The sequence below is a fragment of the Gossypium hirsutum genome, chromosome A06, assembly GCF_007990345.1.
Source record: "Gossypium hirsutum isolate 1008001.06 chromosome A06, Gossypium_hirsutum_v2.1, whole genome shotgun sequence".
NCBI lineage: Eukaryota > Viridiplantae > Streptophyta > Magnoliopsida > Malvales > Malvaceae > Gossypium > Gossypium hirsutum.
The window spans coordinates 124860627-124932715 of NC_053429.1; the positions used below are offsets into that span (position 1 = coordinate 124860627).

The 72089-nt window shown below is 34.0% G+C and overlaps 4 protein-coding genes across 8 annotated transcripts; all 4 read right to left on the reverse strand.

The window, feature by feature from the left end:
• Positions 1-2465: 2465 nt before the first annotated feature.
• On the reverse strand, positions 2466-8626 carry LOC107942886 (UDP-arabinose 4-epimerase 1). 5 transcript variants are annotated; one of them, XM_016876621.2, is made up of 10 exons: positions 8506-8626; positions 7523-7694; positions 7025-7149; positions 6403-6516; positions 6194-6301; positions 5999-6090; positions 4890-5031; positions 4649-4743; positions 4057-4186; positions 2466-3078 (listed from the first exon to the last, which is right to left on the reverse strand). In XM_016876621.2, the coding sequence occupies exons 2-10, from the start codon at positions 7581-7583 to the stop codon at positions 2707-2709; spliced, it is 1239 nt and encodes a 412-aa protein (XP_016732110.1). In that variant the 5' UTR covers positions 7584-7694; positions 8506-8626; the 3' UTR covers positions 2466-2706. The 5 variants fall into 5 exon arrangements, with proteins under 5 accessions (XP_016732110.1, XP_040972170.1, XP_016732106.1 ...); XM_041116236.1 differs by having other exon boundaries at positions 7523-7703; positions 8506-8604; XM_016876617.2 differs by having other exon boundaries at positions 8502-8541.
• Positions 8627-20504: 11878 nt separating this feature from the next.
• On the reverse strand, positions 20505-24290 carry LOC107942884 (G-type lectin S-receptor-like serine/threonine-protein kinase At1g11410). Its single transcript, XM_041115479.1, has 6 exons — positions 24266-24290; positions 23658-23818; positions 22679-22889; positions 21836-22073; positions 21671-21753; positions 20505-20704 (listed from the first exon to the last, which is right to left on the reverse strand). Exons 1-6 carry the CDS (start codon positions 24288-24290, stop codon positions 20505-20507), a joined length of 918 nt encoding a protein of 305 aa, XP_040971413.1.
• Positions 24291-30461: 6171 nt separating this feature from the next.
• On the reverse strand, positions 30462-31650 carry LOC107942885 (G-type lectin S-receptor-like serine/threonine-protein kinase At4g27290). Its single transcript, XM_016876616.1, has 2 exons — positions 31308-31650; positions 30462-30496 (listed from the first exon to the last, which is right to left on the reverse strand). Exons 1-2 carry the CDS (start codon positions 31648-31650, stop codon positions 30462-30464), a joined length of 378 nt encoding a protein of 125 aa, XP_016732105.1.
• A 60-nt stretch (positions 31651-31710) lies between these two features.
• Positions 31711-32574, reverse strand: LOC107942882 (G-type lectin S-receptor-like serine/threonine-protein kinase At4g27290). The gene has a single exon (XM_016876614.2). It carries the CDS (start codon positions 32572-32574, stop codon positions 31711-31713), a length of 864 nt encoding a protein of 287 aa, XP_016732103.1.
• Positions 32575-72089: the final 39515 nt, after the last annotated feature.

The window sequence follows — 72089 nt, forward strand, 5'->3', positions numbered from 1 at the left end:
TTGCTTCTGAAATATATTGGGATATTCTATCTTATTGTCTTTTTCTAATTTTTGATTAATAAAGTTTGAGGAGTTTTGTTAAAAAGAAAAAATTGAGTTGCAGTTCAAGATATTGGAGACTCAATTCTTCAGATTTATTTAAGATGTATTTTTTAACAAGTTTACATATTATTACTTTTTTTTTATAAAATATCATCTAATATATATTATTATTTTGAAATTAAAAATATATAAAATTTTAAAATATAAAAAATTAATAAAAAAGTTTTTACATCGTAAATGAACTTAGATGGATGGTTATCCAGATTTAAATGCATCTGGACAACTAATTTATCTCAATTCATTCTAGACCTCTTTTTTAGTTATTTTATAAATTTATAAAAAAAAATTTAATATTATTTTTTTTTCAAAATGTTATGGTCTTTTTTTTATATAGTGAGATTAGCTTATAGATCCTCGTGCCAAAAATTATATTTACTTCCCTTAATTTTTTACGGCGAGTTATGATAGGTTCTGATCATATCTGTCTTTTTCCTCCCCAAACTATAAATAGGAAGATAATGCGCTTCAACATACTTGAACTTGGTGAGTATGACTCCTATTTCAATCAAATTTGAGAAATAATCTTTCAGTTAAACTATTTATTTGTTTCAATCAAATTCTGTTTATTTATTTCAATCAAACTCTGATTAGTTTAGATTATTTTATTATTATTTGACTTATGAATTTAGCCTATAAATAGACTCTTTTACAACCTTAGAAAAATCATTAGATATTAGAACTCATAATATATTTAGAAAATTTTGTGTTTACGTTTTGATAGTTCTTTGTTTTCAGGTTTTCGAGGTTTAGTTTTCATCTCCATCTTTTGTACTCTTCGTTCTTTTGCCATTATAGTAAAATTATCTTTACCCGTGATTTTTTATTCTCTTTGGAGGGTTTTTTCACGTTAAATTTGTGTGTTCAATTTCTCAATTTTTTCGCTATTTTTATTTATTTATTGCTTAATCGGGTCGATCCCCAACAGAACTCGTGTCCTCTTGCATTAACAATAATATCTATACTAACGGAGCTAACACTCAATTTACAATCTATATTATATTTTAATGTAAAAGCTTATGGTTATAAGCCTGGCTTTATATTTATGAATTGAGCCGTGAGACTTCAATTTATTTCTCAAAATCCTTTTATAGTTTATAGGTTTACATTCTCAATCTATTAATTTGATTAATTTTTTAAAAAATTAGATAAAAATTTTAAATTTTGAATTAAATAGTTCGAGTTGTTTGAGTTAATTGAGTTATTCGGATCAACTTAAATAAAAAATCAAGTTTTTTTTGTTTAACTCGAATATGAATTACACAATTCGAGTTATCCAAAAATCCAAATAAGAAGGCAAAACTACGTTGTTTTGATAAATATTTATCTTTTCTACAGTTAAAAGTCAAAATCATTAAATTAAAAGGCAAAATTATGTCGTTTTGATAAATGTACCTATCAAGTTAAAAAGGCAAAACCATTATATTATTTATGTAGTTAAATAATCTTGTAATTAGTTTACTAGTTAAATAATAGGTCGATGTTAAACGCAACATTGAGTATAAATAATAGAATCTTTTAACTCGACTTGACTTGACTCAAAATTTTTTGACTCGATTTGGTTCCAAAAAAATTCAAATTGAGTTCGGTTCCTAAAATAGGATTCGCCAACTCAACTAACTCGAAATTTTTTTACTCGACTCTATCAAGTACTCACCCCTAGTCTAGATTAGAGGTGTTCATGGGTCAGGTCAGGCTGAGTTAGGTCTAGGCATGATACTAACACTTTATGCTTACTCAGGCTCAACTTAATCTGAAATATGGACTTGAAATTTTATTCAAACCCACCTATTTTTGTAAATAGCTAACTGAAGCTCATTTTAAGCCTACCTATATTTTTTAAAAAAATTAAAATATATTTATATTATTTTTAATTTAATATTTAATTTTTTATTTATTAAAAATTTATAGCTAGTGATCTTAACTCTTTTTTTTTTAGTGTTTACATTATAATAGTATTAAAAATTTAATTTTTATGTGTTCTAAACTACATAATATAAAACATTACAAATTAAAGAAAAAAAAATCAAGCTAGACCGAGCTCAAGCCTAAAAAATGGGATAACACGTAAGAGATTTTGAATCTTTTAAGATCTAAAAGCCTGAAAAGGCAAATCAAACTTTTCCAAAGTACATATATCAAATAATTCTCAAACTCCATATACCAAAAATTATCATTATATGTACTAATAAAAAAAATTAGTACATCAAGCTCTCTTTCTTTTATTTATTTATTTTTCAATCCCCTTCATTAATATTCAAGTTTTTGTAAGACTCCATGGGCTTGCTAATTAGCTGTAGGCACAATGGCAGCCTTATTGAACCTACTGGTTAATGAATGAAGCAAGTATAACATGAGCAAATGAATGAATAATTAAAAGCTATACCTGAGCCTCGCCATCATGTTATTCAACTATCACTATTGGCTTCAAATACATATGATCAAATAATGTAATAGCAATGGAAAATCATTTTTATCTCAAAAAATTTTCCTCCCCTCTTCTATGCAACGGATAGAACAGAAGAAACACTGCTGAAGTCGGCGCCATCTGAGATCTGCACTAGTCGTTTGCTATAAAATGTTGTGAACATCATGAAAGTCCCTCATCTAAGAGGCTCCATATCCATCACGGTGCGCCTTTTGCCATCTCCATGCAGTCTTTAAACTCTCCTCGAGATCGGTATGTTGAGCTGTCCAGTTCAGTTCACGCCTGATCTTAGTTGGGTCACTAAATACTTCGGCGTAATCACCAGGTCGGCGGGGAAGATAATCAACTTTTATATCTACCCCTGTTGCTTTCTTACAGGCCTCTACAAACTCTTTTACCGATCTACCTTTTCCAGTGCCAACATTGTAGATTCCTACTTTACTGGGTTGTGCCTTTTGAAGAGCTTTAACATGAGCATCGACTAAGTCAGTAACATCGATATAATCTCGTATGCAAGTCCCATCATGTGTGTTATAGTCTGTTCCCTTGACCTACAAGAAACCCAAAAACTGGATTAGCAAAGATGCACCCCAAGTGGTTCATGGAAATTTTGGGTGATGAATCAATACCAAATTACAAAAACACATCAAGACTTTATCTTTCCCATTCTGCAGTGAAATCATTTTGAAGATAAAGAAAATATTGCAAACATGTGGACCGACAGTTGTGATGACATTATAATGAGTATAAAACAAACATCAAATAGGACATACTTGATTGAAAAGTACAGTTGTGACAAAAAAGTTCACAGTTCATTTTATCATATACATTAGATGACCTTTTTCACATAAAAAAAGAAGCATCATTGTTGAGCATGTGAAATGACAGATCATCATTCAGTCCAGGTCTTTGAAATCTTTCATGAGCTAAAAAACCAGCCTAAAGAATTTAAAAAAATGCTTGCAAAGCTGATGATCTCAGCAGGAATATATATATAAATACATATCATACACCCAAAACATCAGCTTCTGCAAAGTCATTATCTACAAACATGTTTCAAGGAAAAGATGAAATGAACACATTATAAATGTTCATCAAAATTTCCATGGCAGCTATTGAACCGTAGAATTATTTATACTTGTTTTGAACATCTCTATTTGTTATTCGCACAGAGCCCATTATCAATTTGATTGAGACCAAATTAGGCCATCCATTTGAAGAGGGTAAAACTCTCACAATTATCCAATTTTACATCTGCATAGATTGCTTGAGCCTTAAAAAAGTGCTGCTGCTGCTCTCGATATTTAAAATTAACAGCAGAACTTTCAGTAAGATCTCCACGATTATTTTATGTTCAATATCTTGCTAAGGTCCCTCAAACTGCAATAACTAGAAATATAGCTAGTCGTATTTCTAGTTATAAACTTGTATATAAGCTGCACTATATTGTTCACTTCTTGACCTCAAGTTTAGCTAGAAATACAAAGCAATCACTAAAGATGAGAAAAGTGGTAAAAGAAATAGAATACCTTTAGACCAGGCATAATACCACGAGCTGCATCAAAACAAGCACCTGAAATTCGTCCATGCTCACGCAACTCAGGTCTGGGAGCTTCACCTAATCTTCCTTCAGGATCTGACCCAATCACATTGAAGTATCTGAAAGATGTTCACCAAAAACATATGAATTTGTAACCAATGGAAATTTGTTGGACTACCAGGAATTTCTGGTTAGATCCCTACACGTTGTTAATCATAACCATCTGAATAAGCAACATTCTAAGCTTATTTGACCTATAATCTTGAACTACAGATTGCCGTTGTTACAATTACTTACATATGCAGCTTAAACGTTCAAAGTATGTGTCTTATATATGCTAGTCTTAGCAGGCAAAAATATCACAACATGATGAATAACTCCCTCCAAGTATACAAAAAAGCATAAGAATCTACAAGCAAATATAAATACTTAGTTTTGGTTGAAGACTTGGAAGACTTAAGTGATATCATTAAGCTCAAAAAGTTATGCATGTTTAGATAAAGAAAACAAAGGAGTAAGTATGAAAACCGTGTCAAGAAAAACTAAAATGCATTATCAAGATTCTAAACAAATAGACAAACCTTAGGATCATAACTGCCATGTCTGAATTCTTGGAGAAATCCAAGATGATATCTTCTGCCATCTTCTTAGCTTTTCCATATGGATTGATTGGAACCTGAGTTGGTTCAAAACAAATGTTAGTTGCCTTGCATTATAACCATACATACCTTGAAAACAAGTTGATAAAGGTCTGTCCTCTAGTTTATTGGCCTCAAACAAAAAATTCAAGAAATAACTAAGCATAAAACCAAGTTTACTTGCCTGTCGGGTTTCTTCCGTGATTGGCATCTTTTCAGGCTCCCCATATGTGGCACATGTACTAGAGTATATCAGAGTGTTAACACCGTGAGCAGCCATTGCCTCTAACACCACCAAGGTGTTTGAAGTAATGTTGTGATAATACCTGCACATCAAGGCCAAACACACCGTAGAGAACATATTAGTTTAAATAGTACAGATTGAGAAGTTTCAAATAATATTTAAGTAGTCAATCATGCAATAACATTTCACAACCACAGATTTAGGAGCCAATCTTAATCCACATTGATGTATTCAATTCTCCCTAAATACTCAAAAGAAAAGTTACAACAGATGCTGATGCATTTTCCTCAAAACAAGCGTGTGAAAACATCATGATTTGTCATGGAGGAGTTAATGAAAATAGAAAGGGACATGTAGATGATGCTATCAGTGGCAGTGCCGGTAGTTTACTGAAAAGTAGCAAAAAGGTTGTGGCTGACTAGCACAGTTGATTAGAAGAAAGCACATATAAAGGATACAACAAGCGGACCTCCATTCCAAGGTCAATTTCTTTTTCATTTTGAACAGTTAGGTAAGAGAAAGAAAGGGCAGTAGACAATTCTAAAGGCCTTCTACATAGATGTCAGGATGTTATCAAGCATATTTGGTAAAACAAGCTCATCTTCAGATACACCTAAACAAAATGAATCCAAATTAAATTTCCTTCGGAAATCTAGCGACCCAAAATAGCTCCTCTAAACTGCTAGTTCAGTGACGAGAAAGTTTTTAGCTTCCTTTCAAGTGCTTTCATAAATCATGGCAACTGCAGCTACAAAACTTAATTAGTTGAATTGAGTTGACCTTAGAAAACGGAATATCAGCCATGTAATTTGTAAACAAGGCTACAAGCTTAGGTGGGAAAAAAGGGCGCCCATCAACGACGCAAATGAAGTATATACTCCCTGCACTCATTCAGAGCACTAAAGGACACATTAAAGCTCTTCAACTAAATCAGCTCTTGTCAAATTACCAGTTTTTTTTTTGCATAAAACAGCAGATTGAACAACCTACTTCACAGCTCATCTGACCTATATTAACTATGCTGATCATAAATCAAAAAGGAGACTTACTTGAGAGGATCAAGTGTACTCTCCCCAACATATGCAACAGCCGCAAAGTGTATTACAGCGTCAAATGCATTTTCTGAAAATATTTTATTTACCTAAAACATAGGATCAAGGAAAAAATAAACCATATCCATGTTTTAATGCCTAAATTTGATCATTTAAAAAAAATAATCATAATAAATTTCACTAAAAGGATACAGCTTTTGCATCCCCCAGATCAGCATAAATGAATTGAAGCCTTCCTGGTTCTGGAAATAACTCTTGTAGAACCTTAACGGCACCTATGTTTCCACGTGAAAGATTGTCCTACAAAGGAGATAAGTTCTTCCTTTAAAATCCAGATAATTATGCACAGGCTGTGAAAGATTACAAAAGGAGATAGCTACATTCCTAAACCAAAAACATACCACAATAGTTACACGGTATGACTCCTTCAAAAGTCGTAAAGCAGCATGTGAACCAATATAGCCAGCACCACCAGTTACAAGAACATGAGTTACACCTTCTTCATGTCGGGAGAACTGGAAAGAAGTCAAAAATGAAAAAAGAAATTGTCAGAAGTTGAAAAGTTATATAACTAAAAACAGCCATTCCTACAGAAACAACAGGAGTACGGTACTGATTTCAAGTTTCCATATGAAGTAGCAGCAACTATAATTTTTCATCTTGTAGAAGTGAAGATGATATTAACCATATGCAAAGGGAAAACAACACATCCATAATCAAGTTGACAGCTTGATTAAACTAAGCCAACAGCAAGAATGAATGAATCCTTAAGAAGAATGGCATAGGGTCCTGATATGACTGCTCTTGTAACCCCAGAAAATATACATCCATTCATAACAACTACCTTAAAAAATGGTTAAAAAACAATAGCAATAATTCAATTATCAAAGTTAACAAAAAACCAGCATGACAAACATTCAGAATAATCTTTTGATAACTGATATTCTAGAGTGAACAAATAGCAGGCACCACGGCAGAATAAAGAGGGAAGTTGAAGAAATAGAGATTGAACCAAGAAGATACCTGACTTGGAGTACCGAATGTGGGAGATTGCTTGAGCATGATGATGCAAACGGCTGTAAGGGCAGCAGCCATAAGGATTTTTCCTACAAAATTGCTCTTCCTTTTGGGATCATGGTATTCCATGCCTACATGCAAAACACAAACAACAATTTTGAATTCAGAGAAATCATTGTAAAAGCATTAAGATACAAGCAAATCAACTTCCAAATTCTGAATAACTTAAGCATATTTTAAATTGTAAACTTAAAAAGAATTACAATTTTCTACATTCAGTGACAAACTGTTACTAGGATTCTGGAAGTAAAATGGTAAAATGAAATTTCAAGAGGTTTGTCATAAGAATTTTTTTTCTTTTCCAAATTTAAAGCTTTCTAAATGAAAATGGCAGGATTAAGTCCCAAGACAATGGCATGAACAAGAAGAAGATGAAAAACAGTATAAATCATAAAACTAAACAAAGAAAATTGGGTTAGAACTGAAGAAGAGAGAAAATGTTACCAGCAAAAGGCATAGATCTGGTTGACCTTGTCTGGCTTCTTCCTCTGGCAAAATTTAGCATTTGGAAATAGCTTTCCTAGGAATTGTGTTCAAACTGGCAAGAACCTGAATTTATGTCTAAATTTCAGTGATCCACCAAACACCCTTACTTGGAAATATTCTGCCAAATTTGCTGCAAATACTATAACAAAAAAGAATTAACAAATTTCTGAAACATTAAGAGACCCAAAAACCAAAATAAAGAAAAAAAAAACAAGGTAAAACAAAATTCCAAAAAAATGGGCCCTGCATCCATAGAATTTATAAAACAACAATAAAAAAACAGCACAAAATGTTGACTAACAAAATTATTATTACTATTATAAAAAAAATTAAAACCACAAAAAGAAAACCCAGGAATTTCTTCATACCCCAATTCTAAAGTCTCTAACTACAAAAAAAATAGAAATAAAAATCAAATAGATGACAAAAATAGAAATAAAAATTCGTTTTTTATTCTTTGTCAGAGCATGCCTATTCAAGGCACTAGAATTAAAATAAATAAATATTAACACAACAATAAAACATATAATTTGATAATCAATCGTTTTATTTTATTTTTTTCCTTAATAAAAAACAAACCCAGTTAAAAAAATCAAGTTAGAAACCCAAATCACCCATGAAAACAAACAACAAAATAAACCCATCGACGAAATTTGATCGTTCTCAAGAAAAGATAAAGCAGCCTTTAATGGCAGAAAACACAAAGAATTTTACCTGAAAATGGAAATAAAACGAACATTCAAATGGTTTGAAGGTAGCCAAAAGAAAAAAATTTAAAAGAAAAACAAGAATAGGAAGAGAGGATTATTACTATCATCAACAAAACGATCTAATATCATATATATATAATATAATACATGCAAATATACAAATGCAAAATATATTTCTTAACGAAAAGTAAACGCCAAAATAAATAAATTAAGAAAAAAAAAACCACCCACGATGATTGAAGACGTGAGAGCGAAACAGAGGAAAGGGAAAGAGTAGCAGCCGGTCATACACTCATCCGCGTACGTTTGAATTATAAAGAGATGAAGAGTTCTAAATATATATTTTTTATTTAAATTAAATAAATAAAAATTAGAAAAGAAATTGTGAAATACTAAAATTTAAGCGGAAATTTCTCCTTGTCCAATGGTGACATGTGTCACTCGATGAACCGATTAACCCAAACAAGAAGTTGAGACTTGGGGTTTAAATTTGACTATAAGTAAAATTCCAATTCGGGCTCTTGTACTAAGAATTTAATTACATTTTATTTTTTTTATTTAAAAAATGAGCAGAGTAGTCCTTGTATAATTAAAGAGTAAATAAGTCATTCTGTTAAAATTTTTATAAATTTTTACTATTAAAAATTGGTTCATGTACGTTAGCATTACGGTACATGTGGCACATCACGATCACTGTTTAGTTATTCTGTTAGTCATGCTAATTTTCAATAGTAGAAATGAATTAATTTTTTAACAGAAATGATTAATTTACTCTTTTATCTAATGTTTAAGGACTAATTTGCTCAATTTTTTAATAGAGAGAGAAAAATGCAATCTTATACCTAGTACAATGGCTTCCATGATAATTTTACCGCCAACATTTCAATTTATTTCATGATAGTTATTCTGTTAGTCATACCAATACTTCATATTACATAATGTGCCTAAAAATCAATTTTTAACAGTAGAAATAAATGAAAATTTTAACATAATGACCAATTTATTCTTTTATCTAACGTACATGGACTAATTTATTCAGTTTTTAAATAAAAAAGACAAAATCTAACCCGACTCCTAATACAAAAAACTTCTACTATATTTTTACCTATCGAAAACGACTCAAATAAATTAATAATTAATTAATTAATTAATAAGAACCAATAAGGGGGGGGGGCATTTGGTCATATAGGAATAGGGAATAAGGTGTACATAAAATAGAGGCATAAATGATGATGGTGGGACTATGTAGTCTAATTTATTTCTACAATACAACCACCGTGACCTTTTTCTTTTTCATTTTTTTTATTTTTATTTCCATATTCATGCTTTCACGTTGAATTAAGATACTTTAATTTCACATCAACTTATTTAATTAATTTTAATTAATAATAAATTATGCAAGTAATTACCCCAAAACATAATTTTTCAATTTGGGGTAGGGAGCCCTTGGATTAGGACACAATCACGATGTAGGTGGAAACATAATTATTATGTAATAAATAATTTATAAAAATTGAAATAAAAAATAAATGAGACTTTAATTGAAATGATAAAATATGGATGTAAAAAATGTTAATGCAATGAGTTCAAATCATATTATATATGTATATTTTCTTATTTTCTTATATAAATTGATATGAAAAGATAAAATCATCTCTGGATAATACAATTTATTTTATAAATCATGATATTTTAGTTATTATCCAATTAAATTAATGTTCGATTAATTCATAATATGAACTCAATCAAGTGTTTAATATATAGTATATATAATATACATACTAAAAAAAATCAATTTTAAATTATTAATATTAATATAAAATTATCTTAATTTTTTAATGATAAGGATATTTTCCTCACTGCTAATAATTGTTTTTATTTATTCTAAATTTGGAGAATGGGCAATGTCATAGGTTACAAAGGTTTATACTCATAATTTTAAAAAATTATAAAATAATTATTGAAGTATTTAAATATTTTCATTTAAGTCATTAGACTGTTAAATTTTTTTATAAAGTTCAGTGATAATCAGTACGGTGGAACAATACCCATCGATGAGTAGAAGAACATATCTCAGATCCAAGTGCATCTGATGGTCAATGTCAGAGTCGGAGAAGAAAACTAGTTGAATTTTTGTTTGCAGATTCATGATGTTCAAAGTTGTTTCATTAAAAAAAAACCCAAACTGTAGAAGAAGAGGGAAGTTTACCCATCTGGTTGGTGTTGGGGGTGAGAGTGAAGAAGGCCATGCATCGACAATTCTAACAACTCAAGTAATTTAATGATCATTTAGTAATTTTTTTAAAATTAAATAATTAAAATATAAACTTATTAATAATTCATTTACCTTTTTTTTCACCTTTATTTAATTAATTAGTAAGGAATCCAATAAAGTCCAAGATGATGGTAGACAATAGAGTACCAATTAATCATAGGAGTTGTTGCTAACAAGATTGACAACACACTGCCACCTCAATTCACCTTTTTTTTAATATATATTTTCATTTCTTTGGTACACTAACAAATATTTTAGTTATATACTTTTCCAACCTTATAATATATATGTATATAATAAACTCTTAATTTGCAAACCAAATCAAATATTTTACCAATATACCAACATAATATATTTATAAAAATAAAAATATATATATTTGTCCTCATTTGTCTTTTCATTAATTAATAGATTTTTGTTGATTGAGTCTTATCTCGATTGACATCACGCTGAAACACATTATCCTACTTTTTAAGCGTTGAGGATGAGCTATAAGTAATTATAGACATTGTATAAAAAAACAGATATAATAAGAAACTATAATAATTTTTTTTAAATTAATAGGTTTTTCCTACATATTTATTCTTTATTTTTTAGGTTAATGACTTTAACTACTTTAACTTCATTTATTCTTTATTCTCTATTTTTTAGATCTCACATGATATGTTTTTTTTTCCCTAAAAGCTTAATCCACCATTTAGTATACATCTGATCATTGTTCGAGACTCGTTCGAAAAGTAAGAGGATTTGGGTAAAAGTATAGATTTGAAAAATGAGTTTGGGCAAAAAAAAAAACTCCTACTATCTCGACTATTTTCCCTATAGTTTTGTCACTATTTTAGTGTTGTTTCATTGTTATATTGCTATTTTATTATTATTATTTGGATATTGTATAACTATTATTTTATTGTTAATTTTGTTATTATTTTAGAGGTATTTACTTGTTAAGTTGTACTAATCTTAGTGTTATTTAAGTATAAATAATTTTTAAAATTTATTTCAATTTATTGGGAAACATTTATTTTAATATTTTTAGTGTAATTGATGTATTATATTTTTTAATTTTGTTTTATATAAAAATAATAATATAAAAAATTAATATAGGCAAGCCGAGCCGGGCTTGAGCAAAATTTTAAGCTGTGCCCGAACCTAAAATTCTATTAAGGCCTAACCCGAATCCAACCCGACCATAATCACCACTAATTTAGTACTTAGTTTAATTTTTTTCAAAGTCATATTTATATATATTTTTATTCAATGTATTACTTGTATTTAAAAAATATTCTACATTTTCATACTTGAAAATAACCAGATTGATTTTTAAATATTTAATTTAATCTATAAAGAAAATTATAATTGACTAGGGCCAACGTCTGGAGGTAGGCAGCGCCTCCCCATAAATGAAAATATGTAAAATTTAAGTTAATATATAGTAAAATTGTAATTTGACTCTCAAAAATAATAAAATTATAATTTAGTCCTTATGAAAACAATAAAATTATAAGTTAATACAATGATAAAATTACATTTAAGCTCTCATAAAAATTGTAATTTAATTTTGCCTCTTAAACAAAAATTTCTGGCTTCGCCCTTGTAATTAACTAATAATATTACCAATTAACTTTTATTAAGTCAATTGCAGAACTTGGAAAAAGTTCACAACTATCAAACTATAATTGACAAATTAAATACAAAATTAAACAACCTCGCAATCAACATAAATTCTATTAACAAAATCACGAAAATTCAAACTTAATAATGTTAGCAATTAATTTTGTCAAATATAGATATCACATTGGATGAAAAACACAAATATTACATAAAAAAAAAGTGTCAAAATCGAATACCAAATGATATATCGAGTCTTTTCTAAATTATCTATAAACCTCTCAATTCTATGACGGACTAAATTGGAAGAATGTAACACAACTTGAAGTTGCAACAACAACAATAACCATTGAGCTAATGCTAGTAATGGAAGTGAGTTAAAAAGCTACTATAGTTTACAAAACTGAAGAGTTAGTCGAATTATCGATGAACACGTAAGCTTGAATCGCTAGTTTTTTTAAATATGTTGCATACAAATGGTTTATCTGTAACTTTTGTTAATTATTTGCATATAAATTATCGAGTTATTAATTTTAGACCAATGATTTAACTGAAAAGTTTAATAATGTTATTCAATTGGACTAATTTATCAATTTTTGTAAAATACGATGATTAAAAATTGACAATTAAAGTAAATTGACTAACTTCATAGTTTTTTCAAAAGTAGATGACTGAAATTCATAATTAGATCAATATCTATACTTATATAATGTGCTTGATTGAGTTGGTATCATGGGTCAACTCGACACTAATTTGATTAGGAAAATTACATAAAATTGGTTTTTAATAAAGTAATGAATATTAATATAGTGATGTTTTTTTCTTTCACTATTTTTATATGAAATGCTTAAATAAAATAATTAAAAACGAGATGTCTAAGTATTGTTAATATTTTTTTATGAACATAACTTTCATTTTTTTCACCCATATAGTAAGTGTGACAAAATTTAGTATTTATTGTGATTATTAATTTATGTTATATTTGTATTTGTAAAATTTTATATGGGTAAACTACATTATTAATCACCCAACTCTTAGTAAATTTCTTTTTTAGTCACCAACTGTTTAATTTTGTCTTTTTTTGTCACCAACCGACTAATAATGGCAACATTTAAAATTAGCATAATAGCAACTTAACCCATCAGTATTTATAAATTATGCCAGTTTAGTCTTAATTCTTAAAAAATTAGTAATTTGGTCTTTTTTTGGGGGAATTTTTTTTTGTGACATCGATGGTTAATTTTAAAAGAACGAGAAAAGATGAAAATTATTATATTAGATTTTCAGCATTTTCATATTTTGTATACTTTCAATCAAATTTAGATTATAAATTTGTTTTATTTAGCTTTTCAGGTGAAAGAGTCACAAAGAAAAGTAAAGCTTGTTTTATTTAGCTTTTCAGGTGAAAGAGTCACAAAGAAAAGTAAAGCTACAAAAAAAGACCAAATCACACAATATGTAAATATTGAGGGTTAGATTTTTTAGAAAAATGACTAATTTGACCCAATGTATAAATGTTGATACTTAAAGCTGCTATTATACTAATTTTAAAAACTATCACTGTCAGCTAGGGGTGTTCAAATTTCAGTTAAAACCTAATTAACCGACCGAACCGATCTAATTTAGTTAATCGGTTGATTAATGATTTTTTGAAAGTTTGATTATCGGTTAATTCAGTTTGAAATGGGTAATTAACTGAATTTAATAATTAATAATACAAATTATATGTAGCAAATGAACATTATCAATTTATTTATTTTTTGATATGTTTTATACTAGTTTTAACAAAAAAATATATATAAATTTTGATTAATTTGGTTAACCAACCGAATTAATCAAAATTTTTTGGTCTAGTTAAATTTTTTGAAAAAAATTCGGTTCAACTAATGGTTAAAGGATTAAAAAGTTTAATTAATATTAGTTCAACTCGGTTAACCGTTTGAACACCATTATTGTTAGCCAGCTGATGACCAAAAAAATAAAATTAAATAGTTAGGTGGTCAAAAAAAAATTTACTAATAATTATGTAACTTTTCATAATTAGGTGATCGAAAAATAAATTTACTAATAGTTGAGTGGCTATTTTATAACTTTTCATAATTAAATAACTAAAAAAGAAATTTACTAATAATTAAGTGACTATAAGTATAATTTACCTATTTTGTATTTAAAAATGAAAAAAATTTGAAAAAGAAAGAAACAAAGAAAAAGGGAATGAGAAATGGAAAGGGCAACCGACAAGATGCGAGTGTGTTGGAAAGGACGGACCCATTTACCAAAAAGGACATCCTAGGAGGCTGCCACGTTATTACATTATTTTTGAGACCATCACCACCTAAAAAGTACCAACACCAACATTTACAAAACAATGTCAAACAAAACAAACCACTTTTTTTTTTAATTTCCCTTTTACCCCTTCCGCTCCTTTGCTGTCGGTTGATGACTCTATTTATTAATTAGAGGTTTGAGATCCGAGAACTTTTTTTCCGATTAAAATATATCATAACTCTTCGTAGTTTTTATAATTTTAAAATTTAGTCTTGATATTTTTAGTAGCGTTGTTTTTCTCGAAAGATGATTTATATAATATAATTTCGAGGTTTAAATCTTATCAAAGGTGAGATGCATGCTCAAGTCCCTTTAGTGGGAAGGTGAATGTCCTCGTATGATTAGGGGTGTTTAAACTTTGGTTAAAATCGACATAATCGATTAAATTGATCTAATTCGATTAATCAGTCGAAAGTTATTTAATAGTTTTTTAGAATTTTGGTTATTGGTTAATTTAGTTTAAAATCGAGTAATTAATCGAATTAACTGAACTTAATAATGAATATTATGTGTAAATTTCAAGACTTATGTAGTGTTTTTAATCATGTAGTGTTTCAAGAAATAAAATTTTGATTAATTAGATTACCTTTCAAGACAAAAAAAAATATTTCGATTTAGTTAACGGTTAAAGGATCATACATTTCGATTAATTAAATAATACTAGTTCAGTTTGGTTAATAATTGAACTGACTGTTTGGAAACCCCTAAATATGATCAAGGTGCTCTCAACTCTATCAACTAAGCCTTTAGGGCAATCACTTACGACATGTTGGCTTTCTACAAAGCATGGAGAGACAAAATCTTCCCAAGGGACAATACCTTTAGTTGTTGGGGTTCTACCAATTGCTTGGTAGACGATACTTCAAAGACTTTTTTCAAAGTAGTCGGCTCTCCTTAATAGATTTGAATTTCAAAATCTAAAAATTAGATGAACTAAATTCTAAATTTTTGAAAAGTACTTGAACTTATAACATATTTTAACCTTATTTTTAATATAATTATTTTTCTTTTATAATTATTTTTAAATTCATTAAATTGCAATACTCTTTAAAAAAAACTATTTATTCGAACAAAAAGAATACTAGCAGGGATTTTTTTTTGTGATTATATATTTTGATAATTTTTAAAATTGTTTATCTAACCTTATTTTTATAATTTAATTTTTATATTTTTATAATATTATTAGTTAATCTAAATAATTAATATTATTAATTTTTCATTTATAATGTTGTGATTATATATAATTTAAATGCCTAAACAGTGTGGGGATTTCATTTATACAAGGTTCTTAAAATTCTAAAAGTGAATTTATTTATTTAGATAAAAATATGCGAGTAATATATATTTTTTAAAATTTTATTTTTATAAATATAATGATACACATATCAAACATTTTTTATATTATTTATTTTTAATATAATTATTCTTATAAATGTACGAGTAATATGTATTTTTTAAAATCCAAGAATTTTATTTTTTAAATAATTATTTATTTAAAAAAAATAATTATAATTACTAGTATTTTGAATTCATCAAATCTAAAATATTAGCATTTTAAAAATCTCCAAATGTTCAAAATTCTCTGGCCAAACAAATCTAAGGGTGTTAGAGTTCGACACATAATTTTTGGGATTCGCTTGCATTTTTTTTATATTATAAGATAATGGTTAAATTTTTAGAATTTAAATTTATTACATAATTGATCCTTTATTTTTATAATGTCATTAGTTAATCTAAATAACAAAATTTAGAATTTAAACTTTTAACATAATTGGAATTTGACAGAAGAATTTGACAGAAGAATTTGATTAGTGATAATAATAGAACCAACATTTTTTAATAACAATGTTGAGAAACTAAAGGTCTGAAAATTAAAAAAAAATTCAAATATATGAAATATATAAAGATTTAAAACATATTTGAACTTTCAATTTTTTTAAATAATCTCATAATAGATTCTGATCATATCTATTATTTTTTTATATAAGTCTTAGAACTACCTATAGCCTCCCCCAACCTATAAATAGAGGTGTTCATGGGCCGGGCCGGGTCATGCCTAAGCATGATATTAATATATTTATTTTTGACTAACTCAGCCCGACAAAAAATGCCCAAATCTGCTCATATTTACAAAAGACTAACCCAAATTCATTTTAGCCCTACCCATATTATTTTTTAAAAATATCTATATTATATCATTTTAATGTTTAATAATTTATACATTTTTATTTATTAAAATTTTTTATATAGCCATCTTAACATTATTTTAATGTTTACATTAGAGTAGTATTATATATTTTGTATAGGTTTTTTTTAATGTGTTTTAAATTACATAACATAAAGTATTATAAACTTAAGAACAGGTCTGGCCGAGCTCAGGCCTTGAATGTTAAAGCCTGAGCCCGACCCGTATTTTAAACAGGTCTAATTTTGTTGCCCAATCCCATTTTTTGGGCTTAATATTTTTACCCAAATCCTCCCAAATTTTGGACGGGCGTTCAAGCCTGAGCGGGTAGCCCAACCCATGAACAAATCTACCCATAAATAGAAGGATAATGTGCTTCAGCACACTCTAACCCATATTCTCTTGCATTAATAACAATGTCTATGCCAATTGAGTTAAGACTCAATCCACGTACCTTTAAAATTTTTAATCAATAATTTAATATAAACAAATAGTCCAACCATATTAGTATATAATAAATGTCATCCCCAGTTTCTCAAAAAAAATTCATATTTCTATATATGTAAGAATATTTAATGGATCACATTAAGTTTACATTACCATTTTATGTACTCAATTTGATGATAAACAAACATGTAAAGAATAAAGTGCCTAACTCTTTTTAAGGGAATTGAATATTAAAAATTCTGTCCGATTGATGTTTTTTTTTCTTTGGGTACATAATTAGACAAATCAAACAATATTAAAAAATCTATAAATATCTAAATCAAATAGGTTAGGGGTGGCCCCATGTTAGGTTTAGGAAGCAATCAAAGAAATGGGACAAGTCGGGTCTTGAATGTTTAAGTTTAAGCTCGACTCATATTTTAAAAGGGTCTAAAATTTTTGTCCAATTTCATTCTTCAAGCCTAATATTTTTACCTAAATTCTCCTAAATTTTGGGTGAGTCTTCGAGTCTGGGTGGATAATCTAACCCATTAACAAGTCTACGTATAAATAGAAAGATAATGTGCTTCAGTGCACTCAAACCTACATCCTCCTTAAGCTCGACTCATATTTTAAAATGGTCTAAATTTTTGTCCAATTTCATTCTTCGAGCCTAATATTTTTACCTAAATTCTCCTAAATTTTGGGTGGGTCTTCGGGTCTGGGTGGATAATCTAACCCATTAACAAGTCTACCTATAAATAGAAAGATAATGTGCTTCAGTACACTCAAACCTACATTCTCCTATACTAACAACAATACTTATGCCAATCAAACTAAAACTTAATCGACATATCTTCAAAATTTTTAAATCAATAATTTAATATAAACAAATAGTTAACTCAAAATTAAACATGAGGAACCATAGTACTATATAATAAATGTCATCTCCAGTTTCTCAAAGAGTTTTTTTTTCATATTTCTATATATGGAAGAGTATTTAATGGATCATATTAAGTTGACATTATCATTTTATGTATTCAATTTGATGATAAACAAACATGTGAAGAATAAAGTGCCTAACTCTTTTTAAGGGAATTGAATATTAAAAATTCTGTCCAATTGATGTTTTTTTTTCTTTGGGTACATAATTAGACAAACTAAACAAAATTAAAAATTCTATAAATATTAAACAAAATTAAAAAATCTATAAATATCTAAATCAAATAGGTTAGGGGTGGCCCCATGTTAGGTTTAGGAAGCAATCAAAGAAATTTCACATGGGTTGACTTTTCCAACTAAATTAAGACTTAGAATTAAGAATTTAGAAGATAGAAGTTTACTTACAAATATAATTACAAAGCAAATTGCTTTGTTTTAAGTGATATGGGTTTGGTTTGAATTGATTTTAAAAATATGTAATTATTATGTAATATTTTAGCTTTTAAAATATTGAATAAAATTTTTTATAATATAAAAATTGGGATGGCTTATTACGGCGACTCACATTAAAGGGGATGCAGAAAGCCACTAAGAATGGTGATTTCTGAGGGCTTCATGAGTTTGGAGGCTTCTTTAAAGGGATTTGACAGATATTTAATAGGTTTCTTGTGACGGAGAAGGATTTTATAGAGGAGGGGGATCTTCGGCATGGGTCCCAATGGAATGATGTCTTACTATATATAAGGTGATTGTAGAGAAATGGCTATAGAGATATGGGTGTTTCATTAGTATGTAATAGGATAATTTGATGGTATTGGGGTATAATAATTGTCCCCTAATTTAAAATAAATGTATAAAATGAACTTTTTTGAGACTATAACGTTGAGGCCATTGAGGTGTCATTCCTTTCGTAAAAGTAGAAGTTTTTATCGTTTGAAATACTGATGATGAAGTTTAATTGCATTCTACTTAAGATATTATAGGTTTTGTATGATCTTGACGAATGATTTTAATTGTATAACACCCATGGGTGAATATAAGGGGGAAAATATTGCTCCCCAAAATAAAAAGAAATACATTTCTAGTCCCTTGTAAATGATTAAATTATAAATTAATATAAGGTAAATTGTACTTTGCCCCCCAAATGAAAATAAATTTTATCTAGTCCCTTGAAAAATAATAAAATCATAAATTAATACATGATAAAGTTACACTTTAACATCTCAAAAATTTATAAATCAATTTTATCCCTAAAATTATTTCTGAATTCGCCTCTGAAAACACCCCTTTTTTAATTTCATCCGTGGGTGAGATGGAGATCCATGATGTATAAGAAGAGAAGATTTGTAAAAATCTCAACAATGTATAAGAAGAGAAGGGGTAATGGTACTCTATGATGTTAGACCCCTTGGTGTGCTTTGGTGGCCTGGCCAATGTATGTGGGCTGATTGCCTTTGCTAGGCTTAAAGCTACCTAATGGACCCATTTGTGTTTGCTTAGGCTTGGCTCAAAGACATGAAGGTATATATATTATAAAATTTAATTAATTAAAAATTTTAAAACAATAAAAGTCAACATTTAAAAAATTGACTAAAATAAGAGAATTTAATTGCGTAAAGGGAATAGCATGGAACATATAACTACATTTAAATTATTAATTTTTTATAATAGAAAAGTTGGGATGACTTGTTATGACGGTTTACATTGTAGGGGATGCAGAAAGCCGTTAAAGTAGAGGTGGTTCGCACTATTGATAGTGTAGAAAGCTACTAAGAATGGTGATTTCCGAGAGTTTCATGAGTTTGGAGGCTTCTTCGAAGGGATTTAACATAGATTTAGTAGGCCTCTTGGAGCTTTCTTTCATCTTGGTGACGGAGAAGGATTTTATAGAGGAGGGGGAGCTTCGGCATGGTTCCACTAGAATGATATCTTACTATATATAAGGTGATTGTAGAGAGATAGGTATAAAGATACGAGTGTTTCATTAGGATGTAATGGGATAATAACAATTGTCTCCTAATTGAAAATAAATGTATAAAATATATTTCTTTGGGACTATAACGTAGAGGCCATTGAAGTGTCATTCTTTTAGTGAAGGTAAAGGCTTCTGTTGTTTAGAATAATGATGATAATGTTGAATTACATTTTACTTGAGATCTTGTAAGTTTCTGTACGATCTCGATGAAGCGTTTTAGTTGTAGAACACCTATAATAAGATTATTAAAAAAATTGGACAAAAAGAATATTATGTAACATATAATTACAAAGTACTGTTTTTTTTTGTACATCTTGCTACAAAACATAAACCCCAAACATCGAGAGGAGGAAGATAATATCAGAGTTTGAACTCATATCTTTGAGGTATATAAAAAAACCTTAAATAAATCAATGAATTAAAAGTTATAATTATATATATGCATTTATTAAAAAGACCCAAAATTCTAAAATGCAGATTTGGATAAATTACTAACGAGGTCCTGGGAATGTTATGGACAGTGAATTAGATGGAGGGCTGAGATTGGTCGAGAAAGAAGGGTCACCGTTATGGTGGACAATTCTTGTAGCGAAATAGCCTGGTTCTTTAGGCTGAGGTAATGAAGGAATGTTGTCGCTACTCAGAATCAAAACTGCAGTTGCCATGTCTGGTCTGTCTTTTGGACATTGTTGCACGCATAGGAGACCCACTTGTATTGATCTCAACACTTGGGATATTTCGCTTGAACTCCTTACCTTTTCATCTATTAATTCCAATGACCTCCCTTCGTTTAAAAGCTTCCATGCCTGATGAACACAATATCGAAAAATCTTATTAAAAAATAATAATGAAAGTGAAAATTAATGGTTTAATTCTATTTTTAGTCCCTTTATTATGATAGAAATTGCACTCAAGCTTTCGTGTCACACAATACAGGAATTTTGACACTAAGTATAGAGGTTGTTAGCTCCTCTACCTTTTATAACGAAGACCACAACGAAATTCAATCAATAATAAATTTGCATATCAGGGAATGAGTGTAAGACAATTTTAAGAAGGGTTAATATACCATTTGGTATCTGAATTTGACTCTAATGTTTAATTTGGTATATGAGTTTTTTGTCCTAATTTGATACCTAGCTTTAGCTTCAATGTTCAATTTGATACGCAGACCAAATGATGTCTTGTGGCCCAACGAATATTTGACATATGTGCTTTAGTAAAAAAAAAACCAAGTATTTAATTGGGAAAAAAAAAACTTAAGTATCAATTTGAACATTGAATCTAAACTCAGGTACTTAAATGGGACAAAGAAAAACCCAAGTACTAAAACTTAGGTACCAAATTGGGAGAAAAAAAACTTAGGTATCAAATTATATATTGAAGCAAAACTCAGATACCAAATAGTATATTAGCCTTGTAAGAAAATCATGTCACTTATGGTGTTATCAATTTAAACACACTAATAACATTATAAAAGTAGAAAAACTAAAATTATGCCAAATTAATGTAGATAGATATTAATTCATAACTTTTAGTATAGTAGAGGGACTCAAATTATAATTAAAGGGACAATTAATTGATCTTACATGTCCAAGCAGGTTGAACTTGTGGTCTGGATGAGAGAATCCCCTGTTTCTTTTTCCAGTTATTATCTCTAACACCAAAACTCCGAAACTGAATACATCGGATTTTATAGAGAACAAGCCATCGATCGCGTACTCAGGAGACATATAGCCGCTGCATAAATTTTTTTATTCAATTTAATGAAATTTAGAACGATAACATACATGGTTTACGAAAATATGATTGAAATACTTACTATGTGCCAACCACTCTCGTCGTGTTAGCTTCAATCTCGTCTTCTCCGAAACTTCGAGCCAAGCCGAAATCTGAAATCTTTGGAGTCATTTCATAATTGAGTAATATATTACTAGCTTTTAAATCTCTGTGTATGATTCTAAGTCTTGAATCTTGGTGAAGGTAAAGAAGTCCCCTAGCAATTCCATTGATAATTTGGAATCTCTTAGGCCAATCTAGCAATATCCTTTGCTTTTCATCTGCGGAATATAATATTCATGTTACTTGCATTGTATCAATTTCAAAATACTACTGAAAATTAAAACCTACCAACAAGTATTGAATGCAGTGACAATGATGATGGTGGAATATAAATATTCATGTTACTTGTATTGTACCAGTTTTAAAATAATACAAAAAATTAAAAGTTACCAACAAATATTAGGTGCAACGACAGTAGTGGAACGTGTCATAAAATTTTGGAGGTCTATTTTAAAATTTTTTAAAGAATTAATGAGATTTTTTAAAAAGTTTGAAAGATTTAAATAAAAATTTCAAAACTTTTAGAAAACTTAACTGAAATTTCAATAAAAAAATTGGGGCCTAATTAAAATTTTTAAAAATTTCAAAGGGCATAATAATTTTTTTTCAAACTTTGGGGGGGGGTCCAAAGGCCCTCTTGCTCCAACATCTGTCACAATGCGGTGGTAAGACAAATTACACTTTGAGGGAGGGAACTCAAATTCGAACCTTAAAGATATATTGTTAGAAAAAGTAATTATCAAAACTTGAAAAGATTAATTTTCATAAACCGTAAAATCAACATGAAATACATAAATAAAAAAATTAAAAAAATAAAACTAACCAAATATAAAGGAGTCTAGGCTCTTGTTTGGCATGAACTCATAAATCACAAGTCTTTCATGTGGCTCAATGCAACACCCTAAAAGCTTGACTAGGTTGCGGTGTTGAAGCTTAGAGATGCACAACACTTCATTCTTGAACTCATCAATTCCTTGGCCTGATTTCTTTGAAAGCCTTTTCACAGCAATTTCTTGTCCATTTTCCAATATTCCCTGCAAAGTTGAGCAAATTCTTATGTAAAATTCGAAAATTAATCATATTTAGTTCATGCAATCATATATGGAGGTGAATTCAAAGGAACAAGCAGAAGCCTTGACCTCGATTGGTTCCTTCAAACATTAATATATACTAATTATTATTTGTTAAAAATATAGAAAAATTGTATTTAGGTCTTAAATAAGCAAGCCATTGAATCCCAACATTTGCAACTCCTTTTATCTCTAGACTATTGTTTCTTTGATAAAACAATATGAATATTTGGGCTAATATATCATTTGGTTTCAATGTTCGGTTTAGCATCTGAGTTTGGTTTTAATATTCAATTTAATATTAGGCTCAACGACATCATATGGCCTAATAAATGTTTGGCACATTTGCTCTAGTAAAAAATTATAAATACTTAATTGGGACAAACAAAAAAATTGAAATACCAAATTGAACATTGAAAGCCAATCTCAAGTACTTAATTGGGACAAAAGAAAACTCAAGTATCAATTTGAAAAACTTAGGTACCAAATTGGGATAAAAAAGATAAGTCAAAAAATTGTTTAAAATCCCAATTTAAAATCAAGGTTTAATTTGAAAATTATTTAAAAATTGTTTATATATACTAATTATTATTTGCTAAAATCCCAATTTAGAATCAATGTTTGATTTTCGAAAAATTGTTTTCTTTTTTAAATTTAAATTCATAATTTAGATTGGAAAATGATATTCAATCTCAATGATAAACAAAATTGTTTTTTCTTGGACAGAGATACCTTGTAGACTGCTCCAAAGCCACCTTGTCCGAGCTTATTTTGTAGTGAAAAATTGTTAGTGGCTATAGATATTGTCTGAAAATCAAATAATGGTACTTCTAAATCTCCTTTCCCTCTTTCATTGTTGTCTTCTTGCTCTTCTAGGTCTTGTTGTGTGCTTCCTAAAAACCATAGGAATCATTAGTCAAAAGAAGATTAACCGCAAAACAATTAATTCCAAGTAGCCTCAAATTCAAAATTTAATATCTGATTTATTAATTAAGAGTGTTCATCTCATACTTAAAAAATCAAATTGCAGAAATCACTTATTAGTACTATGTTGTGAGTGGCAATGATTTGCTCCAATCAATGACATGTGAGTTGTAAAGAAAAATCAAACTTGGTTATAACATTATCATTATGACTACGATATAAATTGTGGCCCGTAATACCCTTACTACTCAAAAAGCAAAACAAATAAGAGAAAGGATTGTATGAAACAAGGGCGCCGCGTCATCCTGTATCCCTTTTCAAATATTTAATGACATTTCACCAATTTTTTTCCATGTCATTGATACATAAGTTTGGTAATTAACCTGAACTTTGAACCCCTGAACCCTGAACCTAACCTTGAATCCCCGAACCTTGAATCATGAACTCAAACCTTAAACCCTAAATCCTAAACCAGAAGGCCAAGTTCAAGATTCAATGTTTAAGGTTCTGAGTTCTGAGTTTGAGTTTGAATTCGGGGTTTGTTGGAGAATAAAACGTGAGAAAGATAGAATAATATGTAGGAAAGTTGCTCTCTTATTAATGAATTCTGAATGAGTAAAAAACAAAGAATAAATGCCTATATTTATAGGCTTACATGAAAATTAACTTAAGATAAAAATAGCTAACAAATTATTTAGTCAAACTAGAAAATCTGAAACTACCAAGATACTACCAAGATTTTCTAAACATCCCACCAATATTATTTTGAATTATTCTCAACACTCCCCCTTAATTTAAAGTTGCAGACACCAAGTAAACTTCTAAAATAGCAAAACTTCTCTTTTGATAATGCTTTTGTTAACATATCTGCCAGCTGCTCTTCAGTGTTGCAATATTCCAAAGATATCTCCTCTTTTGCTACCAAATCTCGAATGAAATGATAACGAATATCTATGTGCTTTGTTCTACTATGAAATGTTGGATTCTTTGTCATAGAGATAGTGGATTTGTTGTCACAAAATATGGTAGTTGCACATTTCTGCTCTTGTTGGAGATCGGTTAACATTCTCCTTAGCCAAATGGCTTGACAAGCTGTTGCAGTTGCTGCTACATATTCAGCCTCTGAGGTTGACAATGCTGTTGTAGCTTGCTTCTTAGAACTCCATGTGATCACCCCAGAACCTAGAGTAAAAACAAATGCTGATACACTTCTTCTATCATCTAGAGAACTTGCCCAATCACTGTCTGTGAACCCACACAATCTGAAATCTAAAGTTTTTGAGTACCATATGCCATACTCCAAAGTTCCAGCAATGTATCGCAAGACTCGTTTTGCTGCTCCATAATGAACCTTTGAAGGTTGCTGCATAAACCTGGAAATAACACCAACAGGAAATGCAATATCGGGTCTAGTGTGAGTCAAATAGATTAAACCTCCAACCAAGCTTCTAAACCTCCTTGCATCTACCATTTCTTCTCCATCCTCTTGCTGCAATTTTTCATTGATATTCATGGGTGTAGCTGCAGGCTTGCAATTAAGCATACTAAATTTACTGAGAAGATCCTTGGCATATTTCCTTTGTGAGATAAAAATTCCATCATCAGCTTGATGAATTTCAAGACCGAGAAAATAATGTAATAAATCCATATCGGGCATCTCAAATTCATTCATCATTTGAGACTTAAATTCATCAACAAGTAAGTTAGAGGAACTAGTATAAATGATATCATCAACGTAAAGACAAACAATGATGAAATCATTTTTACCTTCCTTTTTCACGTACAAGGTGGGCTCGTTCTCACTTCTCATGTACCCTTTCTTCTGAAAATACCCATCGATCTTGTTGTACCATGCTCGAGGGGCCTGCTTCAATCCGTACAACGCCTTTTTCAGCTTGTAAACTTTTGTTTCATTTCCCTTCTCTATGAAACCTTCTGGTTGTGTTACGTAAACTTCCTCTTGTAGATCTCCATTGAGGAACGCTGATTTGACATCAAACTGGTAAACAGGCCATTGTAATTGTGCAGCTATTGCTAGAACAAGCCTCACCGTTTTGAACCGAGCTACTGGAGAGAAAGTTTCTTCGAAATCAATACCATATTGCTGTGCATAACCTTTCGCTACAAGGCGAGCTTTGTGCTTTTGGATGCTTCCATCTGCACCGAATTTTGTCTTGAACACCCACTTCAAACCAATTGCATTTTTATCTTCCGGCAAGTCGACCATCTCCCAAGTTCTATTCTTTTCGATGGATTGTATCTCCTCCATCATTGCCTTTTTCCATTCTTCCTTATCAGCAGCTTCTTCATAATACTGAGGATCTGAAATGGCTAGGGCAAATTGGCAGGATGCATAAGTGTCATCAGCATATTTCGGATTTGGCTTTTTGACCCTTGTTGATCTCCTTAGTGGAATTGGCTCGTCAGAAGATTCTTCAAGTGTTGTAGATATTGCTGGTGCAGGCTCCTCCTTTTTATCTATAGAATCTTTTATGGGAAAAGAAATCTCCTGTTGTACCTGTTCTACACTCATATCCCAGCTTGCATTTTCATCAAACACTACATCTCTTCTACTTGTAAATTTTCCACTATGAGGGTTATACAATCTATATGCTTTGGATTGAGTACAATAACCAATGAAAATGCATTTTTCAGACTTTTCATCAAGCTTTTTACGAGCATGAGAATTTAATAAAACGTATGCAACACACCCAAAAATTCTTAAATGACTTACATTAGGTTTCCTACCACACCAAGCTTCATATGGAGTTTTGTTCATGACAGCCCTTGTTGGTGAGAGATTTAGTAGATAGACAGATGTTGCCACAGCTTCCGCCCAAAACTGATTTGAGAGTCCCTTCGCTTGTAACATGCTTCTTGCCATCTCCACAACAGTTCGGTTCTTCCGCTCAGCGACACCGTTCTGCTCAGGAGTGTAAGGAATTGTTAACTCCCTATGGATGCCACTGTCCTCACAAAACATATTAAACTCTTTGGACATGAACTCTCCACCTCGATCTGTGCGAAGAACTTTGATATGGCAGCCACTTTGATTCTCCACCATAACCTTGAATTTCTGGAACTTTTCAAAAGTTTCTGACTTGTTTTCCAAAAAATACACCCAGCTCATGCGACTATAATCATCAGTAAACAGCAAGAAGTAACGGCTCCCACCCAAGGACTCGGTTTGCATAGGACCACATAGATCAGCATGAATTAATTCTAAACATTCAGTAGCTCTCCATGCTTTTCCAACAGGAAATGGCTTCCTAGTTTGCTTTCCATAAATGCACCCCTCACATAAATCAAGAGAGACAATTTTCGGTAGTCCAAGAACCATACCTTTATCACTCAGTAATTTCAGGCCTTTAATATTGAGATGACCATACCTCAAATGCCATAGCTTCGAGTCATCCTTTGTATTTGCAGCAAGAACAAAGTTCTCCATGTTTGAAACATCCAACGGAAACATCTTGTTTGGTGTCATGTTGACATGGACTCGTTTGCCTGATTTTTTGTTTTTGATGATACATGCATCATCATCAAATACGACAGCATATCCACCAGCCATTAGTTGTCCAACACTCAATAAATTGTATCCTAAATCAGGAACAAACTGAACATTGTCCAACATTTTTCCTTCTCCATGGCTATTAACGATTTCCACAGTGCCTTTTCCTTCAACTTGCATCTCCCTTTTGTTTCCAAGTTGCACCTTTAGCTTTTGTGACTCGTCGAGCTCCTTGAATAAGGATTTGGTACCCGTCATGTGATTCGAACAACCGCTATCCACAAACCACCAATCACTTGACTTATGGTTAGTATCAATACAAGCCATAAAAAGCTTGTTTTCTTCCTCACTTTCTGATGCAAAATTCATTTTTTGATCTTTATACCAACAACCAGCTTTTACATGCCCATATCTATTGCAATGGTAACATTGAATGCCATTTTTTGTGTTACCTTGCTCATTCGATTGCCTTTGTCCATCATACCTTCCTTTGCCTCTGCTTCTGCCATAGCCACCGCTACGACCTCTACGAAATCCTCCTCTTCCTCGTCCTCTATTTGTTGAACGGTTATTGTCACCTTTCACTTGAAATGCCTTCTCTTCACTCTTCTCTTCACTCCTTTCTGCTGATCTATTGATTCTCGCCTCATGAGATTGAAGAGATCCCATCAGTTCATCAACGGAAAGAACTGACAGATCTTTGGACTCTTCTATAGCAGCCACAACATGATCAAATTTTGTCGTTAAGCTTCGCAAGACTTTTGCTACAATTGTCTCGTTTGAAATTTTCTCACCATAGGAGCGCAATTGACCGGCTATTGTCCTTGTTCGTGACAAAAAATCAGCAATTGATTCACCATTCTTCATCATTAAGGTCTCAAAATCACGTCGTAGTGATTGTAATTTCACTACTATGACTCTTGAATCACCTTGATATTCTTTCTGCAAGATTGACCATGCTTCATTCGATGTGGTTGCTGCTGCAATTCGAGAGAAAATAGAGTCATGAACTGCTTGCTGGATAATGAACAATGCCTTAGCATCATTTTTCCTGACTTCTTTCAACCTCCTATCTTCTTCTTCATCAGGTTCAAGTATGTCAACGAACCCGTACTCCACCAAGTCCCATAGCTCTTGCGATTTGAGCAATGTCCTCACCTTGATGCTCCACCACTCATATTTCTCACCATTGAAAATGGGTATGAGTGGTTGAGAGGAAGAAAAACCAGCTGATGCCATTCCAAAAACACTCACTCTTTTCTCTCGTGTTTCCCAAAGACCCTAATGGACCCAAACCTCACTTTCACTCAATTGCCTAAAGGATCCAACCTGGCTCCGATGCCAAAATTGTTGGAGAATAAAACGTGAGAAAGATAGAATAATATGTAGGAAAGTTGCTCTCTTATTAATGAATTTTGAATGAGTAAAAAACAAAGAATAAATGCCTATATTTATAGGCTTACATGAAAACTAACTTAAGATAAAAATAGCTAACAAATTATTTAGTCAAACTAGAAAATCTGAAACTACCAAGATACTACCAAGATTTTCTAAACATCCCACCAATTTTATTTTGAATTATTCTCAACAGGGTTCGGGGTTGGAGGTTTGAATTAAAAAAAATTACCAAAATTATGTACAAATGACATGGAAAAATTATTAAAATATCATTAAATATTTAGAAAGGAATACAAAATGATTTAATGTCCCTATTTCATACAATCCATTCTCCTAAATACAAACAAAACTAGTGTTAGTGTTTAAGAGAAAGTTTACCTTTCTTATTAAGTTTCTTCATCCTCGTGATCAAGAAAATGCCTAAGCAAATCCCAAATATTCCACCAGATGTAGTAATAGGGATTATAATCATCTTCAACCTTTTCTGTCCTTTCGAAAGATTAAACGCCTCTGCCATAATAACCATTCCAATTTAAATTATTATTTTTCGTAGATTATGGCACATAAATGATATGGAGGAAAAATGTATGTAAAAATTATATTTGTAAAAATTTAATTAAAGAACACTAAATGAAATTTTAGTTGAAATGATGTATAATTTTTTAAATTTATTACAGGTTTAAATCGATTTTTATAAATTTTATTTGGTATCTGATTGACTTGTGTTAAACACTTAAATAAAATACACATATATATTGAAAGCAAAAGCTCGAAGGGCAAAATAGGATAAATCAAACTAAAGTGTCATTCAACATTAGTATATATATAGTCAGTTGGGTCGTGCAAGATATCTAGATTAATTTTTTAGGCTTGGGTTTGACTCGACTAGAAAAATGAACTCACTTATTTTTTACCCAAACTTGATCCAAGTTAAGAAACATAAACTTAGGTCTAAACTGGCCCATCCAGATTTGATTTTTTAGATTAGTTTTTATCTAAAAACAATTTTAAAAAAAATATAATACACAAAAATGCACTAAAAAAACACTACAATAAAAGTTCTCTAACACATTAAAAATATATTGAAAAATATTTATATTAAAAAACACTACTATAAATATAATAAATATTTTATTATATTAAAAAAATACATATAAATATAATAAATATTTTTATTTTATTAAATATAATTTTTAAAATTTTATATTTTGGGTTGGGTTGTTTAGTGGTAAGTTTTTTAGGCTTTGAGTAATGGGTTTAATTGTAATTAAGTTAGTGATTTAATATAAGTATAAATATATAATCATTATTTAACATATATAAATAATATAATTTTTTTATAACATAATAATATTTGGGACGGGCCAGGCTCAGGCTAAAAAATCTTACCAAAAATCCATCCTGTATAGAAAACGAGCCTTAAATTTTACCCAACCCATTTTTCGGGCATTATATTTTTGTCCAAATCCTCTCATCTTTTGAGCTGGATTTCGAGCCTAGACGAGTGGTCCGACCCATAAGTACACCAACATTATGTAATTTTTTTGTTGAATATTGATTTTATTTTATTCAAACTGTTTTGTTTCTCTATTTTTTATTTAAAATATCTTTTTTTCTTCAATTTTTTTATCTAAACAGTGTAATTAGACATTGATATTTTAATCTAGTGTATTTTAAAATCATCAAAAATTTTGAAAAATTGTTCATTCAAATCCATTCTTAATGTTTGACTTATTAACTGGTCAATATAAGAATTTTAAATTGCAAAAATTAGTTTATATTTGATAAACTTAATAAATCAACAATGCCACCTCATAAAAAGATTTTAAAAATAAATGCAAAAAAATTATTTTTAACAAGGTATCTTTATTATATGTTCGGAATAGAAGCGATCATGGAATCGATCGAACAAGTTGAGACTTGATTTTTAAAAAAAATTAAAGTTTAAGTTCAAGTCTAACCTACTTTAATAGTTTATATCGTTGTTTAAAAAATAATAAATATTAAAAATAAGGAGGGATCTACTTACATAGTGTAAATATTAAAGTAGTTCTACGAGCTTTCATAATCATAATTATTTATATGATTAATATTTAAAGTTTCCAACTATTTATTTTATGTAAAAAAGTTCAACCGTTGAATATATATTAATATATAGAATATTTTAGATCGACATGATAGAGAAATTGGGTTGGTTTGAAAATTTACAAGTATGACAAGTACAATAATATTGATAAATTCAACGATTGGATCATTAAAATATTAATTATATAAATAATTACGGAAGTATGTAAAATTACTTTTGGTTTTACACTATGTAAGTGGATCCCTCCGCATTAATATTTATACACTTTAATATTAATTCTAAATAAAAAAACTGTTTAAAAATTATTTAATTTAAATTTGAATTAGGCTGTACCAACTCTAGGACAAATTTTTTTGTCCAAACTTAATCCAAATTGAGTTGGACTGACCGGGTAGAATAGATCACCTAGTCCATGGACAACTTTAATTGTGGTATATAAAATATAAATTTGAAAATATTGTACCTATTTCAGAGGCAGCCATCCTCACATAAATAGTCTGTCCATTTTCTTCGTACTCCCTGATGTCAATCAGATCACCTAGCCAAAGTATGCATCCACTTCCTCCATCTCTAACATCAAGATTTGCAAAGGCAGTGCAAGAGCAATTCCTCAAGCATCGGTTCTTGCATTCTTTAAGGTCTATGGTCCGGTCGTACCAAGCCTTCCTCGAGTCTGGCAACTTGATATCGGGGTACTCGAGAAAATCCTCTCCTCTTTCGCAACTCAATGGGACTTTCCGGACACATCCGTGTGACCAATCAGCTTTTTCCCAATCATTGGGATCCTTAGGCACAAACCCTTTCATGCAGCTACATACTGGGGAATTCTTGATGTTGCAACTACCGTATGCACCACATATTTTATATTAATCACATGTATCCGTCATTACGTTCAAATACGGCCTCCATCCTCGGGCGGGATCATCGCATATGAATCGCTCGATGGTGCCATCTGGGGTTACACCCATCCTATAAAGAACCGACTTATTTTTAAGTTCATATTTGAGATAGATCTCCTTCTCATTGGAAACAAAATCAATTGTAAAAACCGGATTCGGCCCTAGAAAGATTATCCCACTAAACGTTATACCATTCCAATATCCAGTCCTGTATACCATCGCCGAATCATTCTCAAGGAAAAACTCAGGCAGTCCATCAGGATTGATCTCAAACGTGTAGTCACCTAATGAAGGATCGTTGATGCTCGTCCAGGTTGTTAGCTTTCGATTCATGCCAGTAACCAAGTTTATCCCGAGCTTCATGCCTGGTAAAAATGTATCAGCCGGATAATCAAAACTCTGCCACACAACATTTCCATTTCCATTGCCTTGGACAACAAGATTTCCGGTATCTAAAAGTTGAGCAGTTGGATTAGTAGCTAAGCTTGGTGAATTAGTAGACCAAACAGTTCCTTTGGTAGCATTCATAAGGATCAAGTTTCCTTGCTCTGCAAGTAACAATTCTCCATTTGTATCATTGATAGGGTTGTTCCTGTTGGCAACCCAAACCACTTTCTTTGGAGATATCTTCTTATACCATATTCCTATGTAACGATTACTCGATAGTTCAGGGCTGAAAAATCCCAACTCGAAAGTCTCGTTCGTTGAAATTAGGGTTTCATTTTCACCATCTCTGATGGATTGATTCACACGAATGGTGTCCACCGCAAGAGAGGTTATTGACAAACAGAAGAAAGGAAACACAACAAAGAGTAGATTGAAAACCGCCATTGATGCTCCCTAGTGAAGCTTCTCAACCAAGCATTGACTTCAATGAAAGAATCAAAATGAAATGGTAAACAGATGTAAGTGTTATGACTTTCCATCACAACTATTACGCCCTTTCACAATATAAATATTGTTGCCATAACCAAGGCTAAATTTTTTGTTTAAGTTTGCAAGTAACAGTGACCTAAGTAATATTTTATTGAATCTTGAGAATAATTCAACCATCAAGTTCAAGTTCCACAAACATGGGCAAACATTATATCCAAAGAATGCTGTCTAAATAAATACCTATTATTTGTTCTCCTAAAAACTCGAATTCAAATAAATTTTTTAAATGAACATCTCTTTACAATCAAACTAATTACGAGAATTTGATTTAGCTTATTAACTTAATTATTTAATTACATTATTTATAATAATTAATTTTAATGACAATATTTAATATAATTGCAACTTGAAAATAATTTTTTATTGATGTATCCACAGTTTACTTTTTATATACTACTTTGCTCAGTAATTCCATTTTGGCAGCTACAAGTTATTCCATCTATAGTTGAATTTGAAGATTTAATTTTGTTGGAGACACCTTGACTAATGCCAAATTATTCCACTATAGTTGATTTTGAAGATTTTATTTTATTATACATACATCCACTAATGCAAACCTATGTTTTTTTCTTTAAATTGCTGATATTGCTTATTTATTTTTGTTCTCAAATGATATTTAAAAAAAAAATATTGTTGATTGAGTTTTAGTTGGATTGACATGAGCATTGTTATCAATATTTTGGGCTCAAATCCCATTATGCAAAATTATTTGTTTAGATTTTATATGAAAAGATAGAATTGCCTTGAAAATAATATAAATTACTTATTAAAAATGACGGGCTTTTAGTAAATTCGTTACTGAATTGATGACATGATTGAGGGTAACACCAATTCAGTAAAACACTTAAATATAGTAATAGATGTTCAAAATTGGTTTAAAATATCAAAATCAACCGTGGCTTTGCCCTCAATAAAAAAATTATCTATATAGTCCTTTCAACTTTTATAAAATTACAAATTAATATGTAGTAAAATTACACTTTAACTCCTTAATTTTTTTTGACTTCCCTAAAACAACTTGTCCTGTGCTAACTAGTATGGATCAGTACATCAATAAAAACTAATATTAATTGAAATGACTAAAAGCAGAATAAAACTTAAATTATGTGATATAGGCCGTATTCAATGTGGAATGAGTCGTTCCATTTGATCAAACTTATAATATTTGAGTTGTAGAGTTTGATATGCAAATTCATGCGTAAACTTGCGAGAAAAGCATCTAATCTATGTTGTACGACTTTTATGTATGAAGTTGTTTCCAAGAAAATATTATGTATTGGTTTCAAATTGAAGGTAATAAGAAAAGAAATTATATATATTTATTGAAAGAAAATATTTGATAATTGTTGCGCGGAAGCGTGTGAAAGAGTAAAATTATTGTACTGAAAAATCACACTAAGTTCAATTCCCAGGAAAGAGAGGTGGATCACGAGGATCGCTTACATACCAGATCTTTCCTAGCCAGAATATCCCTCTATCGTAATTTAATAGCACAATAAATCACTACAATGACACTTGCAAAATATGCAGAACAAAAAATAAAGAACACTAGAATTTTAACGAGGTTCAGCAAATTTTGCCTACGTCCTCGGGCACTACCAAATATATTTCACTCCAAAAATACAAGTGAAAGTTTACAAATAGGGAGAGAGAACAATTGCCTTAAGTAGAGAATGGCAAGTGTGGGATGAAGAAAGTAAGAAATGGTTAGGCCTATTTATAGTTGAGGTTCAAGGATCAACTTGCAATGTCCCTATACAATTAGGGACCAAAATTGCAATTATCCCATGCCAACTTTTAACCCAACTTGCCAACCAATTTTACTTTCTACTTTTGGTGCCCACCCTTTTTGACTTTTCAAACAATGGGTGGGTTCCAATAATCTCTACATTGAAGATTTGATTAGGATAATCTTATCTTCACACAATTCTTTCTGCCTTTGACAGCACTACTTGATAGTGCCTTCTTCAACTGTTAAACTTGCAGGATATTAATCAAGTTCAAACAATGTTCGAACTTGGTTGATGTTACCACCTTGGTCATCATATCTGCGGGATTATCTGCAGTCTTGATCTTCTGAAGACAAATTTTCCCCTCTTCAATAATTTCCCGCACAAAATGGAATCGTACGTCGATATGTTTTGTACGTGCATGATAGACTTGATTCTTTGCTAAATGAATAGCACTTTGACTATCACAATACACGTTAATATGCTCCTGAACCAACCCCAAGGTTTTAGCCATACCTTGTAACCAAATAGCCTCCTTTACAGCCTCTGTTACAGCCATGTACTCGGCTTCTGTGGTTGACAATGCAACTGTAGACTGTAGTGTAGACTTCCAACTTATTGGTCCTCCAGCAAGTGTAAACACATAACCGGTGGTTGATCTTCGCTTGTCCAAATCACCGGCATAGTCAGAATCAACGTACCCAATAACACCTTTACCAAGTGTATTATCCTGCTTGAACAGTAATCCAACATCTACGGTTTTCTGAATATACCGTAGAATCCATTTCACAGCTTGCCAATGTCCTTTTCCAGGATTATGCATATACCTGCTCACTATACTAACTGCCTGTGAAATGTCGGGTCTTGTACACACCATTGCATACATCAAGCTACCCACTGCATTAGAATACGGAACTTGCAACATGTATTCTCGTTCCGTATTCGTCGAAGGAGATAGTTGTGCAGAAAGCTTGAAATGAGAAGCCAACGGGGTACTTACAGGTTTTGTCTGCTCGTTCATGCCAAACTGCTGTAGTACCTTTTTCAAATACTGCTTCTGAGACAAGCTAACTCTATCATGAGCTCTATCTCTCCATATTCTCATGCCGAGAATCTTTTTAGCTTCTCCTAGATCTTTCATCTCAAACTCGAGATTGAGTTGAGTTTTCAATCTTTCAATCTCAACTTTGCTCTTAGATGCTATTAGCATATCATCAACATATAAGAGCAAGTATATGAAAGTTCCTTCTTGTAGCTTCTGAAAATACACGCAATGATCAAATTTACTTCTTGTGTACCTTTGCCCTTTCATGAACTGATCAAATCGCTTGTACCACTGCCTCGGAGATTGCTTCAATCCATAAAGCGACTTTGTCAGTTTGCAAACCCAATTTTCTTTTCCAGCAACCTTGAATCCATCTGGCTGAGTCATATAGATTTCCTCTTCCAAATCACCGTGTAAAAACGCGGTCTTCACATCAAGCTGAACTAGTTCAAGATCATATTACGTAACCAAGGCTAGCAAAATCTGAATAGACGAATGCTTCACAACTGGAGAAAACACTTCATTGTAGTCTATTCCTTCTTTCTGAGCGTAACCCTTTGCTACTAATCTAGCCTTGTATCGAATTTCATTTTTATCAGGAAATCCTTCCTTCTTTGCATATACCCATTTGCATCCAATTGCCTTCTTTCCCTTGAGTAGTGTCACCAACTCCCAGGTCTTATTTTTATGAAGAGACTGCATTTCTTCATTCATTGCTTGCTTCCACTTTACACCATCAGGGTTACTTATTACTTCTGTGTAAGTAGAAGGAACATCATCATCTGTAATTGGAAGTGCATAGGCCACTATATCATCAAAGCGAGCAGGCTTACGAATCTCTCTTCTTGGCCTTCTATATGCAATTGAATCTTGTTGCTGTAGAGATTCTTGGGTAGGAACCTCTTCATCATTTGTCCCTTCAATATTAGCTGGATCATCGTTAACCTTTTCAAGCTCCACCTGCTGCAAAGTACTACTGGTTTTGTCATCCTTTTGTGAATCCTTGTACTTCAACATGGTTGATTCATCAAAAGTCACATCTCTACTGAAAACAATCTTCCTTGTATCAGGACACCAGAGACGATATCCTTTTACTCCATCAGTTATACCCAAGAATAATGCTTTCTTTGCTCTTGGGTCTAACTTAGATTCTTTTACATGATAATATGCAATGGAACCAAATACATGCAAAGAATCATAATCAGTAGCAGATTTACCAGTCCACATCTCCATAGGAGTTTTTCCATTTATTGCAGCTGATGGCAAACGGTTAATTAGATGGCACGCATATGTAACTGCCTTAGCCCAAAATTCTTTGCCCAATCCAGCATTGGACAACATACATCGAACTTTCTCCAGTATAGTTCGATTCATTCGTTCTGCCACCCCATTTTGCTGTGGTGTATCCCGAACAGTGAAGTGTCGCACAATGCCCTCATCTTGGCATACTTGTAGAAATGGATCGTTTTTGGACTCAGTACCATTATCTGATCGAAGTCGTTTGACCTTTCGACCAGTCTGAGTCTCCACCATCTTCTTCCATTTCAGAAATGCATCAAAAACTTCACTTTTTCTTTTCATTAGATACACCCATACTTTTCTTGAATAATCATAAACAAAAGTAACAAAATAGTGCATACCTCCCAAAGAAGCTACTTTGGTAGGTCCCCACACATCACTGTGAACGTAGTCCAGAATTCCTTTCGTATTGTGAATTGCTGGACCAAATTTTACCCTCTTCTGCTTGCCCAGAACACAATGTTCACAGAATTCCATTTTGCAAGAATTTGCACCTTTCAATAAGCCTTGCTTGACCAATGTCTGCAAAGCTTTTTCACCAGCATGTCCCAATCGCATATGCCATAATCTGGTAGCCTCTGAATCTACATCTTTTGTAGAAACTGTTGATGTTGATCCAATAACTGTACTTCCATTTAAAAAATACAAGTTATTTCTTCTTGTGCCTTTCATCACCGTCAGTTGCCCAGCTACTACTTTTAGTAATCCATCTCTCAAAGTGATTGTGAGCCCTTTAGATTCTAGGGCACCTAATGAGATGAGATTTTTCTTCAGGCTAGGTACGTAGCGAACATCTGTCAAGACTTGGATTGAGCCGTCGTGATTCTTCAATTGGACTGTACCCACTCCATTGTCTTACAAGCACTATCATTGCCCATAAGAACAATTCCACCTTCTAGCTCTTTAAGACTAGAAAACCAGTCCTTATTAGGACACATATGGTAAGTACATCCTGAATCCAAAATCCACTCATCCGTTTGACATGCCATTGCCATGCCAACCAAGCTAAAGTCTGACTCCTCATCATGCTCCGCTACACATGCATTAGAAATAGCCTTGCCCTTTTGTAGCTTAGGACAATTCTTTTTCCAATGCCCTTTTTCACGGCAAAAGGCACATTCATCTTTGGCGGGTCTCCCTTTGGACTTTCCCCTTCTACCAGATTTGCTGCTGTGTGAATGACCTCTTACTGTTAAGACTTCTGCGGTTGTATCTCTGTGATCTCTTTTATCTTTCTTTCGAGTCTCAGATCTATACAACGCACTACAGACTGCATCAAATGTGATCGTGTCCTTCCCATGAAGCAATGTGGTGGTAAGATGATCATATTCATCAGGAAGGGAATTCAACAACAATAATGCCTTGTCTTCATCTTCAAATTTCTCATCCAAATTTAGCAAGTCTGTTAAAATTTTATTGAATGAGTTCACATGGTCATTCATCGACATACCGGGTGCATACGTGAATCGATAAAGTTTCTTTTTCATATAAAGCCTATTTTCAAGACTTTTCGTTAGAAACTTTTCTTCCAGTGTATCCCATAACTTCTTCGCTGATGTCTCCCTCATGACAGAGTACTTCTGCTCTTTGGCCAAACATAGGCGGATTGTACCACACGCCTGTCTATTGATCTTGGCCCACTCCTTGTCATCCATCTTGTCAGGTTTTTCTTCAAGGGCTATATCTAGCTCTTGTTGACATAAGACATCCAGGATCTCACATTGCCACATACCAAAATTATTGGTACCGTCAAATTTCTCTACTTCAAATTTTGTATTTGTCACAGTAGTCCTTGCTGATGACGATGCTGCTGCCATTTTTCTCCTCAATCCCAACTACTGTATACGTGAATAGTACCGTATACGTGAATAGTGCCGTATACGTTAATAGTACCATATACGTGAATAGTGCCATATACGTGAATAGTACCGTATACGTGAATAGTGCCGTATACGTTAATAGTACCATATACGTGAATAGTGCCATATACGTGAATAGTACTGTAAACGGTTGTATTCCCCAAGTACGAACCTGGCTCTGGTACCAATTGTTGCGCGGAAGCGTGTGAAAGAGTAAAATTATTGTACTGAAAAATCACACTAAGTTCAATTCCCAGGAAAGAGAGGTGGATCACGAGGATCGCTTACATACCAGATCTTTCCTAGCCAGAATATCCCTCTATCGTAATTTAATAGCACAATAAATCACTACAATGACACTTGCAAAATATGCAGAACAAAAAATAAAGAACACTAGAATTTTAACGAGGTTCAGCAAATTTTGCCTACGTCCTCGGGCACTACCAAATATATTTCACTCCAAAAATACAAGTGAAAGTTTACAAATAGGGAGAGAGAACAATTGCCTTAAGTAGAGAATGGCAAGTGTGGGATGAAGAAAGTAAGAAATGGTTAGGCCTATTTATAGTTGAGGTTCAAGGATCAACTTGCAATGTCCCTATACAATTAGGGACCAAAATTGCAATTATCCCATGCCAACTTTTAACCCAACTTGCCAACCAATTTTACTTTCTACTTTCAGTGCCCACCCTTTTTGACTTTTCAAACAATGGGTGGGTTCCAATAATAATGATATTTTTTTGATAATTAGGATAGGGGAATGGAGTTGTTTGGGATTAAACTCAAGTTTTCATGCCTATTGTGGGGTGTGCCTCGTATTTTTGGCTGAACAGACGACGACGTCATAATAAGAAGCTTCCCGATGTTGCAACACGTTGCGATGACGGACGAAGTCATGACGACACGAATGAGGATGTTGCGACGTGGTGACGTGTTTTCCACATAAATCAGATTTTTTCTCCCAATTAAACTCTGATATTTTTTCCCAGTCGAACTCTGATTACTTTAGGAATATTGTAGTTGTTTTAGTCCTTTAAACTTAGCCTATTTAAAAGGGCCTTGTATCTCTGTTTTAAGAGGCCAATTTTATAAGACAATTAAAGATGTAGTACTATAGAACTTTTTTTTTTGGGTGACAAGATGTAGCCGCAGATGAGTTTTGGTAAGAGTTTTCGTGGTAATTATGGGGAGAATTTTGTTCCTCTTTTGAGAAAACTCTATGAGGGTTACAGCTTTGTTTTTGGGGTTTAAGTTTGTACGCATCGTACATTTAGGTTTATTTTCTCCATATTGTACTCTCGTTTGTTTACCCATTTAGTGAAAAGTCGAAACTTCATTTGCATGTGGTTTTTATTATCTTTGGAGGAGTTTTCCACATAAATATTTGTGTGCCCAATTTTCTTTTCCTCTTTTCGTTCTTATTTCGTTGTTTATACGAGGCAATCCTCAACATCTATAATATAAAGCTCTTGTTATTGAGTCAAGATGTTATGGACATATTTCATAATAATTTAATTTGTCATGAAAATATGTATTAACTATTATAAAAATAGTGCCTATGTATGATAAAAAAAATTGACATGTAAATGTTGACCATCTAGAAAATAAGAACAATTATCATATTTAAATAAATGATTTTAGGGATAAATATTAAAATTGTATATGAACTTTGATTCGATTTGTAATTTGATACATAAATATTGATTTGGTACAATTATATATATAAAACTTTGATAGTAGTTTAAATGTATATATAAAACTTCAATTTTTATTTAGTATTTATATATTAAATATATATATTTAAAATGATACTATATCAATAATTATATTAATAATTTATAAAAATTAAATTAAATTAATATTAAAAAATATCAAAATTTATATAAAATTCAAATGTAAATTTAAGATTTTTTTAACACGAAATATTCTTGGGAAACAAACTAGGCCACTTTATTTTATGTCAAGAAATTAAGGCAATGTTGAATTATTATAAAATATATATAGTCAATTGTTTTCTTATCTTTTCTTGAAAATCAATAATTTTTATAATCGATTACATTTGAAGAAGACAGAAAGTTGTCCCGTTCACCAAGAAATAGTAAATAGTACTCCATTAAATCTTCGCATGATTAGTATGTGTATTGTTATTAATATAGGAGAACGTAGGTTCGAGTGTGCTGAAACGCATTATCCTACTATTTATGGGTTGAGGAGGGACTATGGATAGTTTTAGACATTGTATCAAAAAGAACATATATGAAAAGAACCTATAATAAAATTATTAAAAAAAAATAGTAAGTAGTAAAATATATTGTAGATATTTGTTTGAAAAGTAGACATGGGTTTATCTACATGTGCAAAAATGATGTAAAACTAAGTGATTTTATATTCTTTCATAATTTTTTATATGATTAATATTTTAATGATTAAACTGTTGAATTTATTAAGATATTTGTACTTGTAATGTATGTTAATTTTTTAATTAATCTGATATCTCAATTATATTGATATAAAATATTGTTTATATTAATATATTTAATGGTTGAAATTTTTTTTACATAAAATGAATAGTCAAAAAATTTTAATTTATGTCAAACTTGACATGCATAGTTTGTATGAATAGAATATGAAACATAACAGTTGGATTGTTAAAATATTATTTATATAAAAAATTACAAAAAAATGGAAATCTATTTAAATTTTACACTGATATAAATGGATTCCTCCCCTATATACACATTTCTTGCAAGTATTTGTTGGAAAAAAGTTGAAAGAAGAAATGCAAGATTTTCTTTTAAGGAAAAACTTTTAATACCAAAGTTAGGGAAAAGGCCACTTGACCTCTTAGGTGGTGTAAAAGGGTGTTATATTAATTTAACAAATAAATTAGTGGTTAGTATTAACAAATAAAAAGTCAAAGATTTTCTTTTATGGGAATCAAAATTACATTATTTTAGGTTGAAAATGTAATTTTATTATTGCATGTCTTTTATGTATATAACTTACACTTCTTTGGTAGGATCTTGTTGAAGGGGATTGGCTTATCTAGGGGAGATTTTTGAAGTGTCGTTTTCGAGAACGTCGATTTGGTTCTTCAACAACAGAAAGTATTGTTTTACAGAGGAGAGTTTTATCTTTTACTCTGTTGAAAATTGTGTACGATTCACGAAGGAGAATACCTCAATAAGTCTTTAACTATCACACACGCACAAACTACACATAGACAATCCTTAAGACTTGAACTCACAATAAAAGTTTATAGATAATCACCCAAAACCAATAAACTAAATACTGAAGTTCCACTGTATTAACTTATGATCCTACAATTTTAGAAAGATTTACTAGTAAATGTGTAAAAAAGTGTATTATAAAGATAATACACTAATAATATCGCCTTAAATTGTATGAAACTCTAGTTAGAGTTCATATCGGATATTCGTTTATATAAAAAAAAGTAATTTTATTGTTTGAAAAAAATGTTGTGGTCACGTTTTAACATATAGCTAAAAGTCAAATTTCCTCTTGCACATTGGACAAGCAAAAACTATGAGGGAAAAGGTCGCAATTTTGTTTGTAATTATAAAAATAGAAAGAATGAAGATGGGATTGAGTCAGTTTACGTCATAGTGTACATCTGAATAAACAAAATTTGTGTTTTTTTTTATTTTCAAAATGCTGTTTGACTTGATTTTATGTTGAGTTTTCTTTGTTAAATTTTGCTATTAGCTTTGTATTTTGTGAAAGTTTTGTATTTAGTTTTTATATTTTTTAAATTTTGAAATTTTAACCCTGACCCTAGGGGCGAAGCCAGAATAAATTTTTAGGGGGGCCGGATAAAATTTTAATTTTTTATAGTTTATATCTTTATAATTTGTAAAGGATTAAATCAAATTTTTATAATTTTAGGGGGGGCCAAAGTGTAATTTTACTTTTACTAATTTAAAATCTTTAAAAAGTTTTAATGGCCAAAAGAACAAATTTACATTTTAGGGGGGGCCGGGGCCCATGCCAGCCCCCTCCTGACTTCGCCCCTGCCCTAACCTAAACAGTAACAGTTAAATTCGTTTAGTTAAATTCAATTACTAATTCTGTACCATGTGCACAGTTGTAGATTTGATCTATATTCTCCAATTGAATCACTAAGTCCCTATACTTTTCAAATCTTAAAATTCCAGTCTTGATACAAATGTCAGTCATTAATCTATTAATTGGAATTTTAGTTAGTAAAATGTGAAAAAAAATAAGTTGATATAACGTTACACATATGACAGTACGCTTGGTGCATCAAATTTTGGAAAAAACATAGCTTAATGAACTTAGGCTGTGTTTGTTTCAAGCAAAATATTTTACGGGAAATGTTTTCCTCATTTTCCGGTATTTGTTTATGTAAAATGAAGTATGGGGACTTAGATGATATGCACCGTTGTAGCAATCTAATCTTTAGGCATAGGCTTTTGCAAATTTTAGTTTCATAAACATTAGCTAGCACTAGATGATATGCTACTTGTTCCATGAAATATTTCAAGCACCTTTTAAATCATAATATCACGACGTTGGGGAAAATATAAAATTAAATTTTGACAACGGGATCCTTTGAGTGAATAATCAAGGATGGAGGATGCTCATGACGGCAAAACAATGCTAAGCTCAATTTATGAAATTGGCCAAGATGGGTCCATTAAGCCACTAATTTCTAAATGACACTTTTTGAAATTAAAAAATGGGCTGATTCTTAGTTCATTTGGTATTAATATTGTAGCGACGTAAAAATTTGCTTTCGGTCGCTAATTGTGGCTATTTATTGAGAGCTTGAAAATTGAAGTTTGATTTTAAAATAAAGAGGGGAGTCGCCACCGGTCCTTTTTATAGGTGTGATCGGACACCTAATAAATTTATTTTTAAAATAAAAGAATGCCGAGTTTAGGTCTACGTTAAAATCAGAGTAAAGTAGGGTCCGGGAGTCGGTTACGCGCGAGGAAGGTATTAGCACCCTCGCGACGCCCAAAATTGGTATCTTATAAACATGTGTTGTCTTGATTTTCAAAAATACGAGTTCAATTTAAATTCCAATCGTGATCCGATTTAAAAAACAAGAACTTTCAATCTTTGATTTTTGAGAAGGATATACCGTTTTAACATGAGCCGACAAATTCCATCCAATATAGCGATGAAATTTATGACTTAATGTTAAATCGATATATTGCCTCGATTAGTAATTAAATATAAAAAATATTCATGAAATAAGAATTTAAAATAAATCAAAGATGCAAACAATGACATTATCAATGAAAAATGTTAACATAATACTAGAGCAGTAGCAAAACAATAATAATAATATTTAAAAGAGAAAACCAAACATGAACAAATATAAAGTACATTTAGTAATAATAATATAAGGTAATATATACATAAGATAATATGCAAAAATATAATATATGACATATATACATGATGTATGAAAATATAATGTCTAATAGACATATATGTACAATATTACTAAATATATACGTACTAGATACAAGTACACATAGTATAATTGAACATATGCAATAATATTAGGAATACTATGGACAAGGAAAATACATTTATACTAATAATAGTAAAAGATGTATGTACACCAAATAATAATATAATAAGTAGCAATAGGGGAAATAATAAATACAAAATCAATAATACGACATACACAAATAATACAAATAAGAAAGGTATATATATACGTATGATAAAATAAATGTATTAAAATTAATAATAAATACAATATGGGTAAAAATAAATATATACATAATGTGGTACTAAGAAAAAAAAAATATATATACAATATAGTATTTAAAAATATATACATAAGATAGTATAAAAATATGTACATGGAAATGTATAAGAACTATATATAACTAGTAATATTAAAAATATATATAACATATATAGAACATATACAATACATACATACCTTAGAAATGATAATAATAATAAAACTATTTTGTACACTACACACATACTTATACATATATATATAAATAATAGTATTAGAAATAATATAGTATAAAGATATATAATTGATAATATTAAAATATATACATAATATTATATATAAATTATTCATATAATATATATTAAAAAAATTGACTATTAATACGTACTAAAAATATATACGGGGGTAAGAGGCATACACTAATAAATATAATAATAACCATGTAATACAATACAAAAAAGTAAATATAATAAAATGATATTAAAATAAAGTCATTAAAAACAGTAATATATATATATACATCTAATAAGAATATATAGTAATGTTAATGATAATAATAATAATAATAATAATATTGAAATACAAAAGCTATTATAATAAAAATATTAAAATAAAGTAATAAAAATATTACTACATATATACATACATACATGAAGATATACACTAATGTACAATAATAATAATAATAATATTGAAATACAAAAAAATGTAATATTTAATAAAGAAACAAAAACAAATAAAAAGGACTAAAACTGAACTAATAACAAAGTTTTGGGGTAAATGTGAAAGGAAATAAAGAGAAAATGGCTTATTTGAGCGCGCAGAAAACATAGGGGGACCGAAACAGCAATTATTCCTTCCCATTAAAACGCAGCACATTAGCGGGGACTAAATCGAAAAGCGCAAAAAATTATAGGGCCAAATTGAAAACAGAAAAAAATGACTTAATTGCAAAACCTTGAAAAAGCGGAAGGACCGCGCACATAAATAACCCATTCAAACAAAACACGCGGATCCTCCTGGCGGGTCGGGTCGGATGGGTCGGGCATGGCCAAAACGACGTTGTTTTGGGGCTTAAGTGTAGCCCCCAAAACGACGTCGTTTTGGAGGGCTATATAAGGCCTAAAATAACCAAAAAAAATCATTTGGTGAGAGGGAAAGAAAAAAAGAAGAGAGAGGGAAGAGAGAAGGGAGAGAGAAGGGAGGGGGGAAGGGGAATCCGGCCAGGGGCCGGTCACTGGCTGACCGTCGGCCGCCGTCCGTCGCCGGCGCTGGCCACCGCACGCGGTGGCCGGAAAAGGTATTTTTTAAATATTTTTTGTATATATATTTTTATTATATTTTTTATTATGATGTATATATATAGATTAATAGATTCGAAAAAGGGAAAAAAATAAAATAAAAATAAAAATAAGAGTAAAATAATAAAGAAGATAAAATCACCTTTAGGTATTTTCTTTTTGATTTTGATATCTTTGATCTCTTTTGTTCGATTTGGTGAGGTCCTTGGGTTTAGATACTGATGAAGGTGGTATGTTTTTGCTCAAAAAAAATTGGATGTATTTCTTATTTTCTTTGAACTGCCGAAGAAAAAAAAGCCCCCTTTTACATTTTTTCATGGCTTTTATAGCCTTTACAAATCTATTTTCTATTAGTTTCTGTCTTGTCTAATTGCAGGGGATGGGCGAGCGGTAGAGACATGACCGGTTGGCGGCCGGTGTTGCAGTGCTGTCAGAGGGCAGGTGGGGTTCGGCGCTGGTCAGATGCAAGTGGGGGGCTAGGGTTAGGTTTAGTGGGCCATTCGGGTTTGGGCTAGTGTTATGGGTTTAGGTTAGTTGGGTTAGGGGATAATTGGGTTTTGGGTTAGTGTTGGGCTAAGGGTAAGTTGTAAATGGGTCTAATGGGTTTGTAAGGGTTTGGGTTTTATTTTAGGTGGGCTTGGGTTTGATGATGTTGGTTGGGTATGGGGTAGTGGTTAGGTTGTAATGTATTTGGGTTTTGTGGGTTAAAGTGTAAATGGGCCCGGGCAATTTGGGCTTCTACAGCTGCCCCTCTTTGCTTATTGTCGTGCAACGAGAATAGAGCAAAGACTTTCAAGGAAGACCAAATTTGCCCGATCTTGTCAGGTCTTGACTTGCTTTGGAACTCTTATTGTTTAGGTAATCTCTCTCCAGTCCACCGTATCTTGTAGTTTTGGTTCAATCCACTGCATCTTCCAATATACGCCTTGTAGCTTCAATCTATTCCAATGTAACTTTAATGATATGAAATTTGTGGCTTCGATCTGCTTCACTGCAACTTCAGAAAGATGAGATCTATAACTTCAATCTTCTATTCTATTGCTTTAGTGAGATAAGGTTTTGGTCTTCTCTTTTGCCACTTCAGAAAGGCAAGATCTGATATCCTCGATCAACTTCACTGCAACTTTGGGGAGACAAGATCTGGTGTCTTCAATCAGCTCCAATCTTTATTCTTTACTTGGCATGTGATCCTAAGCTCAACTCATTTCTCGCAATATGAATTGACTCTTTAAAAACAGACATTTAGAAACAGAAATTGAAAATAGCTCAGCACGTGAGCTAAAGCTTAACTCACTTCTCGCAATATGAACAGAAATTAAAAGGCTCAACTCACCTATCGCAATATGAGTTGATTTTTGAAAAATAGAAATTAAAAGGCTCAACTTACCTCTCGCAATATGAGTTAATTTTTGAAAACATGAATTAAAACAGAAATTGGAAATACCTTAGCATGTGAGCCAAGGCTCAACTCACTTCTCGCAATATGAGTTGATATTTGAAAAAACAGGAATTAAAAGGCTCAACTCACCTCTCGCAATATGAGTTGATTTTTGAAAAATATAAAAAAAACAGAAATTGAAATTACCTCAGCGTGTCTTGAGGCTCAACTCACTTCTCGCAATATGAGTTGATTTTTGAAAAACAGAAATTAAAAAAACAGAAACTGAAAATACCTCAGCATGTGAGCCGAGGCTCAACTCACCTCTCGCAATATAAGTTGATTTTGGAAAAGTAGAAATTAAAGACAGAAATTGAAATTACCTCAGCGTGTCCCGAGGCTCAACTCACCTCTCGCAATATGAGTCGATTTTTTTTGAAAAATATAAACTAAACAGAATTCAAAAATACCTCAGCGTGTCCCGAGGCTCAACTCACCTTTCGCAATATGAGTTGACTTTTGAAAAGTATAAATTAAATAGGAATTAAAAATTCCTCAGCATGTGAGCCGAGGCTCAACTCATCTCTCGCAATATGAGTTGTAAAAATAAATTAAACAGGAATTTAAAAATACCTCAGCGTGTCTTGAGGCTCAACTCACCTTCTCGCAATATGAGTTGATTTAAAAACAGAAATAAAACATCAAAATACCAAAACCTGTCATTTGGTAGAACTCAGACGTCTTTTCCTTTGATTCGATACAGTTATCATCACATCTTCTTGCTCTACTGAAATACCTGTGTATGTCCTGTATGATGTTATTATGATATGCACATGTTTGTCCTAAATGCCTTTATGCCTACATGATTATGCAGCACGCCTTAGGCATGTTTGTCGTATGTCCTTTTTGTTATGATCCTTGCGATGATCTGCATTCATTGTTTCGATTCTCGCATTTCTCTTCAAGCCTTGTACCCGTCTTCAAGCTTCACGAGTAATCATCATTTCTCAAATATCACTCTTTTGCCCCTGATTGAACTTTGTCCTTGCTTTTAGACTCTTGTACTTGTCACATTTTCATCCAGGTAATGCTTAACATTTCTTTTGTTTAGAGTATGTCATTTCACTATTTATCATGTAAATAAACACATAATGGGATGCATGAAAATAGTCAAGTAGGTGTTGTAGGCCAATTTTAGCCAATTTACATCAAAACCCAATTTAGCCTTACCTAACCCACCAAAATTAAACCCAAAACCCAAAATATTAACTACCCAAAGCCCAATTTACATCAAAACCCCAATGGCCCAAACCCTAAGCCCAAATCAAAATAAAAAAAACCTTAGCCCACAACTTAAACTTTTCTCAACTAAATCTTAGCCTTTTCCACCACCAACTCCACCAGCCACTCCTTTTCCACCACCAACTCCACTAGCCACACCTTTTCCACCACCAAATCCACTAGCCACACTTGCTCCATTACCTACTCCACTAACCACACTTGCTCCACCACCACTTGTACCTACAAATGAAGATATAAACAATAAAAAAATATTTTGTAAATGGCTATATAAGCCTTCTCATATTTTGTATATGGGGGATTTTTTTGGAGAGTTTTTGGGAGAGAAAGTTATTATAAAGGATTTTTGGAGAGGTTTCTTTTTAAAGTAATCAAGGAGAAGAGTTATTGTGAAGGCTAGTTTTTGGAGAAGCTAGTTTCTTTTTAAGATTAATCAAAGATCAAAGCAAAAGAGGTTTTTTTGTCTATTCTCATTTTAAGTTATTTGTTTACTTATTGTTTTCCTTTCAATCTTATTTTGTTTCTTTTATACGAAAGTAAAAAAAAATAAAAGGAGGAGGCTTACCCATTTTTACCGAAAAAGTTTTTTTGAGGTCCGGCTGCCGTGTACGGTGGAGCCGGCGGCGGTCCGGCGACCGAACGATGGCCGACCTTGTGGCCGAAAATCATCCACCCTCTCCCTCTCTCTCCTTTTTTTGTTATTATTATATTTCTTAATATTATATTATATATATTCTTTTAATATATTAGGTATATTTTAAATTCTATATTACTTATATATATTATACTATTTTATGTATATATCTTTAATATTATATTATTTTATATATATATATTTTTACATGTTATCTTATGTATATATCTTAACTATATTATGTATGTATTTTTAACACTATATTATGTACATATTTTTAATATTATCACGTATTTATTTTTTATATATGTACATATTGATGTAGTATTATTAATAGTATTGATTTTTAAACATCATTTTTATTTCTAATATATATATTATGTACATTTTTTTATTTCTATTTTATTTTTATTTGTCAATATTAATTATTATTATTCTAATATTTTGATATTTTAATATTTTATATTTTATATATTTTATTATTCACATCATTATTCGCATTTTTTTGACAATAATATTCTTGGATTTTTTTTACTATCATTTTAAAAACTTTTTACATTTTAATTTTAAGAATAAGGCAATGTACCGATTTTAACATTAAGTCATCGATTTCATCGCTATGTTGGGTGAAATTAATCGGCTCGTGTTAAAAACGGGACGTCCTTCTAAAAAACAAAAAAACTTGCAACTTCTCATTTCCTTCAATCGGATCACACTTAAATGTCAAATTGAATTCGTATTTTTGAAAATCAAGACAACATGTGTTTAATAAGATACCAATTTTGGGCGTCACGAGGGTGCTAATACCTTCCTCGCGGGTAACCGACTCCCGAACCCTAAATTTTCTCTGGATTTTAACGTAGACCTAAACTTAGCCTTTTATTTGTTTTAATAAGAGATCTAATAGGTGTCCGATCACACCTAGGAAAAAGGATCGGTGGCGACTCCCTGTTTATTTCAAAAATCAAACGTCAAATTTCAAACTTTTTTTCAATAAATCGCCACAATTAGCGACCAAGCTAAGCTAAAATTTTTACGTCGCTACAGTTGGCGACTCCACTGGGGAAAGCCTTTTTGAGAGTCGTGTCTGGAATTAAACACGTTTTGTTAAAATTTTCAAATTTCCTTATTCAAAGTAAATATTTGGTTGTGATCCGAAAATCTCGTTTTCAAAATTCATGCATTTGTATCGTGCTGTAAATATTTCTTCTAACTTGCTTATTTGGTTGTTTTTCAGTTTTCAATTTTTATGGTTTTAATTTTGGTTTAGTTTCTTTAAGTGAAATGTAAAGGTTTATGAGTTGTTCCCCACACACCGTGCACTTGCATTTTCGCATAACATGAGCTCTCTACCCGAGCTCCGTCCGTTTAAGTGAAAGTAAATGCTACGCCTTCGTGAGTTAACTCGTCCCTCCGCACAGGCTAGTGAATACTTTCGGGTTACATATGATTTATGCTTTCGTGAGTTAACTTGTCCCTCCGCATAGGCATAAGTAAATGTAACCCCTCGAATTGAACTCGTGAGCCTGTGATAGGCTATGACCGAGGCTCCGTGTTAATCTTAGTAGATGATAGTACGGGCAATTCGAGTACCTATCTAGAACCAAAACCGCATATAATGAACCATACGAGCCACCTAACTAGAGCCATACCGAACCTCCGCTCGTTTAGTAGTCACCGAAATAAGTACACGGGAAAAGCACATCTTACCTTCTATTTCTTTTACATTTGTGCTTTATAAGCAAGGAAATCGAGTCCACTAGACCAAGTAGCTTAATTTGTTAGATTTTCCACAGTTTTTCTCTGTTTATATGTGTTGCGCTAACCAAGGTCGTTTGTCTGTATTTCTATTTTTCATCATGCATCGAAGGCATCTTGTTAGGAAGGTGTTGATTAGAGATTGGTTGCCAAAAACGGGTTTCTAATGGAGGAGTCAATTATACGAGTGACCGAAACGTTGTGTAATAGACTCCTTTGATTAAAGAAATGCCTAAATAGGGGCTATCTTGAAATTAACACCAAATTTTTGCATATTCATTCATGATTGACATTCATTTGACATTCATGCATTCATTCATGCATCCATTCATTCATTGCATATCCCATACTCGGTCGCTGAAGATAAAATATATAATTCGCAGTTGTAACACCACAAGACTGGAACCACGTCATCTGTATAAAACGCACCGACAAGCTAGAGTAATGGAGGATGAATTCAATGAGAGAATTGAAAGGATGGAAAGTGCTCAAAAGGAATTACAAAAGCAACTGGCCAAATCGCAACAAGAGACGAGAGACCTAATGGTGAGATCTCGAGAGGAATCACTCGAGCAAAGAGATCAGATGGCTAAAATGATAGAGATGGTGACAACTTTGGTCAAAGGAAAATGACCCATGCAGAACCCCGATGTTATGGAACCTCGATCAAGAATTCACCACGATCAAGATCCACTCTATCCCCCGGGATTCACTCCACCGCCCGTGTATATAACACAAAGAGAGTATACTCAAGGGGAACCCACAGGCTTGGAACATCGACCTATGCCACCCGCTCCACCCACTAATTTAGGGCAAGGAATATTCGCGTCGAACCCAGGGGCTAGTCCTGCTGATCCACTAGTTCCAGATCTGGATGACCCAGCAGAGGTAGCCAAGTTGAAATTGGATAACCATGACGCAAAATATAAGAGTCTAGAGGAAAGACTCAAAGCAATAGAAGGCACTGAAGTCTTCTCCGCACTAGGTGCCAAGGAACTCAGTTTGGTACCTGATCTAATTTTGCCTCCGAAGTTCAAAGTGCCTGATTTTGAGAAGTATGATGGGACAAGGTGCCCAAAAGCACATATCATTATGTTCTGTCGAAAAATGACCGGTTATGTGAACGAAGATAAACTACTCATACATTGCTTTCAAGATAGTCTAATAGGGTCAGCTCTTCGGTGGTACAACCAATTTAGTAGAGAAAAGATTCGATCCTGGAAGGACTTGGCGTCTGCATTCTGCGAGCAGTACAAGCATGTATCAGACATGGTGCCAGACCAGATGACCTTGCAAATGATGGAGAAAAAGCCATCAGAGACCTTCAGACAGTATGCGCAGAGATGGAGAGACGTCTCGGCTCAAGTGGAACCCCCACTAACAAAAACGGAGATAACCGTTCTCTTTATCAATACTTTAAAGGCACCGTTTTATGACAAATTAGTGGGAAGTGCCACGAAGGATTTCGCGGATATTGTAATATTCGGTGAACTCATAGAGAATGCCGTCAAGAGCGGTAGAATGGATGGATCAGAAGGCTCAAGAAAAGCAGCACCCGTGAGGAAGAAAGAGCCAGAAGCCCACATGGTGGGAACTGAGAGTCGTTACATTCCCAATTCGTATCCTAACCAACCCCGACCTTGAAATTATCCACCCCCGAACTTCTATTATCCCCCTCAAACCCCTTACTACCAAGCACCACATCCGTCCTACCCCGTATACGCCACGAACAACCAAAGACCCGTCACCACTTTTCCACAAAATACGGTACCCGCCCAAAGCCAACCCAGAAACGAACCAAGACCAGCAAGGCATAATCCCGAGAGACTGCAATTTACCCCTATCCCTGTGTCGTATGGGGAATTGTACCCAAAACTTTTGGAATAACAGCTAATTTCTCCCCATTACATGGCACCCCTTAAACCTCCATACCCAAAGTGGTACGATCCAAACGCTAGTTGTGCATACCACGCAGGGAACCAGGGGCACTCTACTGAGAACTGTCTTGCTTTCAAAAGGAGAGTTCAAGGACTCATTGACGCGGGTATCCTACGATTTGATAGTGCCAGTAACGCCACGGGGAACCCGTTCCCTAACCATATCGAAGGAAATGTGAGCACAGTGGGGAAAGAGGATGAATGGAAGCTCAGAAGATGTGTTTCAGAAATAAGGACGCCTCTGCAGAAAATCTGGGAGGTATTGGTTAAGAAAGGATTGCTCTGTCACTTTGATAGAATTTTTGGAGAAGAAGGTCAAAGTTTTTACAATTTTCATGGGATTGTTGGACATGACATTCAGTCATGTGAGGACTTTAAAAGGTTACTTCAAGACCGGATGGATAATAAGGAGATCAAGATCCTTAACAAGAGGGAAGATACCAATGAAAGAGAAGTATGCGTCTCTAATAGCCAATCATCAGGGCCCCCTTATAGTGCTGATCGACCGTTGGTAATTTATTACGATGCGATGAGAGAGCCGTTGAAACCACAGATGGTAATTGAAGTACCGTCTTCTTTCCCGTATAAGGACAACAAAATAGTATCGTGGAGATATGATGTTAATATCGTTACACCGGAAGTTGAAAAGTCCAAAGCCATAACTGAAGATGTTGTGGAGGTAGGTCATTTTACTCGAAGTGGACGATGCTATTCTAAAGAAGTTGAACCGGTAAAGAAAAGTAGCGACTCGAAGCAAAAAGGAAAAACAGTGATGTACGAAGTCGAAGTCGAGCAAGAAATTCCACCCGTGCAAGAAACTAAAAAGCCTGTGAATGAGGAAGAAGCTCAAGAATTCTTGAAATTTATTAAGCACAGCGAGTATAGTGTGGTGGAATAATTGAGCAAGCAGCCAGCGCGAATCTCAGTTCTATCTCTACTGTTAAATTCAGAGCCACATCGGAATGCTTTATTGAAGGTGTTAAATCAAGCTTATGTGGCCAACAACATATCTGTCGAAAAGCTTGATAGGTGGGTAAACAATCTGAATGCAGACAATTTCATCTCTTTTAGTGATGATGAGATACCGCCAAATGGTAGAGGCTTGGTGAAAGCACTGCATATCACGACTCGTTGTAAGGGATACATAATACCAAACGTACTCATCGATAATGGGTCAGCGTTAAATGTTATACCATTGGCCACGCTTTCCAGAATACCATGGATTTGTCCTACTTAAGGCCCTGTCATTCCACGGTAAGGGCATTCGACGGAACGAGGCGCGAAGTCATGGGAAAGATCGAAATCCCTTTGGAAGTGGGCCCTTACATTTATGATGTCGAGTTCCAAGTCATGGACATTACACCCTCTTATAACTGCCTTTTGGGAAGACCTTGGATCCATTCTACTGGAGCAGTCCCATCATCCCTCCATCAAAAGATGAAATTTATCATGGATGTCTGTTTGGTCACAGTCGAGGGTGAAGAAGACATTGTAGCATTTATCTCTGCTGATGCGCCATACCTGGAAGTAAGCAAGGACACAGTGGAATGTTCTTTTCGATCCCTTGAATTCGTCAATGCCACTTTCGTCGCTGAGGGAAACATAATTTCGATGCCAAAACTGTCGAGAAATACCAGAATGGGTGTCAAGTTGACCGTAGGAAGGGGAGCTCGCGTGAGAAGAGGTTTAGGGAGACATCTGCAAGGAATAGTTAGGGCTTTAAAGCCAGTGCAGCACAAGGCCCGATACGGTTTGGGGTTCCAGCCTGGCAGGCGTCAAAGAAGAAGACAGTGGAAGAAGGATCAAGAGAGAAGAATTGCAAGAACTTTGGGCTGAGAACCAGAATGGGAACCAATAGAGTACCCTCCTTTGTAAAAAACATTTACATCTGCGGGAATGATGTACCCTGGACAAGATGATCCACGAAACATGCTGAGGTTAATTGAAAGGAGTTTTCAGAATGTCAATATAAATGTCATTGACAAAGGGGCTGGTGCAAGTAAAGATGTCTCGAGGATACGCCCTTGCCCTCCTGGTTTCATGTTGAACAATTGGACTGCTGAGGAGCTTCTTATAGTTTATAAATCTTCAGAGTAATGCTAAACATTAACCTTCTATTGTGTCCTTAGATATAATAGAATTCTTTTGTAAGAGTTTGCATTCGCTCTTTATCATTTAAATGAAGATGCATTTTGTCACGATTTTTCGCATTATCACTAATTTCATAATCATTTTCTCATTTCATAGCCTATCCTTACATTTGCCTCATTGCCATGACATAACATTTTGTTTCCAATACTTGGATGTCCCTCTATAGCTTCCTTTTCCATTCAACTTTCAGGTGCTCAGATATTGACGACATGAATAAGCTCGTTCCGAATCTTGAAATTGATTTTGAGAAGGCTGTTTGCTTAGGAGAATTTGAAGCCGAAGAAAATGCTGAAGATTATGTCTCGTCTCCTGAATTGTTAAGAATGGTGGAACAAGAGGATAAACAGATTTTTCCTCATGAAGAATCTGTGGAAACAATAAATTTGGGCACTAAAGAGAGGAAACAAGAAGTGAAGATTAGGACTTCTATTTCAGAGAGTACCAGACATAGTTTGATCATTTTACTCTGCGAATACAAAGATGTTTTCGCATGGTCATACCAGGACATGCCAGGGCTAGATGAAGATTTAGTGGTCCATAAGCTCCCATTAAAGCCAGAATGCAAGCCTATCCAGCAAAAATTAAGACGGATGAGACTCGAAATGCTGTTGAAAATAAAAGAGGAAGTCAAGAAGCAATTTGATGCTGGCTTCCTACAAGCCTCCAAATATCCAGAATGGGTGGCTAACATAGTCCCGGTACCAAAGAAAGATGGCAAAGTACGAATGTGCGTGGATTACCGTGACCTGAATCGAGCAAGCCCAAAAGATAATTTTCCCTTGCCACATATTGACACGTTGGTGGACAACACAACAAAACATTCATTGTTTTCTTTCATGGATGGATTCTCGAGGTATAATCAGATCAAGATGGCCCCTGAGGATATGGAGAAAACTACCTTCATAACAATGTGGGGAACGTTCTGCCACAAGATGATGCCATTCGGGTTAAAGAATGTTGGGGCAACATATCAGAGGGCTATGGTAACGTTATTCCATGACATGATGCATAAAGAAATAGAGGTCTACGTCGACGACATGATTACTAAATCCCGAGGGGAAGAAGAGCATGTAGTGAACCTCAAGAAGTTGTTCGAAAGGCTGAGAAAGTTTCAGCTAAAACTTAATCCAGCCAAATGTACATTTGGGGCTACCTCTGGAAAGTTGCTAGGCTTCATTGTCAGTGAAAGAGGTATCGAAGTTGATCCAGATAAAATAAAAGCCATCCAAGAATTACCACATCCGCGCACGCAAAAGGAAGTTAGAGGATTTTTTGAGAGATTAAACTACATCGCCCGATTTATCGCTCAACTTACCAACCAATACGACCCAATCTTTCGGTTTCTTCAAAAACATAACCCGGGAGAATGGAACGAGGAATGCCAGGTGGCCTTTGATAAGATAAAACAATATTTGTCCAGTCCTCCAGTGCTAGTACCGCCAACTCCTGGAAGACCATTGATATTGTAGTTGATTGTGTTCGAAAGTTCAATGGGTTGCGTACTGGGGCAACACGACGAGTCAGGAAAGAAAGAAAAAGCGATCTACTACCTCAGCAAAAAGTTCTCTGAATATGAGGCAAAATATTCGTCCATTGAGAAATATTGTTGCGCTCTGGTTTGGGTAGCTCGGAGACTCAGACAATATATGTTGTATCACACGACATGGGTAATTTCAAAGCTGGACCCAATAAAATACATGATGGAATCGCCGGCACTATCAGGAAGAATGGCACGATGGCAGATCCTCCTTTCGGAATATGACATTGCCTATGTAAGTCAGAAGTCGATAAAAGGGAGCGCAATAGCTGACTTCTTAGCAACTCGAACGATAGAGGAATATGAGCCTTTAAGATTCGATTTCCCAGACGAAGACTTAATGTGCATCACAGAAATAGAATCCGAGTCATCAAAAGAGAAGTCATGGAAGATGTGCTTTGATGGTGCGTCAAATGCTTTAGGGCATGGAATTGAAGCAATCCTGGTATCACCAGACGGGAATCATTATCCGTTCACCGCAAGACTGAACTTCTTCTGTACCAATAATATCGCAGAATATGAGGCCTGTATCATGGGGCTTTGTGCAGCTATCGAACGAAACATCAAGATCTTGGAGGTGTACGGGGACTCAGCCCTAGTGATTTACCAAATCCGTGGAGAGTGGGAAGTGAGGGACTCAAAATTGATTAAGTACAGCGATTTAGTGGCTGGATTGATCAAGGAATTCAAAGAAATAAATTTTCATTACTTCCCACGAGAAGAGAACCAACTGGCTGATGCCTTGGCCACTTTGGCTTCAATGTTTAAAGCAAGTAGAGAAGCAGAAATACTGCCCCTCAAAATGAGCATATACGAGGTCCCTGCACACTGTTGTAGCATTGAGAAAGAAGTAGACGGACGGCCTTGGTTCCATGATATCTTAGAATATATCAAGAATCAAAGGTATCCCGAACAAGCGAATGAGAACGATAAAAGAACAATTAGAAGAATGGCAGCGGGATTTGTTCTTGATGGGGATATCCTGTATAAAAGAGGAAAGGATCAGATGTTTTTGAGATGTGTGGATGATGTTGAAGCCAGAAAAATACTTGAAGAGGTCTATGAGGAAATTTGCGGAACGCATGCCAATGGTTTCAATATGGCCAGAATGATCATGAGACTCGGTTATTATTGGCTGACAATGGAAAATGACTGCATCAATTTTGCCAGAAAATGCCACAAATGTCAAATCTACAGCGATAAAATTCATGTAGCCCCTTCACCCCTTCATGTCATGACTTCTCCGTGGCCTTTTTCTATGTGGTGCATGGATGTCATAGGGCCAATTTCTCCAAAAGCATCAAATGGACATCGATTCGTTTTTGTGGTCATCGATTACTTCACAAAATGGATAGAAGCCGCTTCGTTTGCCAATGTGACGAGGACTGCAGTTTGCAGGTTTTTGAAAAAGGAAATCATTTGCCGGTATGGTTTGCCTGAAAGAATCATTTCAGATAATGCCACGAATCTGAACAATAAGATGATGAAAGAAGTGTGCGAGCAGTTCCAAATAAAGCATCATAACTCCTCACCCTATCGCCCAAAAATGAACGGGGTTGTTGAAGCAGCCAATAAAAATATTAAGAGGATCATTGGGAAAATGACTGAGACATATAAAGATTGGCACGAGAAGCTTCCATTTGCTTTGTTTGCATATCACACATCTGTGCGAACATCTACGGGAGCAACTCCTTTCTCTCTGGCTTACGGAATGGAAGCTGTGCTACCTATTGAGGTTGAGATCCCCTCCCTGCGAGTCTTAATGGAATTAAAGTTAGAAGAAGCAGAATGGGTTCGAGCTCGATATGATCAGTTCAACCTCATCGAAGAAAAACGTCTAAGAGCAATTTGTCATGGGTAGATGTACCAGAAGAGAATGATCGCGGCCCATGACAAGAAAGTATGGCCAAGAGAATTCCACGCAGGAGAACTCGTACTGAGGAAGATTCTCCCAATACAAAAGGACCTGCGAGGAAAATGAGCACCAAATTGGGAAGGACCATACGTCGTAAAGAAGGCATTTTCAGGAGGAGCTTTGATCCTTACCGAGATGGATGGCAAGGAGCTACCGAATCCAGTGAACTCAGATGCTGTGAAGAAATATTATGCTTGAGATGAAAACCCGAAAAGGGCATCCAAAAAAAAAAAGAGGGATCAAGGCGAAAACCCGCAAAGGGCGTCTTGATTAGCACAAAAGATTAGGATGAAAACCCGAGAGGGCGTCCTAATGAGGTAAACCTGGCTTAAAGAGTGTGGCGTTTTAACAGCGGGTCAAACAGTGAGACTACAGTATTTGAAGCATTTCTGAAAGCTCGAAATCTTCTACGCAAAGAGCCAGACTCGAAAAGATTCTTGATTGAGGAACGTGGAAGAGTTCATGTGTCGAATATCTAAAGTATTTGTATCCGTTGAATACGATCCTTTCTTTCTTTTTGACATTTTTTACTCTCATTGGTTAACTTGCTTTGTTTGCCACATTTGAAATAGATGAATATGAAATATCATTTTTTCCTACCTGACCTTTTTCATGCATCTCATTATGTGTTTATTTACATGATAAATGGAGAAATGACATACTCTAAACAAAAGAAATGTTAAGAATTACCTGGATGAAAATTTGATAAGCACAAGAGTCTCAAAGTAAGAACAAAGTTTAATCGGGGGCAGAAGAGTGATATCTGAGGAACGTCGATTACTCGTGAAGCTTGAAGGCAGGTATAAGGCCTGAGGAGAAAGTCGAGAATCAAAGCAATGAACACAGATCCTCAACAATCGTGGCTAAATGGACATACGACAAACATGCTTAAGGAGCACTGCATAATCATGTAGGCATAAAAGCATTTAAGACAAACATGTGCATATCATGATAACATCATACATAGCATATACATGTACTCCAACAGAGCAAGAAATCTTGAATGAGAGTCGCACTGAATCAAAGGAAAAGACACCCGAGTTCTACCAAAGAACAGGTTTTGGGTATTTTGATGTTTTTAATTCATGCTTTTCAAGGAAAATCAACTCATATTGCGAGACACGCTGAGGTATTTTTAAATTTCTGTTTTTCAAAAATCAACTTATATTGCGAGAGGTGAGTTGAGCCTCGGGACACGCTGAGGTAATTTCAATTTCTGTTTGTCAAAAATTAACTCATATTGCGAGAGGTGAGTTGAGCCTCGGCTCACATGCTGAGGTCTTTTCAATTTCTGTTCGTAAAAAAAAATCAACTCATATTGCAAGAGGTGAGTTGAGCCTCAAGACACGCTGAGGTATTTTTAAATTTCTGTTTTTCAAAATCAACTCATATTGCGAGAGGTGAGTTGAGCCTCGGGGCACGCTGAGGTATTGTCAATTTTTGTGTTTTAATTTATTTTTCAAAAATCAACTCATATTGCGAGAGGTGGGTTGAGCCTCAAGTCACATTGAGGTATTTTCAATTTATCATCAAAAAATCAACTCATATTGCGAGAGGTGAGTTGAGCCTCGTTTCACACGTTGAGGTATTTTCAATTTCTGTCTTTTAAAAAAAATCAGCTCATATTGCAAGAGGTGAGTTGAACCTCAAGACGCTGAGGTAATTTCAATTTTTGTTTGTCCAAAATCAACTCATATTGCGAGAGATAAGTTGAGCCTCAAGACACATTGAGGTATTTTCAATTTCTGTCTTTCAAAAAAATCAGCTCATATTGCGAGAGGTGAGTTGAACCTCAAGACGCTGAGGTGTTTTCCATTTTTGTTCTTCAATTTCTGTTTTTCAAAAACATCAACTCATATTGCGAGAGGTGAGCTGAGCCTCGGGACACGCTGAGGTATTTTCAAATTCTATTTTTATCAAAAAATCAACTCACATTGCGAGAGGTGAGTTGAGCCTCGGGACACACTGAAGTATTTTCAATTTCTGCTTTTCAATTTCTACTTTTTAAAAGAATCAACTCATATTGCGAGAGGTGAGTTGAGCCTCGGGTCACACGCTGAGGCGTTTTCAATTTCTGCTTTTCAAAAGAATCAACTCATATTGCGAGAGGTGAGTTGAGCCTCGGGTCACACGCTGAGGCATTTTCAATTTCTGCTTTTCAAAAATCAACTTATATTGCGAGAGGTAAGTTGAGTCTCGGGCCACACACTGAGGTCTTTTCAAATTCTGTTTTTAATTTCTGCTTTTCAATTTCTATTTTTCAATTTCTATTTTTCAAAAATCAACTCATATTGCGTGATGTGAGTTGAGCCTTGGGTTCACAGGTCGAGGTATTTTCAACTCATATTGCGAGAGGTGAGTTGAGCCTTTTAATTTCTATTTTCAAAAAAAAACTCATATTGCGAGAGGTGAGTTGAACCTCAAGACGCTGAGGTGTTTTCCATTTCTGTTTTTCAATTTCTGCTTTTCAAAAATCAACTCATATTGCGAGAGGTGAGTTGAGTCTCGGGCCACACGCTGAGGTTTTTTCAAATTCTGTTTTTAATTTCTGCTTTTCAATTTCTGTTTTTTCAATTTATATTTTCAAAAATCAACTCATATCGCGAGATGTGAGTTGAGCCTTGGGTTCACATGTCGAGGTATTTTCAAAATCTGTTTTTCAAATTAAGTTTCAAAAAAACCAACTCATATGGCGAGAGGTGAGTTGAGCCTTAGCTCACGTGCTGAGCTATTTCTGTTTTAATGTCTGTTTTCAAAAAAAGCCAATTCATATTGCGAGAAATGAGTTGAGCTCAGGATCACATGCCGAGTAAAGAATAAAGATTGGAGCTGATTGAAGACACCAGATTTTTGTTTCTTCAAAATTTTCGTTGGAGCTGATTGAAGATGTTAGATCTTACCTTTCTGAAGTCAGAGAAGAAAACACCACAAACCTTATCCCACTAAAGCGATAGAAGAACGGATTGAAGTTGTAGATCTTATCTTTCTGAAGTTACAGTGAAGCGGGTCGAAGCTACAAATCTCATATCCTTGAAGTTACATTGGAACAGATTGAAGCTACAAGGCATATCTCCGAATTTGCAGTGGATTGAACCAAAGCTACAAGATGCAATGGACTGGAAAGAGACTATCTGGATGAGAAGAGCACCAAAGAAGTCCATACTTAGCAAGACCGGGCAAAATTGGCCTTTCTTTGTATCTTTGCTCTATTCTCGTTACACGATAATGAGCAAAGAGGGGCAGCTGTTGTAGGCCAATTTTAGCCCATTTACATCAAAACCCAATTTAGCCTTACCTAACCCACCAAAATTAAACCCAAAACCCAAAATATTAACTACCCAAAGCCCAATTTACATCAAAACCCCAATAGCCCAAACCCTAAGCCCAAATCAAAATAAAAAAAACCCTAGCCCACAACTTAAACTTTTCTCAACTAAATCTTAGCTTTTTCCACCACCAACTCCACTAGCCACACATTTTCCACCACCAAATCCACTAGCCACACTTGCTCCATTACCTACTCCACTAACCACACTTGCTCCACCACCACTTGTACCTACAAATGAAGATATAAACAATAAAAAAATATTTTGTAAATGGCTATATAAGCCTTCTCATATTTTGTATATGGGGGGATTTTTTTTAGAGAGTTTTTGGGAGAGAAAGTTATTATAAAGGATTTTTGGAGAGGTTTCTTTTTAAAGTAATCAAGGAGAAGAGTTATTGTGAAGGCTAGTTTTTGGAGAAGCTAGTTTTTTTTGAAGATTAATCAAAGATCAAAGCAAAAGAGGTTTCTTTGTCTATTCTCATTTTAAGTTATTTGTTTACTTATTGTTTTCCTTTCAATCTTATTTTGTTTCTTTTATACGAAAGTAAAAAAAAATAAAAGGAGGAAGCTTACCCATTTTTACCGAAAAAGTGTTTTTGAGGTCCGGCTGCCGTGTACGGTGGCGCCGGCGCCGGTCCGGCGACCGGACGATGGCCGACCTTGTGGCCGAAAATCATCCACCCTCTCCCTCTCTCTCCTTTTTTTTGTTATTATTATATTTCTTAATATTATATTATATATTCTTTTAATATATTAGGTATATTTTAAATTCTATATTACTTATATATATATTATACTATTTTATGTATATATCTTTAATATTATATTATTTATATATATATTTTTACATGTTATCTTATGTATATATCTTAACTATATTATGTATGTATTTTTAACACTATATTATGTACATATTTTTAATATTATCACGTATTTATTTTTATATATGTACATATTGATGTAGTATTATTAATAGAATTGATTTTTAAACATCATTATTATTTCTAAAATATATATTATGTACATTTTTTTATTTCTATTTTATTTTTATTTGTCAATATTAATTATTATTATTCTAATATTTTGATATTTTAATATTTTATATTTTATATATTTTATTATTCACATCATTATTCGCATTTTTTTGACAATAATATTCTTGGATTTTTTTTACTATCATTTTAAAAACTTTTTACATTTTAATTTTAAGAATAAGGCAATGTACCGATTTTAACATTAAGTCATCGATTTCATCGCTATGTTGGGTGAAATTAATCGGCTCGTGTTAAAAACGGGACGTCCTTCTAAAAAACAAAAAACTTGCAACTTCTCATTTCCTTTAATCAGATCACACTTAAATGTCAAATTGAATTCGTATTTTTGAAAATCAAGACAACATGTGTTTAATAAGATACCAATTTTGGGCGTCGCGAGGGTGCTAATACCTTCCTCGCGCGTAACCGACTCCCGAACCCTAAATTTTCTCTGGATTTTAACGTAGACCTAAACTTAGCCTTTTATTTGTTTTAATAAGAGATCTAATAGGTGTCCGATCACACCTAGGAAAAAGGATCGGTGGCGACTCCTTGTTTATTTCAAAAATCAAACGTCAAATTTCAAACTTTTTTTCAATAAATCGCCACAATTAGCGACCAAGCTAAGCTAAAATTTTTACGTCGCTACAGCAGGGATAAAAAGGATACCTCACATTCATTTATTTCAACGGTAACAAACAAAGAAAGTTAACTACGAATAGTAAAAAAAATGTCATAAAGAGAAAATGGGTCACATTTCAACGAATGCAAATGCTCTAGATATTCAATACATGAACTCTTCCACGTTCCTTCATCTAGAATCTTTTCGAGCATGGCTTCTTACGTAGAAGATTTCGAGCTTTCCAAAAATGCTTCAAATGCTGTAGTCTCGCTGTTTGATCCACTGTTCAAAATGCCTTGCTCTTTAAGCCCAGTGTTTGTTTCATTAGGACGCCCTTTTCGGGTTTTCATCCTAATCTTTTGTGTTAATCAAGACGCCCTTTTTGGATTTTCACCTTGATTCCTCTTTTTTTTAAGATGCCCTTTTCGGGTTTTCATCTTGGTTTCCTTTTTCAAGCATAATATTTCTTTACAGCATCTGAATTTATTGGATTCGGTAACTCCTTCCCATCCATCTTAGTGAGAATCAAAGCTCCACCCGAGAATGCCTTCTTTATGACGTATGGACCTTCCCAATTTGGTGCCCATTTTCCTCGCAGGTCTTTTTGTATTGGGAGAATCTTTCTCAGCACGAGTTCTCCTTCGTCGAATTCTCTTGGCTGTACTTTCTTGTCATGGCCCACGATCATTCTCTTCTGGTACATCTGTCTATGACAAATTGCTTTCAGACGCTTTTCTTCGATGAGGTTTAACTGGTCATATCGAGCCTGAACCCACTCAGCTTCCTTTAATTTAGACTCCATTAAGACTCGTAGAGAAGGGATCTCAACTTCGATAGGTAGCACAGCTTCCATTCCATAGACCAAAGAGAAAGGAATTGCTCCTGTAGATGTTCGCACAGATGTGCGATATGCATACAAAGCAAATGGTAGCTTATCGTGCCAGTCTTTATATGTCTCGGTCATTTTCCCAATGATCTTCTTAATATTTTTGTTAGCTGCTTCAACAGATCCGTTCATCTTTGGGTGATAGGGCGAGGAGTTATGATGTTTTATTTGGAATTGTTCACACACCTCCTTCATCATCTTGTTGTTCAGATTCATGGCGTTATCTGAAATGATTCTTTCAGGCAAACCATATCGACAAATGATTTTCTTTTTCAAAAATCTACAAACTGTAGTCTTTGTCACATTGGCAAACGAAGCGGCTTCTATCCATTTTGTGAAGTAATCAATGACCACAAAAATGAACCGGTGTCCATTAGAAGATTTTGGAGAGATTGGCCCTATAACATCCATGCCGCACATAGAAAAAAGGCCACGGAGAAGTCATGACGTGAAGGGGCGAAGGGGCTACATGAATTTTATCACCATAAATTTGACATTTGTGGCATTTTCATGCAAAACTAATGCAGTCGCTTTCCATCATCAAACAATAGTAACCGAGTCTCGTAATCTTCCTGGCCATAGTGAAGCCATTGGCATGTGTCCTATAGATTCCCTCATGGACATCTTCGAGTATTTTTCTAGCTTCTACAGCATCTACACATCTCAAGAGCACCTGATCTTTTCCTCTTTTGTACAGGATGTCCCCATTAAGAACAAATCTCACTGCCATTCTTCTGATTGTTCTTTTGTCGTTCTCATTTGCTTGTTCGGGATACCTTTGATTCTTGATATATTTTAAGATATCATGGAACCATAGCTGCCCATCTGGCTCTTTCTCAATGCTGAAACAATGTGCAGGGACTTCATATATGCTCATTTGAAGATGCATTATTTCTGTTTCTCTGTTTGCTTTGAACATTGAAGCCAAAGTGGCCAAGGCATCAGCCAATTGGTTTTCTTCTCGTGGGAGGTAATTAAAAGTTATTTCTTCGAATTCTTTAATCAACTCTACCACTAGATCACTGTACTTAACCAGTTTCGAATCTCTCACTTCTCAATCTCCACGGATTTGGTATATCACCAACGCTGGGTCTCCGTATACCTCTAAAGTTTTGACGTTTCGTTCAATAGCTGCACGAAGTCCCATGATACAGGCCTCGTATTTCGCTATGTTATTGGTACAGAAGAAGTTCAGCCTAGCAGTGAGTGAGTAATGGTTTCCTTCTGGTGATATTAAAACTGCTCTAATCTTATGTCCGAATGCGTTCGATGCACCATCAAAGCTCATCTTCCATGGTTTCTCTTTTGATGACTCGCACTCTTTTTCTGTAATGCACATTAAGTCTTCATCTGGGAAATCAAATTTCAATGGCTCGTATTCCTCCGTTGTTCGAGTTGCTAAGAAGTCAGCTATTGCACTCCATTTTATCGACTTTTGGCTCACATAGACGATGTCATATTCTGATAGTAAGATCTGCCATCGTGCCATTCTTCCTGATAGTGCGGGTGATTCCATCATGTACTTTATTGGGTCCAACTTTGAAATTAGCCATGTCGTATGATACAGCATATATTGCCTGAGTCACCGAGCTACCCAAACCAGAGCGCAACAGTATTTTTCTATGGACGAATACTTTGCCTCATATTCAGTAAACTTTTTGCTGAAGTAGTAGATCGCCTTTTCTTTCTTTCCTGACTCGTCATGTTGCCCCAGTACGCAACCCATTGAATTCTTGAACACAGTCAAATACAATATCAATGGTCTTCCCGGTATTGGCGGTACTAGCACTGGAGGATTAGACAAATACTGTTTTATCTTGTCAAAAGCCATTTGGCACTCCTCGTTCCATTCTCCGGGATTATGTTTTCGAAGAAGCCGAAAAATTGGATCACACTGGTTGGTAAGTTGAGCGATGAATCGGGTGATGTAGTTTAACCTCCCTAAAAATCCTCTGATTTCCTTTTGTGTGCGCGAAGGTGGTAACTCTTGAATGGCTTTTATTTTATCTGGATCAACTTCAATTCCTCTTTCGTTGACAATGAAGCCAAGCAATTTTCTTGAGGTAGCCCCAAACGTACATTTGGACGGATTGAGCTTTAGCTGGAACTTTCTCAGTCTGTCGAACAACTTCTTCAGGTTCGCTACATGCTCTTCTTCCCCTCGGGACTTAGCAATCATATCATCAACGTAGACCTCTATTTCTTTATGCATCATGTCATGGAATAATGTTACCATAGCCCTCTGATATGTTGCCCTAGCATTCTTTAACCCAAATGGCATCACCTTGTAGCAGAATGTTCCCCACATTGTTACGAAAGTAGTTTTCTCCATATCCTTAAGGGCCATCTTGATCTGATTATACCCCGAGAATCCATCCATGAAAGAAAACAAAGAGTGCTTTGCTGTGTTATCCACCAACGTATCAATGTGTGGTAAGGGAAAATTATCTTTGGGACTTGCTCGATTCAGGTCATGATAATCCACGCGCATTCGTACTTTGCCGTCTTTCTTTGGTACCGGGACTATGTTAGTCACCCATTCTGGATATTTGGATGCTTGTAGGAAGCCAACATTAAATTGCTTCTTGACTTCTTCTTTTATTTTCAACAACATTTCGGGTCTCATCCGTCTTAACTTTTTTTGAACGGGTTTGCATTCTGGCTTTAATGGGAGCTTATGGACCACTACATCTTCATCTAATCCTGGTATGTCTTGATATGACCAGGCGAATACATCTTTGTACTTGCGGAGCAAAGCAATCAAATTATGCTTGGTGTCATCTGAAATAGAAGTCTCAATTTTCACTTCTTGCTTCTTTTCTTCAGTTCCCAAATTTATTATTTCAACAGATTCTTGATGAGGCAAAATCTGTTTATCCTCTTGTTCCACCATTCTTAGCAAGTCAGGAGATGAGACATAGTCTTCAGCATTTTCTTTGACTTCAAATTCTCCTAAACAAACAGCCTTCTCAAAATCGATTTCAGGACTCGTAACGGGTTTGTTCATGCTGTTGATATTCGAGCATCTGAAAGTTGAATGGAAAAGAAAACTATAAAGGGGCATCCAAGTATTGGAACCAACAAACGAAATGTTATGGCATGGTATGAGGCAAATGTACAGATAGGCTATGAAATGAGGAGATGATTATGAAATTAGTGATAATGCGAAAGATCGTGACAAAATGCATCTTCATTGATATTCATTTAAATGATAAAGAGCGAATGCAAGCTCTTACAAAAGAATTCTATTATATTTAAGGACACAATACAGGGTTAATGTTTGAGCATTACTCTGAAGACTTATAAACTACAAGAAGGTCCTCGGCAGTCCAATTGTTCAACATGAAATCAGGAGGACAAGGGCGTATCGTTGAAACATCTTTAATAGCCTCACTTCCTTTGTCAATGACATTTATACTGACATTCTGAAGACCCCTTTCAATTAATAACAGCGTGCTTTGTATATTATCCTGTCCGGGGTGTATCATTCCCACAGATGTAAATGTTTTTGACAAAGGAGGGTATGTTATGGGCTCTCATTCTACTTCTTGGCCCAAAGTTCTCGCAATCCTTCTCTCCTGATCCTTTTTCCATTGTTTTCTTCTTTAACGCATGTCCGGTTGGAACCCCAAACCGTATCGGGCCTTGTGGTGCACTGGCTTTAGAGCCCTGACTATTCCTTGCAAATATCTCCCTAAACCTTTTCTCGCTCGAGCTCCCCTTTCCTACAGTCAGTTTGACACCCATCTTGGTATTTTTTGACAATTTTGGCGCGAGAATTCTGTTTCCCTCAGCGACGAATGTGGTATTGACAAATTCAAGGGATCAGAAGGAACATTCTAAAGCATCTTTACTCACTTCAATGTATGGTGCGTTGGTAGAAATAGATACTACAATATCTTCTTCTCCCTCGACGGTGACCAAACAGCCATCCATGATGAATTTCACCTTTTGATGGAGGGATGATGGGACTGCTCCAGTAGAATGGATCCAAGGTCTTCCCAAGAGAAAATTGTATGATGGTGTAATGTCCATAACTTGAAACTCAACATCATATATATAGGGACCCACTTCTAGAGGGATCTCGATTTTTCCCATGACTTCTCGTCTTGTTCCATCGAATGCCCTTACTGTAGAATGACAGGGCCTTAGATAGGACAAATCCATCGGAATCCTAGAAAGTGTGGCCAAAGGCATGACATTGAGTGCCGATCCATTGTCGATGAGCACGTTCGGTATTATATAGCCCTTACAACGGGTTGTGATATGCAATGCTTTCACTGAGCCTCTACCATTGGGCGGTATTTCATTATCACTAAAAGAAATGAAATTATCCGCATTCAAGTTGTTCGCCCACTTATCCAGTTTTTCAACGGATATATTGTTTGCCACATAAGCTTGATTTAACACTTTCAGCAGAGCGTTCCGGTGTGGTTTTGAATTCAACAGTAGAGATAATACCGAGATTCGTGCTGGCTGCTTACTCAACTGTTCCACCACGTTGTACTCACTGTGCTTAATAAATTTTAAAAATTCCTGTACTTCTTCCTCGTCCACAGGCTTTTTAGCTTCTTGTTCAGGCACAGTTTCATGTTCATCTTCAGTCACACGCATTGGTGCTTTTTCTTTCTGTTTCAAGTCACTGTTCTTCTTCACTAGTTCGACCTCTTTCGAATAACATCTTCCACTACGAGTGAAATGACCTATTTCCCCAACACTTCCAGTCATGGCCTTGGGCTTTTCATTTTCCGGTGTGACGATATTGACGTCGTATTTCTATGGTACTGCTTTATTATCCTTGTAGGGGAAAGGAGATGGTACCTCGATTATCAATTTTGGTTTCACCGGCTCCTTCTTCGCGTCGTAATAAATTATTAATGGTCAGTCGGCGCTATACGGAAAACCTGACGATTGATGGTCAGAGGCATATATTTCTCCTCCATGGGCCTCTTCGCCTTTATAAAAGATCTCAATCTCTTTATTATCCATCATGTTTTGAAGTACCCTTTTAAATTCCTCACATGACTGAATGTCGCGCCCTATGATTCTATGGAAACCGCAAAAACCTTGACCTTTTTCATTTCTTCCTTCGAATATTCTGTTAAGATGACAGAGCAACCCTTTTTTAGCTAGTACCTCCCAGATTTTCTGCAGAGGTGTTCTTATTTCAAAAACCCATCTTCTACTTTGTCTTTTGTCCTCCTCTCCCATTGCGCTCACATTCTCTTCAGCGTGGTTTGGAAATGGGTTCCCGGATGTACCGCCAGTGCCATCAAATCGCAGAATACCCGCATCGATGAGCCCTTGAACTCTCCTTTTGAAGGCCATGCAGTTTTCCGTAGAGTGCCCCTAGTTCCTGGCATGGTATGCACAACTAGCATTTGGGTCATACCATTTCGGGTATGGAGGTTTAAGGGGTGCCATGTAATGGGGAGATATTAACTGCTTCTCCAAGAGTTTTGGATACAGCTCCCCATACGATACAGGAATAGGGGTGAATTGCTGTTTCTCGGGATTGGGCCTTGTTGGTCTTGGTTCATTTCTGGGTTGGCTTTGAGTGGGTAGAGTGTTTTGTGGGAATGTAATGACGGGCCTTTGGTTGTTCATGGCGTATACGGGGTAGGAAGGAGGTGGTGCTTGGTAGTAAGGGGTCTGAGGAGGATAATAGAAATTCAGAGGAGGATAATTTCAAGGTCGGGGTTGGTTTGGATATGTATTAGGGTTATAACGGCTTCCCATTCCCACCATATGGGCTTCTGGTTCTTTCTTCTTCATGGGCGCTACCCTTCTTGAACTTTCTTGACATTCCATTCTACCGCTTTTGACGGCATTCTCTATAAGCTCACCGGATATTACAATATCCGCAAAGTCTTTCATGGCACTTCCTACTAGTTTGTCATAAAACGGTGCTTTCAAAGTGTTGATGAAAAGAACGGTTATCTCCGTTTTTGTTAGTGGGGGTTCCACTTGGGCTGAGACATCCCTCCATCTCCGCGTATTCTGTCTAAATGTTTCTGACGGCTTTTTCTCCATCATTTGCAAAGTCATCCGGTCTGGCACCATATCTGATACATGCTTGTATTGCTCACAGAATGCTGATGCCAAGTCCTTCCAAGATCGGATCCTTTCCCTACTAAACTGGTTGTACCACCGAAGAGCCGATCCTACTAGACTATCCTGAAAACAATGTATGAGTAGCTAGTCTTTATTCACGTAACCAGTCATTTTTCAGCAAAACATGACAAGATACGCCTTTGGACATCTCGTGCCATCGTATTTTTTGAAATCAGGCACCTTGAACTTCGGAGGCAGAACTAGATCGGGCACCAAACTGAGCTCTTTGGCACTTAGTGCAGAGAAGGCTTCAGTACCCTCTATTGCTTTGAGTCTTTTCTCTAAGCTCCTATACTTCTCTTAAGCCTCGTGATCGTCCGTTCTCAACCTGGCTATTTCCGCTGGATCGTCCAAATCTGGAACAATTGGATTGGCAGGATTAGCCCCAGGATTTGATATGAATATTCCTTGCCCTAAATGAGTATGTGGCACCGGCCGTTGCTCTGGGTTTGTGGGTTCTCCTTGGGTGTACCCTCTTTGTGCTGCACGGGCGTGTGGCGGAGTGAATCCGGGGGGATAGAGCGGGTCTTGATTGTGATTAACTCTTGACCGAGGTTCCTCGATGTCAGGGCTCTACATGGGTCCCTTTCCTTTAACTAAAGCTGACATCATCTCCATCATCTTGGCCATTTGATCCTTCTGTTCGTGTGATTCTTCTCGTGATCTCACCATTAAGTCTCTCGTCTCTTGCTGTGACCTAGCCAACTGCTCTTGTAATTCCTTTTGGATTCTTTCCATTCTTTCAATCCTTTCATTGAATTCAGCCTCCATTGTTCTAGTTTGTCGACGCGTTCTATACGAGTGGCGTGGTTCCAGATTTGAAGTATTGCAACTGCGAATTGTACATTTTAACCTCAGCAAATGAATACAGGATATGCCATGAATGAATGAATAAATGCATGAATACTTGAATGCCAAATGAATTTTAGTCATGAATGACATGTAAGGAATTGGTGTTGATTTCAAGATAGCCCCTATTTAGGTATTTCATTCATCGAAAGAGTTCATTACAAAACATTTTGCCATTTTTGATTCAGCTATTACACAAACTTTCTAGCTATATCGCCATATTTCTTTACTCGCTCTAAGAATTCCGATATGCTCGATCGTTGGCTTGGTGGGAATTGGCAATTGAGATTTTCAGCTTCTTCCGATAATTGTACCACGTGCATGGCTACCCCACGAACTTCATTGATCAAATAGCTAAGTTGCTTTTCTTTTTCCTGGAGGCCCTCTTCGTAAGCACGAACGTCTCTATCATACTGACTATCTTTTTCTTCCAAAGCCTTCAAGAGAGTATCTAACTGTTGTTGACGATCGTGCAACATATCTTCTAACTCTCGTATCCTTTCTTTTAGTTCTTGATGTTTAGATCGACTAGTCATCACCTCGGCAGACACAACTTCATATTTGGTGTTCTTCTTCCTCAATTCTATCATAGCCCGCGCAGCCTTTTCTTCCTTTTTCTTTGCTTTTCCTTTCCAAAATTCCATCCCGCCTTTAATGTTGCTTATCTCCTCTTTCCATTCTGCCGACGACTTGCCCAGCCCACTGTTCTTTATTGTGCCTCTTAACTTCTTATTTTCCAGGTGAAGATCTCTTAAGTCATTTCTTATGACTTCAGCCTCTTTTTGCACTTTCTCGATTTTGGATCTTTCAATGTGAATGTCGATCTTCAATTGGTAGTTTTCTTCTTGAAGGGCACTAAGGTCCCGAGACATCTTAGCCTTTTCTCGTTTAAATTCTAGTCTTGCTATTTCTAGCTCAGACGGTATTTTCTCTGAGAAAGGATTCTGGACGGTGTAGTTTGTTGACGAGATTTGCTGACTATTTA

Bases quoted from the DNA above. Each gene is read 5' to 3' on its own strand.
- LOC107942886 (XM_016876621.2), bottom strand. From the start codon at position 7,583: ATGCTAAATTTTGCCAGAGGAAGAAGCCAGACAAGGTCAACCAGATCT. The intron at 7,150-7,522 runs GTAACATTTTCT...TTTTGCATGTAG, and splicing joins CAGATCTATGCCTTTTGCTG to GCATGGAATACCATGATCCC. The intron at 6,517-7,024 runs GTATCTTCTTGG...ACTTCTTTCCAG, and splicing joins CATTCGGTACTCCAAGTCAG to TTCTCCCGACATGAAGAAGG.
- LOC107942884 (XM_041115479.1), bottom strand. From the start codon at position 24,290: ATGATTCAAGGTTCGGGGATTCAAG. The intron at 22,074-22,678 runs GTTAGTTTTATT...TATATTCCGCAG, and splicing joins CCTAGACTCCTTTATATTTG to ATGAAAAGCAAAGGATATTG. The intron at 20,705-21,670 runs AGATAATAACTG...TCCTATGCGTGC, and splicing joins TTTCGGAGTTTTGGTGTTAG to AACAATGTCCAAAAGACAGA.
- LOC107942885 (XM_016876616.1), bottom strand. From the start codon at position 31,650: ATGAAAGGGTTTGTGCCTAAGGATCCCAATGATTGGGAAAAAGCTGAT. The intron at 30,497-31,307 runs GTACAATATTTT...TATATTGACCAG, and splicing joins GATGGCTGCCTCTGAAATAG to TTAATAAGTCAAACATTAAG.
- LOC107942882 (XM_016876614.2), bottom strand. From the start codon at position 32,574: ATGGCGGTTTTCAATCTACTCTTTGTTGTGTTTCCTTTCTTCTGTTTG.